The following is a 72,089-nucleotide window of genomic DNA, read 5'->3' as shown; positions in this document are numbered from 1 at the left end:
ACTCAGGCACCAGAATCAGCTGGGGAACGTGAATAGCCTTGGTGGCCTTGGCAATGACATGGTCTTTGGCGGAACTTAACTGAATGGGAAGGGTAAGTGGAAAAAGGTAGTCAGATACTTAAAGAAACCGCCTACCCTGTGAGCTCTCTTGACAAATGTTATGACCTGATAACTATTCTCTTATCCTGTGAGGGATTTTCTAATGTCCCTGGATGCTGCTGCTGCTATCAGTATCACTAAAGCAAAGATGCCATTTTATAGTGATTACATCCTAATAAAATATTCCTTACACACAAAGTGTTCTAAAGGATTGTCATTATGCTGGTTCATATTAACTTATCGATAAGTTCATATTAACTTATCTATAAGTTAATATGAATCATAGTGTTCCATTTTAATATTTATGTTATTTGCATAGTATTAAAACAATCTTTAAATTTACCAAGAAAACAACTGAGGGTTTATTGAGCCATATGCTGTGGGAGAGAATACTGTTTGTACTTCAGATCCATTCTCCCCTTCTTTTAGCCAGACACGTGGTCACCATGATAAAAGACAGTGTTGTCCAGGCCTCTGGCAGCCAGGTGAAGCCATGTGGCTAGGTTCCACCTAACGCAATGTAAGCAAAATTGTCATTTGGGACCTCTAAGTAGTCTTCTTAAAAGAGGGTGCCCCCTTCTCTGCCCTTTTTCTTTGCTGGCTGGATTCAGAGTACATACGTGGAGTTGGAAGATCAACCTTGAACCCAAATGTAATGGAGGAAAGGTGTGGAGCCTCTGACACCAGGAAGCTCCACACCAGCTCTGGATCCCCTGCTTTTGGACTTCTTTTGGTAGCAAAACTATGAATGTCATTTTCATTTACACCACTATTTCTCCACATATTCCACAGACATTCAACCCAATGTGATCCTGTTTATATTATTACAGATCTTAAAATAGTATGCAAACCACTTACCCTACAAAGGAAAGTCATCAAGCAAAAAGTTTTTCCAACAGACACCATATATATGTTTCACTCAATATGGTTATGATGGACTGTGCAATTTGTCTGGGTGGCTGGAAAGTTTTTACGTCATCATACTGAACTTTTGGGCCAGATTTCTCTTTATATTCTGTGTGCACCCACAGAGGAAGACTCGCCTTGAAGTTCAAGAGCCTGAATTTTATGTCACCTGACTCATTTAATTGGCGCTATGCTCTTGTATTAGCATAGCTTAGTTTCATCCTCTGTAAAATAAAAATTCTGGACTGAATAGTCTCCATAATTCTCTAAACACTGCAGGGTGTAAATTTATGAAACTGCTTATTTCTTTTTAAAACCACTAAAACTGGTTATGGGTTCTAATAATGTATGCAAATTTAGTCAGTCTTCCATATCCATGGGTTCTGCATCCATGGGTTCAACCAACTAGAGACCAAAAATATCTTTTTAAAAAATTGCATCTGTACTGAACACGTACAGACATTTTTATTGTCATGTTTCCCTAGGCCACACAGTAGAACTGTTTACACAGCATGCACATTGTATTAGATACTGAAGTAACAGAGAGATGACTTAAAGCGCACATGCACAGGTTCTATGCCAACACAGTACACTGTATATAGGGAACTTGAGTACCTGAGGATTTGGGTGTTCTTGGGGTTGAGCAGGGGCCTGGACCCAGTCCCCCTCAGATACTGAGGGACAACCTAGGGCATACTTCCAGAGTGCCTGATATAGGAAGGCAACTTGCCAAGTTTACATTATACCGGATGTGTGTATGTGTTGGAAGGAAGGCTTCGAAACACATTTTAAAGGAATTTACATTCTCATTGCATAGAAAAATATGCAAATATTGAGTCATAGAATTCTGAATGACCTTTGACTCTGACTTAAGCTGTCTACTATCTTTTATGCTCCATTTTCCTTATCTCACAGAGCTCCATATATTAAACTGGAGAGGTTTACTAGCTCTGTGGTTTATAGAGAAAGGGTTCTTCTTAAACTCCAGCAATTTTATTTAATGCCATGAAATACAGTTCTACTATATTATTACCCAGCTAAAGACTAATCCTCTGACTATGATAACAGTCATTCAACCTCCCTGTAATTAACATTAACTGTGCTTCATCTCCCTTTTAAAGCTACAAATCAACGAGGACAAAACACTCTACTGTTCACCGAATGCCCACGTGTGCAAAAAGTTGATTGGACAATTAACTCAGAAAAGATTTTCTGGAGGAGGTGAGATTTGATCCAGAGTTTTAGGGAGGTGATAAATGCAGGTTGTCAGAGAAGTGGGAGGCCTTCTTAAAAGTGAATACTATGTACAGACACGAAGCTGAGAATGATCAAGCATCAGGGGACAGATGGTGGCCATGAGGACTGAAGTAGAGGGCAGAGTATGTTGGTTTTTCATGGCTGGGATAAAAACACCTGAAGAAAACATCTTAGAGGACAAAAGATGTATTTTGTCTCATGGTTTCAGTTCATGGTACACAGCTCCATTGTTATTGGCCTATGGGGAGGCAGAACATCATGGTGGAGCGGGCAGGTGGAGCAGAGCTGATTATCTCATGGCAGGCAGGAAGCAATGAGCCAGAGTCTGGGGACAAAGGCACACCCCTAAGTGTGCCTCAAACCAGGCCTGCCTTCCTTCAGCCCATTGAGGATGCACTCATCAATAGATGAACCCATAGATGATCCAATCACCACTCAATAGCACCACCAGCTGGACACCGAAAAGCCTCAACACAAGAACCTTTTTGAAGGGCACTGCAAATCAAAACCATAAAAATAGGGTGGAAGGCAATGGGACAGCAGAGCTTGCCAGCCATCAGTTTTCTGCTATGACTTTCTTATTAGCATGAAATATTTCCTTTAAACCCAGTGTTTTTTGGGAGTGTAAGGAGCTTATGTAGAAAAGAGATGGGTAGGAATAGGCTCTGGTGAAAGTCATTTTAAAGATACAGAGCAAAGAATGGCAAAGTCATCATGGCAAGAATATACCTCTTTGTGCAAGAGATATTTTAGTTTGCATATTTGAGTTTCATGCTTCATTGTGTGCTTATGTGGTGTGAGTGAGATAAAGTTGCAGAAGGAACTGAGAATTGCCTGACTTTTGAAAATTAAGTCAACTGTGACTTTCCATTAATAAACTATCTTCATGAGCTTATTTTTCTTGCAGCTGTGTGTGTGTGAGTGTGTGCATGCAATGTTTAGTGGAGAGAAAATAAATAAACAGCTGGTTTATTGCAAGAAGTGTGTTTACCTGAGTGTGTCATAATGAAATTATCCGCAGTGTTAGAAGTGGAAAAAGTCATGTGTTTTAAGTGTCAGCTCCAGTCTCCTCCTTTTTCAGTACAAACCTGCAGAATCGGGACAATTCCTAAGCACCGATTTGGACATTGTCACAGCAATAAAGCACATAGGCACACACTCCAATAGCACAGTTTACAGCAAACTACAAATCAAAGTTAGTACTGGTTTGTGTTTCCTCTCGGAAGCAGGGAAGCAACTCTTCTTCCTGGGTCATCTTCCAAGGTTGTCTGCCATCTTGCTTGTAGCTAATGAATACCCACTATCAATGGCAGGTTTTTTGTGCACATCTGTAAAACTAAATGACAGGGAAACCCTTGAGAAGCAGAAGGAGGCAGGGACTTTCTTTTTGTAGCTAATTTCTTGGATTCCTTTCATCTGTTCCCCTCATCTACTCACCCACATGTACACATATAATGGACATGACTTTGCTTCAGAGCAGTTGTATACAAAACCACCTCCCGGCCTTATGTTTGTTTATTTATCACATCTGAGCTTTAACCTCTGTTGGCTAGGTTCTACCACTGATTCACAGCATCAGTCCTTGAGTGTTGCTTCACCTCACAGTGCTGGTTTAGTCAAGGATGGCCTATGGTGTTCTACACTTCAGAAAAATTGGAAAAGGATATCCAGCTTCTTAAGCCACTGCAATCACTGCTAAGATATGTGTTGTCTAAATCCTTTCATGTATTCCAATGCAGGAAACCTTTTTTTCTGCTGTATCTAGCATGCACATGGTGTCATTCTTCATGTCTCCTAATGTCACTGCTCCTTGGGTTCAGGCTCCAGGATCCCAGATTATCAACAGGGTTGAGAGGGCCAGGATCAACAGCTTGTGAGCTTATCTCTCTATCCACCAGTTCGTTTACATGGTCCAAACTCAAGCCAACAGCCACTATCCTCTTCCTGTCAGGAAATACCTTCCTTAACTCATTTTTTTGGCTATAACAAATTCCAAAGCCTTAGTAGGGTAATTTTTCAGGTTTCTGAAAATTTCTGTTTTCAACTTCCAAACCTAAAACTTCTGGGAGACTTAAATCCAGAATTCAAGAGTCCAATCTAGAAAAGGGGAGTGAAATTTGCCTAATTTTCCTGTTGTAGTTGCAGAAGTAAGACATAAGTTTGAATATGGATAGATTATCTTGAACACAAATATAACCAAGTGGGAGAATTATGGCATGTGGAAGAAAACAAGAATTTTTTTTGGCAGTTCTGGGGTTTGCACTCAGGGCCTCATGCCCACTTGGCGAGTGCTCTACCACTTGAACCATCCCCCCAGCCCTTTTTGCATTGATTTCTTTTACATTTTCTTAGCAATATTAATTGTACAGGGGGTTCATTGTGACCTTTACGTATGTACTTACAATGTATTTAATTAGTTTTGCCCCCCTCCATCACTCTCCCTCATCCCTCTCCTCACCTTTTTAGAACAATTTCAACAGGGTTCATCATTCTATTTTTATACACATACAAAGTACATCCACTATGTCTGCCCTCCTTCATCCTCCCTAGACACCCTCCCTCTTCCTACTGGTATCCACCCATGAACAGAACCTATTTTGCCTTCCTGTCCTTCATTTTTAAGTGTATATTTGTTGTCCAAGGAGGTTTCACCTTGGTATTTCCCACATGTATATATTGTGTGTTAATTGGATCAACCCCCCCCCATACTTACTCTTTCTCTATTGCCCTGTCCCTGTCATTCTCTGTTACTCAACAGATTTCAGGGCTTTTCGTTATGCTGTCTTCACATACAGATGCAGTATACTTCAGTACTGTTTCCTCTTTATCATTCCCTTTTCCTGTCCTGCCTCCCCATAGTCCCCTCAGACCTCAGACAGACCCACAATTATATTCATGTTCTTACTCTCATATATACATATAATATAGTATATGTGTGTGTGTTTTATGTATGCATTTATCTTTCAGGTATGACTTCTACATATGAGGGAAAACATGCTATCTTTTCCTTCTGAGCCTGGCTCGCTCCCTCTTAAAATGATGCTCTCCAGTTTCATCCATTTACCTGCAAACAACATAATTTCATTCTTCTTTATGACTGAATAATACTGCATTGTCTATATATACCACATTTTCTTAATCCTTTCATCAGTTGTAAGGCATTTGCGCTATTTCCACAGCATAGCTATTGTGAATAGTGCTACAATAAACATGGGTATGCAGGTGGTTGTATTGTATTCCAGCTTACATTCCTTTGGGTATATATGACAAACCTATAGCCAATATCATATTAAATAGAGAAAAACTGAAACCATTTCCTCTAAAATGAGGAACAAGACAAGAGTGCCCATTCTCCCCACTCCTATCCAATATAGTACTGGAATTTCTAGCCAGAGCAAAAAGACATGAGAAAGAAACAAAAGGGATTCAAATAAGGAAGAAAGAAATCAAATTATCCCTATTTTTAGATGTTGTAATCTTATACCTAAAAGATTTTAAAACTCCACCCAAAACACTTAGATGAAATAATACTTTCAGAAAAGTAGCAGTATATAAAATCAATATACAAAACTCAGTAGCATTTCCACACACCAACAATGAAAAGTCTGAGAAAGAAATCAGGAAAATAATATCATTCGTAATAGCATCAAAAAATCAAAATTCCTAGAAATCAATTTAACAAAGGAACTGGAAAAATCTATACAGTGAAAACTATAAATCACTGAAGAAAAAAGACAATAGAAGATGGAAGGATATTCCATGTTCATGGATCAGCAGAATCAATATTGTGAAAATGGCCACACTGCCAAAAATAATCTATATATTCAATGTAATCCCCATGAAAATTCCAATGACATTCTTTATAGATAGAAAAATCAATCCTAAAATTCATATGGAAATACAAAACACAAAAAGAGCAACACTGAAGGTATCACAATACCAGACTTCAAATTGTACTACAGAGCCATAGCAATAAAAACAGCATGGTCTGGCATTAAAAACAGACATAGGACCAATGGAACAGAAGACACAGACACAAATCCACACAACTACTATCATTTGATTTTTGACTAATGAGCCCAGAACATGTGCTGGAGAAAAGATAGCTTCTTCAACAAATGGTGCTAGGGAAACTACATATTCACCCATAGAAGATTAAACTAGATCCTAGTCTCACACCATGTACCAACATCAATTTAAAGTGAATCAAAGATCTTGAAGTAAGATCTGAAACTGTGAAATTATTATAGGGAAAACACTGGTACATATAGGCATAGGTAATAGCTTCCCGAATAGAACTCCAATGGCTTAGCAATGAAGAGAAAGGATTGACAAATGGGACTGCATCAAACTAAACCTCTTCTGCACAGCAAAGGAAACAGTCACCAGACTTAAGAGGCAGCCCATAGAATGGGAGAAAATCTTTGCCAGTTACACATCTGACAAGGGATTAACAATCAGAATACGAGAAGCTCAAAAAACTAACCCTGCAATGAATCAACAACAGACAATTGAACAGACAGTTCTCAAAAGAAATAAAAATGGTCAATAAACACATGAAAAAATGCTCAGTATACTTGGCCATGAAGGAAATGCAAATCAAAACCACATTGCGGTTTCACCTCACTCTAGTTAGAATGACTGTCACCAAGAACACAAACAACGATAAATGCTGGTGAGGATGTGGGGGAGAAAGGAATCCTCATCCACTGTTGGTGAGAATGTAAACTAGTGCAACTGCTATGGAAATCAGTATGGAGGTTTCTTAAAAACTAAAAATAGACCTACCATGTGATCCTGCCATACTAACCTGCATTGGTTATTTTTGATATAAAGTCTCATTTTATGCCCAGGCTGGTCTGGGGCTGGACCACAGTCCTACTACTTATGCATCCCTGGTAGCTGGGATGACAGGTATGCTCAACCAGACCCAGCCATTAGTTGAGATGGGGGCCTCACAAACTTTTTGCCTGGGCTGGCCTTGAACTGAGATCCAGATCTCCACCTCTGATGAAGCTGGGATTACAGATATGAGCCACCATAACTGGTTCAACAAACAAGCATTTTGGCCAGTGGAAAATTAACAAACTTTTTCCACTTGGTTTAGTTATTGATGAAAATGTTTTGTGTTATAAGATACAAGATTTTCCTTAAGGTCAATTTGACTGACAAGTGGAGTCAATAGGCAGAATCAACTGGTTGTTTCTGCATGGCAGCCCTACCAGACTTTTATTCCATTGATAAAGTTGAGCTAATTTTTAATCCAGTCTTGTGATAGAGAACAATATATCCATCCCTGGATTTCTGGAAGAAGCAACATGCTTTACTTATGTTTCCTATAAAGATGGAAGGCATGTTATGCAGCTTTCTGTTGCTATAACAAATACCTGAGACAACTTAAAAAGAGAAATGTATTTTGGACCACAGTTTTGGAAGCTTCAATGCATGACTGGCTCTTTTGCAGCATCTGTTGCAAGGCAGCACATCACAATAGAAGCTCAAGACAGAGTAAAACCAATCTCTTCATGTCCAGGAGGTAAAGGAAGAGACTGGAAGGTACAGAGTACCACAATCCCCTCCCAGGACATGACCCCATGTCCTAAGGACCTTCCACTAGGCCCCACCTCTTAACGTTTCCACCATCCACCAGGAATGCCATAGGCTGGGGACCAAGTTTTATTACATGTACCTTTGAGGAACACTTAAGATCCAAATTATAGTGGGAGGTATGTAGAAAAAGCCAAATAAGGAGATTTTTTTCTCATAATTTTCTGAGAGTGAGCATGAACTGAGGGATGACAGTAGTGATGCTTGCCTTGGGAAGGACTCTTTCTAGATTGCTAAATTTGTTCTTTGACCAGTAGCTGTGTGGATTTGCGCCATATGTCTACATTAAGTCTAAATTAAAGATGACGGAGCAACCAGTTTTTAGTTTCCAAGAGCCACTAACCCATATGTCACCAAACTAAGCAGGATTAAATATAATTTGTATTTATATGAATTTTCTTTTGGGGGCAATAATGAGGTTTGAAATCAGGGCTTTGTACTTGCTAGGTAAATACTTCACCACTTGAACCACATCCCTGATCCTTTTGGCTTTAGGTTTTTCTTTTCAGATAGGGACTTGCTTTTTTCTTGCAGCTGGCCTAAAATTGGGATCCTCTTATCTATGCCTCCTGGGGCACCACCACACCTAGTTTGTTTTGTTAACATGAGGTCTTGATAACTTTTTTTCTGGACTGGCCTTGTACTGCGATCCTCTGGATCTCTGCCTCCTGAGTAGTTGGGATTACAGGTATAAGTCACCATGCCAGGCTGTATAAGTCTTCTATTGCTGCTATAACAATTGTCACGAATGGAGTGGCTTAAACACTCATTTATTATCTCACCGTTCTGTAGATGAGAAGTCCTAGTACAACATGTCTCAGCTCGGTCCTCTGTGTAGAGTCTTGAGGTCAAACTCATTTATTATCTCACCATTCTGTAGATGAGAAGTCCTAGTACAACATGTCTCAGCTCGGTCCTCTGTGTAGAGTCTTGAGGTCAAACTCATTTATTATCTCACCGTTCTGTAGATGAGAAGTCCTAGTACAACATGTCTCAGCTCGGTCCTCTGTGAGGAGTCTTGAGGTCAAAATCAAGGTGCTGGCAGTTATGTTCCTTGCTGCTCTGGTGAAAGATCTACCTCTATGCACATTGAGGTTCTTACAAGAATTCAGCTCCTTATGGTTATTGGATTGAGGTCCTGCCATCTTGTTCTGTGGGCTGGGGCCACCTTAGCTCCAAAGGCTCTCTCTGGTCCTTACCCATGACCTCCCTATCAGATAACTCCCTCCATCTCAAAGCCAGCAAAACTGAATTCGTCTCACCCTTAGAATCTCTTTGACTTCCTCTTGCTGCATCCCTTCTGTCCTTAGCTCCAGAAATTTCTCCATTTTGAAGGATTCATTTAATTAGATTGGGCCCACCCAGCTAATCCAAGATAACAACATTAAAATCCATAACCTCTGCCAGGTACAGTGGTTTAAGCCTATAATCCTAGCTACTTGGGAAGCAGAGATCAGAAGGATCATGGTTTGAGTCTTGCCCAGGCAAAAAGTTTGCAAGAATCCATCTTAACCAATGGCTGGGCGTGGTGGCACATGCCTGTTATCCCAGCTATTTGGGAAGCATTAATTAAGAGAGTTGAGATCCAGGCCAACCCTGGGCATAAAGCAAGACCCTATCTCAAAAAGAGCCAAAACAAAAAGGGTTGGTAGAATGACTCAAGTGGTAGAGCACCTACTAGCAAGTATGAGACCACAAGTTCAGTGCCACAAAAAAATTCATATCATCAGTCACATCACTCAGTCCCTTGTTTCCATGTGATGTAACAAATTCACAGATTCCAAGAACTAATGCATGCATATGTTTGGCAGGACATTCTGCCTACAAAAATTAAAGAATTTCCAACTAACCTGGTTTTAACTTAAAAAACAAAGAATGTGAAACTATTCAATAAAAATAACCAAGAACCAAATATTTTATTTCTGTCCTAGGAGATGGCAGGTTGGGATAGGTAAGATAAGATGAAAGCAATATAGAATCCAAAAGAGAGAATTTATTTTAAAAGAGGGAAGAAAGAAGGAAAGAAGGAGAGAGAGCTGCTGGATGAAGAAGGTAGAAGTAAGGGAAAGGGAAAAGGCAGTGAGAAGAAGAGAGAGGGAAACACAGAGAAAGAACTAGAAAGAAGATAGATGAAAGAGGAGGGCACAATGCACAGGTTAGGAAAGATACGTGAAGGAGAAAAGTAGGTGTCAGCAGGCATGTGAAAGAAGGAAGCACTCAGCAGGCTTAGAAGTCAAGGTTAATGGAAGGTCCCTGAGCACTTGGGCACATGTCCTGTTACAATGACAGACTCTACTTTTCCTAAGACAGTCAAGATGACTCTAATTGTCCTGACACACTTATCAACAGCCTCCTTTTCACTCTTTGTAGGTGTTCTGATTTGGAAATACATTTTATACAATAACCTTCTCTTAATCGGGTCCCATTTGGAAGGTACATTAACTGTTTATTATTTTGTGCAGTATTTAAGATGTTATCAGGAGCTTCCCCTCCACATGAATGAGTCTCAGAATTCTTTAAAATGCACGAAATTCTTCAGTGACTGACCCAGGTCCCTGGATCAAGTTTCCAATTCCTGATTTAATCTTGCTTTCCTATTTGTCTCTGACATTCACAGTTTGTAAACTCTATTAGTGGAATTAGAAAATGCCTGTGTTTATTCTTTTAAACTAATTTTCTTTCTCCACTCTCAATATGCCATTGTGTAACACATCATTTAAAATGTAATCCTGCGCTTTTTTTGGAGGGAGAAAAATGAAAACTCATTATCTCTTAGATGTTAACTCAAAATGTGTTTTCTGGTATTTTCGATTTTCTGTATTAAAATGTCAGCTTTTCCTTTCTGTTTGGGTCCTCTTTAAATGATTTAAATTCGTAAAAGTTGGAGCCAAGTGTGCACAGTAATTATCCTATACCGGTGAACACATGTATAAATAATGGTGATATATAAAAGGACACCCGACTGCCAGAAAGGCTAGCTCTGGCTCTGAGGAAAATGCATTTCAGGTTGTTTTGCACTATCTAAACTGCATACAAAGCTCTTGCCTTCCAGTTATCATTCTCAGCAGGACTGGCTATTTGATTATCAGATATTTGCAAAGTTAGTTTAAATGAAATTGATTTTCATGGACTACTATATAGTTCTGAATAATTTATGTGTTATTCTGGATTATAATACTATCAGGAAATAGTGGTTAAGAGTGATATCCAATTTGCCACAAATTAGAATAGTATATCATGCTGTGGTCTGACAGTGTGGCAAAGTGGCAAAAACACCAACTGTAGAGTCAAGCAAACCAGGATTAAACACTGACTTTGTTCCTTAGGAGACATGTGACCTCAGATAAGTTGCTCATTCTTTCTGAAATCCTGAGTCTTCATGGGTGAAACTGTGATATCTTTTAACAACCTAGGGTCAGGGGGAGTTTGAGGCATATTAGATTAGATGAATGAGAAATCCTTAGCACAGTTCCTGGTACACATACAGAGTTAAAAACTGATGAGTACTGGCTCCTTGCCTCTACTTTTGTGATAATTGGCCTGCTTAGATTTGACATTCTCTTAAAGTGTTCTAATTATAATTAAAGTTTTTTTGTTATACCATCAGCGTCCACTAAAAGAAGTTTAAGTATTTCATATGATCATTTTCCAAAAGAATAACGAATGTTTTGGAAGCTATAAGGACAGGGTATAGGAGGGTTATTATGGAAAAATGAGACCTGTTGAAAGTATTCTGGGAATGGTGGGAAGGGGGATGGAGAATGATGAAGGGGTCAATTCCTTTAACTATGCTATGTTGTAAGAACTTTTGTAAATGTCACAATGTACCCCCAGTACAACAATAAAAGAAATTTTTTTTGACATACTGGAGTTTGAACTCAGGGCTTTGTGCTTGCTGGTTAGGCACTCTATCACTTAAACCAAGCCTCCAGCCCAAATGCTTTTTAAAAATATTAGAAATTTTAAATTTTGTAGCAGGCCCAGAAATAATAGCATTTTATTATTTACATTAGGTTTGTCATGTCCATAGTAAATGCTTCTTTATTGTAGCTCAAAGGTCTTGCCATGAAGAACAGAGTTTTAGTCATTGTCCTTAAGAGGGTGAAAATCTTTGTGTTGCATGTTTTTTGAAATAAAAGAAAATAGCCCTGATTGTTGATTTGAGAGCGATTACCCTGCATTGACTTTGGTGCCTGGTTTATGGCTCCTTCCTGAAGAGGCTCTTGTCCGTGGTGCTGATGGACAGACAGAGGCTCTGGCTCCAGTTTCAGTATTTGATGGCCCTGGGTTTCTCCCATGCTGGGCACGTAAAGTGCATCCTTTGGTTTGTAGCTGCTGTTTTTCTATGGTCAGTCTGTTGTCCTTTTTAAAGCTCTTCTTGGACTCCTCATATACAGCAAGGGCAATTGTGCTCCTGGTTACTCTTTTTCAAACCCTCCTATATAGTATTTTGTTTCATGCTGTGGGTCAGAGTTTCTTGAGACGTTTCTCTTGCCCAACCCACTCACAGTGGTTAAGATTCAAACTCTTACAATGGGTCCTTGTTTGTTCATACCACAGACTAACTGCTGCACTTACAGACTCTTGTCATGAGCACTATTGGGAAATAAAAAGTGAACATGCCCCTGTCTTCAAGAAGCTTAGAACTGGGTAAGAGGTGAGGGAGGATGATCTTTGAACAGATTTGGTAAAGCAAATCAGAATAAAGAATTATAGAGAAGTACAAGCTGGGTGCTATGTCTGCCTACAGCATTGATTCTCAACCCTGGCTACACACCAGAATTGCCTGGGAGGAGGGGGTAATAAAAAATCTTGGTGCACACGCTCCATCCCAGACAAATTCAGATGCTCTGGGGATGGAGGTCAAGATATCAGTATTTTAAAATCTGATTCCAGACATTCCAACATGGCAACACTGAAAAATCACTGGCTTAAACGTAAGCTTGACCAATTCTGATGGGCTCTTGGTAGGATGAGTACACATCTCAGGAACCTCTGTTTTCATTGATTTCTTGTCTCACGTTCATGTCACACATTGGATTGTGATGGCCTCCCATTTTAGTGTAGATAGGGAATCTGTATAATTAATATACACTCGTACACATTTATTTGTTGGTAGAAGAACAGCGGCTTTTCAAATGCATTCTCCTTATCTATTAGAGTATATTAATTGTACAAACAGGTTTCATTGTGATATTTCCATACATCAGTGTTCTTTGATCATAGTTAATCCCTCTATTACTCTTTCTTATCTTCTCTCTCTTTCCCCACCCATTTTATTTATTTATTACAATTTTAATAGGTCTCATTATTTTTAGGGTTTTTTTTTTTTTTGTGGTACTGGGGCTTGAACTCAGGGCCTACACCTTGTGCCACTCCACCAGTCCTTTTTGTGATGGGTGTTTTTGAGATTAGGGTCTCACAAACTATTTGCCCAGGCTGGCCTTTGAACCACAATCTTTCCTGATCTTTGCCTCCTGAGTAGCTAGCATTACAGGCGTGAACCACCTGCGCCCAGCTAATAAGTCTCATTATGATGGCATATGTGTACACGATGTACTTCAATCATATTTACCCTCCCACCCTCTGCTTACTCCCATCCTTTCCCACTGGTCCCTATCCCTGTGACTTTAATTTGGTCTATATTCCACATATGGGAAAAAGCCGTGATATTTTTCTTTCTGAGTCTGGCTTATTTCACTTACCCTGATGATCCCCAGTTCCATCCCTTTTCCTAAAAATGACATAATTTCATTCTTCTTTCTGGCTAATAATACTCCATTTGATATATACCATATTTGCTTTATCCATTCATCTGTTTGTGGGCATCTAGGCAGATCCTGTAACTTGGCTACTGTGAATAATGCTGCAATAACATATGGTGTGCTGGTATCTCTGTTGTATGTTGACTTACAGTCCTTCAGGTATATGCCCAGGAGTGGTATAAAAAAATCATACCTTCTTTAAAAGAAATAGCAAACATTTATTGAGCACCTTCTATGCTGTAGGTACTATACTGTGTGGTAGAAGTAGTGTAGGAAGTTTGAAGGCGTCTCTGCCTAGGTGCTCAGTGTTTCTCCATAATATGCTTTCTCCTCCACCAGAAGTATCTGGAGAGTCTATTTACAGGTTCTTAGCTATTGATGGAGTCTTTGAGGGTGATGCTTGGAATATTCTCTACTTATAAACTTCCCAGATGATTTCTGAAATCACTAAATAATGGCACATGCAAAGCCACAATGACAGGACAGAGGTAGGTGGAGAACACTGTGGCACCATATTGGGGAAGCTGACTTCTGAGGGGTCCAGGAAACAGTCTGGGAGGAGGTACCCTCTTAGAAGATCTTGAAGGATGACTTTTTGCTCACAGTGAGAGAATGGAGGGAGAGCATTTCAGATGAAAGTAACTCCATGCCAAGTCACAAAGACTGGAAATGGCATGTTGAAATTGGAGCCAGATTTTGAAGGGCCTTGGTAATTTTAAGCTAATCAACCTTCGCTGATTTTCTACAAAATTCTACAAAGTTGTTTCAAGCCCTGTACACAAAGAGGGTGATAGACTGCTCAAGGAACAGGGTGTTCCTGGGCTAGCTCTGACTGTTATTTATTCCAACAGAGCTCTGTCAAGTTCTGAAAGACTCCCAAGAACTGAGGGGCCTACTTGATTCAAGCCACACCCCACATATAGATTTCTTTGCAGAAGGGCACAGAGATCCACGTTGTACAGTCAGCAATGCATCCTCTAATACTGCCTTCGCAGACAGAGTAAAGAACTCCACCCCCACCCCCACCCCCACCCCCACACACCATTTTCAGGCTTCTGGAGGCTTTAGGAGAGGACGGCTGCATTTGGGAGGGGACTAAATGAGACATTCTAGTAAGTCATAGCCACTGAACTCATTAAGTCAGTGGTTTGGTTTTATAATGCTATAAACCAGGTACACATGTTATGAGTACAGACAGCTTTGGTAACCTAATCTGGAAGTCTAAATTTTTGTCTAAGGAAAAGAATAAACTGGGTTCAAAAAACTAAATTTGTTTATTGCTTGCTTGCTTGCTTACTAACACCTGGTCTCAAAGCTCCCAGCTTTGCATTTACTTCTCATTATGTCCAATTCACTTTTCTCACAAAACTCCTGAGATAGGCAATGTCATTGCATCTGTCCTGAGGATCACATGGCCTGTAAGTGACAGAGCTGGGATTTGAACCAAGGTGGTGCATGTGGCTATTAGAGCCAAGTGTTGAGTATCCATACTAGACCCCTTTTGAAATGTGGCTCTTTCTTAAATTGATTATTTTTCTCTGCTTCTTGTTTTGCATCTCTCTCTCTCTCTCTCTCTCTCTCTATATATATATATATATATATATATGTATATATCTCTATCTCTATATTATAGTTTCTGTAGGGGCTTTGTTGAATAGTTAAGGCAAAACAAATTTAAAATAAATAAAATGCCCCAGAAGAAAGTTACCACCCTTTTCCTTTCATCCCATGATGCTCATTGATAGATGCACAATCCTATTTCCTGAGTACTTTGGCTTAAGAGCGCAGGACAAAGGGGTATGAAAATGTGAAGCTATTCAATTTGTCAGGAATTACTAGAAAAGATGAATATCAGATTGCTCTGTTCCAGGGAGTATTTTCAGACATTCTGATTGTGCAAAACAAAATTCAGAAGATGAGAACAAACTCAATTGAACTATGAAAACAAGCACTGTGAGTTATTAAGTCTGCTGCTTTATCATCTAATTTCCCTTGATACACAGATAGTTACTGGGGATTGAATCACAGGCTGCACCTCATCATTTGATTGTCCACAAAACCTGGAGGAAGGGTGACCTATCAGCTCTGTTAGCTTTGTTTGCAGGTGTTGGCTCTATAGGATAAATTTAGAAAGTGCTTTTGTGAGAATTTATAGTTCAAATATACAAAAGGGAAAAACTGCAGAAACAGAATTCCCTCCTAGTGATGTGGAATCTCAATAATACAAAATTATTATAAATATTAGTTGCTCCTTTTATTCAAAGATTTAATTATTTGCACCTTTATAATTTTATGTCTGTCTTGACATTCAATCCAACTGTTTTATGTTTACTCATTGGATAGTCTAAACACATTCTTCCTTTCCTGTTACCAATCTTTATGGGTCATTCAATATGATTCAATTATATCATATTACTTAAACATTAACCTACCAAGTATTGTGCTTATAATGCTTTTAAATATGTGACAATTTCAGATACCAAGGAGTTAACAAAGTGTTGCATAATTGTAAGATAGTTTCAAATATTTAGACTGAAGATATGAATTTACATGACCTCTTAGTAAAAAGAAATTAATTGAGCTCATGCTGTGCAACCAAATAAATCACTGGGAAGAAAAATGGTAGGGTTTACTCGTGGAAGTAATTAGATCAGAGAATTCTCTGTTGTACTAAGTCATCTCTATTTGCTTCTGAATGGGTGCTAATGTTTAAATCTCTGGCCTGCCAGATTTCTACTATTTTGCCAACAACATTTTCTCTATTCCAAATGTTACTAGAAAGCTAATCAGACGCAGTAATTGATTTAACAACAGAATGATTCAATAATCACAATCTTCCATAAAATCTCCCCTTTTGGAAAAATACATTTGTAAGGTAGATTGTCAATTTATAGATCTTAGAATAGCAGGTCTCTGTGTTCCCTTAAATAGAAGAGTTCTGTGCACCTAAATTTGTTTGGGGGTAGACTGTTCCACTTACAGAGCCCTGTGCTGGGGTATAATAATTCTCCTTCATTGATATCTGAGTCTCTCCAGAGATGGTAAAAAAACACATAATTACACAGCTGCTCAAAATTGCAATAATCAAAACAATGCAACCTTGATAAATGATGGCCGTGTCCAGGGCTCTTTAAGAATTCAGTAATAGAAAATTATGGGTACTTGCCTGTTGCTAGGATAAAGAGTGTAGGGTTTTGCTTTTTGAAGCCTTATCTCTGCTTGAATTGCCTGTTCCATCCCCTATCAACAGGCTTCAATGGACAACTGTAGTTCTTCCTCCTAAAGGCAAGTATGTATAGCATGAGAGAGAGAAAGAAAGAGAGAGATGAGAAAGATAGGTGATAGGTGATTGATGAATAAATGATAGAAAGGTAATATAGATATATGTACACACACACACACACACACACACACACACACACTCTTAGTGACCTGAAGTCAAGGCTGAAACTCTCTTCAAATGCTCACAGGTATTGAGTGTGACACAGGGGTCATGGAGAGGGAAGGGTTGGGTGAGCAGAGTGTACCACACTACAGAGTCTCAAGCTGAGTTAACCCCTGCTTCTAGAACTTGTTTTTTCTACTGATTCCTGGATAATTGGCAGTCTCCCTAAAACAAAAGAAACTAGACCTTTATCTCATTTCATATATAAAAATCAACACACAGTGGATTAAACATTTCCATCTACAAAACTGACAAACTGGAATTTTCTTTCTACTAGAAGAAAACATATGGGCAGAGTTCTCTGACATTGCTCTGGGCAATAATTTTTTTTAACAAGAAACCATGGTACCCTTCATTCCCTCCTTGAGTTTCTTTAATTTGCCAGGATGGTTCAAAGATTCAAGGTAACACTTTACTAACATTCACTGGTTTATTATAAAGCATATTACAAAGAATACAGAACAGTCAGATGAAAAGGTGTGTAGGAAAAGGAATGGAGGCACACATGGTACCTGCATGCCCACTCTAGGCAAGACATCCACCCAGACCCTTTACCAGTCCAGCAACATGGATGTTCTCTGAACCCTATCCTTTTAAGGGTGTGTGGAGGTTTCATTTCATTCGATTACATCATTGGCCATTAGTGATCACTCTCCTCTCTGAAGGACCAAAAATCTTTTTTTTTTCATTATACTGCAGTTTGAACTCAAGGCTTTATACATACTAGGCAGGTGCTTTACCACTTGAGCCACACCTCCAAGCCCTTAAAATCTTAACTCACCAATCTTTCCTTGGTCTTTCTGGTGACCAACCTCTATCCTAAACCTATCTAGGGACTTCAGCCACAAGCCTCTCATTAAAACAAAAGACACTCATTAATGTGGAGATGCCAAGGGTTTTAGAAATTATATAAGGGGAAACCACGGGCAGAGGATATTAGTATTGTATCACAATATCATAACTCCAAATAGTATACTTAAATCTGTTTTTCTTAAAATAACAACCGTAGACATTATATTTAAATTGTTCAGTATATCTATAAAATGTGGTTAGTAATATAACCAATTTTCTAAGGCTGTTATGAGGGTGAAGTGAGAATCCATTTGAAGTGTGTGGCCGTGGCACATGGGGTGCTCTTTATTGCTGTAGCTGTTGTTCAGAGAGGAACCATTCACTCACCACCTTCACTAAGTCAATGGAGTGGACTTTCACACAGTTGATTTTTACTTTGCTTACATTCTCAACTGCAGCTTCTCTGGTTGACATAAAAGCAAACATAAGTGCCTTTGCCTAACTCCCAAGGTTGCCAAGCTCATGACTTGCAAGGCTGCTCATATATGCCGACGTTCTCTCTGGGCCCCTTTGATTAGGTTCTAGGTCTACTGCATAGTCAGTTCTGGTGTTTCCTTTTCTTTACACTGCTGATCTAAGCCCACCAGTAAGCACTCTTTTACTTTCCCCTTTCATTTTATGCATTCTGATTCTTGTTTGAAAATGGCTTTATCTTTCTCTCACACTTGAGTGAGAGAATGGCTGGAAACAGTGCTAGGTTCAACATCACAAATCAGAACTGGCAGTGTTGCTTATAGTGAAGAAGAAAGAAATTGATGTTGCTAACATTCTGTATTGCTGATGAGAATTCAAATCCCAACTGGCTTTTGTTTTCTTTAAGTTATCTGGTTTCCTGTCTGGAAGCCTGATTTTTTTTTCTCTGTAATGTTATGAGGATGCGTTTGAGTTTGGGGGTGCAATTTTTATGTTCAACTTGGTACTCAATGGAAGTCTCACCTTTATTTAGCTTATGGATATTTTCTTTCATGCTGATTTGCTTTAATATTCTGGGGTTTTTTTCCCCTGTGTTGGAGTTTAAACTCAGGGCTTTGTGCTTGCTAGGTATGTGCCCTGTAACTTAAGCCATGACCCCCAGCCTCCTCTCCCCACTCTTTATTGAGGCAGGGTCAGGCTGGAACTGAATTCAGGATCTTCCTGCCTCAGCCTCCTTAATGCTGGAATTACAGGTGTGTGCCAAAACACCTGGCAATGTTCTGTCTTTCTCAAACTAATATTTGACAGATGTTGGTATTTGTAATTAATCTCTTTGTGTTTTCATTGTTTCTAATTTTTGTCTACATATTTATTCTATATTGTAGACTTACTGGCTTCTATCACAATTGTTGGTAAAGGAAAATGCAATCATACTTTGGATATCTAAGAACTCATTCTTATTTTTAATGAGTATCTTCCCCAGTGAGCTCTTGTTTTAGTGGTATGACTATTGAATCACAAAGGATACTAATTAGAATTGTTTTGACACTGCATCTATTTTTTAATTATATATTTCCTTCAATGTCTGCTGTTTTTAATATTCTTGGTTTTCTCTTTCCTCTTATATATATTGGGATTGGTTACTATTTACAAATGAAGGTCAAGCTTGTTTTTCCTTTTTAACATCAGCAGTTGGCATGGGGAACCTCCAACTTTGTGTTGGGAATTATCTCCCATATTGAAGGAGTTTGATACAAATAGGGAATCAGAATAGCAGTCTTGATATTAGAATATGTGGCCAAAAATCAAGCGAGCAGGCTCAGCTCAAATCCCCTAACTCTACCCCCCAACTGCCAAATAAAGACATTATTGAAGAGCCTTCTCCTGCCACCCAGGAGCCCAACTTGTCCCTGAGGTAAGATGGCAGCAGGGAGGAAGGGTATCTTTTCTGGGGAAGAAGCTATGCAGAGGCACTAAACTCACATTGTGAAGAACTGGAATGAGGAGTGAATATTCACCTCATCTTCCAACCTCTTCTGAATATAGATATCTCTGTGCCAGGACTGCAGAGTTAATCTTTAAATGAATTAAAAGAGTCTAAGGAATACAATGCCATGGTAGATCTTATTACACACAGAAATTTGGGAGGCAGTTTTCTAATCATGTCAAATTGTACAAGGGCTGTTCAAAGTAATGTGACTGAAGAACGCTCCGCCACGAGCTACTTCTCTTTCTACCTGAGTCAGAGTCACAGATTTAAAAGGCTGAGTCATTGGTTAGAATCCTCTTTATTGAGTTATGTAGGAAACTGGGAAGTGTTCTTACTTCTTGTTTTGATTAACTTACTCAGCATATATTTTAGAACCCCAAAAGATGATAGATTACAATATTTTTATTAGATTCCCAGCTCTGAAGTCAATAACATTGCTTTCATTAAGGTATCACAGTAATCAAAATAAATGAATGCATAAATATATTCAATAACCAAAGAAATAAGTCACAATAAAAATGTAAAATTCCTGCTTGTGTCCACACATTTTTAAAAAAAAATTAGTTAACATTCTGGAAAAGATTCTTTAGGGTATAAAAGCTTAATCTTGGGGATAGTATTACAAAGTTCTGTGTAATTATACACTTTGCATCTTGCCGACTCTGAGTGCTATTGTCTGAATAGTTGTCTCCTCAAAATTTGTACATTGAAGTCTTTACCTTCATGGTAACGTAATTAGGAGGTGGGGCATTGGGTTGACTGGGTCAGTGGATAGAGCCCTAATAAATAGGATTAGTGCCTTTATAAAAGAGGAAGAAGGGTTGGGGGTGTGGCTCTGAGTCAGTGCCTTTGCCTAGCAAGCACAAAGCCCTGAGTTTGATCCCCAGCACTAACAAAAGTGGGGACCATTAAGGGAGCTTATCACTCCATCCACCATGTGAAGACAAGCCAGAAGCAGTCATCTGTAAACCAGGAAGACGGCATTTATCAGATATCTCACCTGCTGACACCTTGCTCTTGGACTTCCCAGCCCTAAAACTGTGAGGAATTAACTTCTGTTGTTGATAAGTTATGCAGTCAAGGGCATTTTGTTATAGTAACACAAATAGACCCTGAGGCTAGAAAAACAGTGAGACTGTACTAATTAGAATATGATGTTTTCAAGAGTTGAAAAATATTCCTAATTACTATTTATATTCATGAAAAGCAAGCACTGGCTTCCAAAAGATTTGCCAGGGGCAGAGAGAAGTGATGCAGTTTTGGATTACTTTTCAACCTCTCTTAAACTAAGCTCCTGGGACCAGTAAGTACCTTGCATGTGGTTGTTTAGAAAGGCTCTGGGGGAATATCAGGAAGTTGCAAGAATTCAGTTGTAGGTAAACGATTAAAATTTGTTTTTCAAGTTTTAGTAGCAGAAATGGCATTTCAAATAACAGAAAATGATGTTATTAAAAAATGTTAGGAAATATTGTTGGGATGAATGGAACCCTGCTGTAACTAAGATAAAGGGAGAAATAGTAAAATAGTTCAGGTCAAAAATATTAGAATTAAATCAATATATTCTTAGGTAAAATAATTTCTCTAAAACCCCTGGAAAGTTTTGTAGTTTTTATGTACAGTGTGTGCCTGAATAATTTTATAATTCCTTAGACAGAAAGCAACATTTCTCAAGCTTTGTTTGAACTTTATACACTTCCAAATTCAGCATGGCGTGAATGTAAAAATTGATACCCTGAAAAAGCCACACTGAATTCTTCTTAAAAGACTGAAGTCTTTCCTTCCTTCCTTCCTTCTTTTCTTCCTCCCTCCCTCTCTTCTTTCCACCCTCCCTTCCTTCCTTCCTCCCTTCTTTCCATCCTCCCCTCTTTCCACCCTTCCTTCCACCTTTCCTTCCTTCTTTCCTTCCTTCCTTCCTTCCTTCCTTCCTTCCTTCCTTCCTTCCTTCCTTCATTCCTTCCTTCCTTCCTTCCTTCCTTTTTTTAAGTACTGAGGTTTAAATTCAGGGCCTCACTCTTGCTAGGCAAGTGCTCTACTACTTGAGCCATGCTTTCAGCCTGCAGTGTTTCAAATGTCCATCCTCCCACCTGAATTTTATCATAAAAATCATCAGTTACATGGGTCAAGTTCAGTGTACAAGGGGAGTCACATCAGTTAGCTGCAAGACAAGGGGGTATGTTACAAGGTTTGGAATGGCTTACCAATCATTGGGAAGAATGAAGAAATAGTTTCTAGACTGAGTTGTTAGGAGCTGGATCATATCACAGAGTGGTCACCAGTGACTTCTTCAACTGGTTACAGAGGTGCCGTTTCCAGAGCATCAAGAACGGAAAGGCTCCATGATTAGGAAGCCACAAAGACCAAAAGCACTATCAAACTAGTTGCTTTTGGGTTTTGGCTTTGCTTTGTTTTCTAATTTCTGACTCTGTATTTTGACTCCATTGTTCAGTGGTAATTTAAGCAGGTATAAAATTCTAAGTAAATTTTATCCTTTCTTCTTGATTTCTATAGTTGATGAGGAATACTCAAATTCACATCTTAATCATTTTTTCTCTTTTTTCCTTGAATTTTTTTCAAATTCAATATGTGCTTCTCTAGTTTTGGATTTGTTTTTATTTATCTTTTTTTGGTAATTAGAATCTATTTTCATTCAATGTCTTTTTATAATTCTTAGAAATTCTGACCAACTAAGTCTTCAAATATTGATCTACCGTCTTTCTCTAGACTTTGGAATTTCTGTTAGATAAACAATATAGACTTTCAACTCATGCCTTATTGTTTTTCAATATTCTTTATTTCAAATATTTACTTATCTTAAATACTATTTTTCTAATATGTCAAAGTAGACCCTTTCAAAGTCTACCTTTCTTGTTTTATTGCCATCTGTGTGCTTTCATAGTTTATAATTATGCATAGCTTATATGTATAAGCATAGTTTATATGGATTTTGTGTCTTTACCTTTTCAAGCATCCCTTTAAGGTCTTGTTTTTTCAACTGTTTCATAAGATAACTTTCAGGTATAGAGATTTCATGTTTTTAATGGATTTTTTTCCTTTTGTACTTTGGAATTTAAATTTGTAGGTTTGTTTTGAGTGGGAAAGTTTTGCTTTTGCTTTATTTTCTTTTACCATCTGTGTCTGCTTACCCTTAGACTTCTAGTCCTGAACCAGATTTTACAATCATGTTTTGAGGTTTCTGATCCATGCTAAGGTTAAACGTTTCAGATCCATTTTGGCCCAATTCCTAGACATAAACTTTCCCCTCATGTGTGCCTGTTTACCTCCTGATGAGCCAACTAGTTCAAATCCAGGTGCAGAGCTCAACATCAGCTTCAGTCATTCATTTAATAATTTTTATTGAGTTCTATTTAGGCATCATCACAATTCCTGGGGATTTTTGGACAAATAGAACACAGTCCCTGGCCTCATCACCTCACATTCTAATAGAAGAAACAATAAAAAAAATTAACATACAGTGTGAAGAAGGTGATAAGTACTGTGGATAAAAGCCATGACCAAAGAGAGGAGAATGAGGAGTGAGGAGGGTGATGTTATATAGCAGGATCAAGGAAGTCTTCTTTGGAAAAGAAAGAGAGCTTTGTGCTGGAGTATAGAAGGAGTTCCACATGATGGCTTAATGGAGGTGGTGAGAAGTAGTTTGAAGCTAAAACTAAATGGATTGAGTGCAGGATATGATAGAGAAAGAAGAATCAAGGATAGTTCCAATGACTGTGTTCTGAAGAATTGGTTGCTATGTACTAAGATGAAGACTTCAAGGGGAGATTTGTGCCATATAGGGTGGGGAAGATGTAGCAGGAGGGGCAGAGGGCAATAATTCAGTTTTAGAAATATTCAGTTGGAATTCCTACTAGATATCCAAGTGGAGAGGTAGAGCAAGAAGTTGGATATTGCTAGAGTTCAGATCTGGAATGTTCCCAAAAGACTTGATTCATAACTTGGTGTTATTGAGAGGTGGTGGAACCTTTAGAAAATGGGGCCTAGTGAAAGGAAGTTCCATTACTGGGGCACACCCTGAAGAGGATATTGGGATACTGGCCCCTTCCATCTCTTTTTCATTTTCCTTCACCATGAATATCCGCCATGTTTTACTGTGCTACCACAGGTCCAAAGCAACAGGTCCAAGTAACCTAGACTAAAGCCTGAAAAACCACAAGCCAAAATAAACCTTTCTCCTTTTAAGTGGATTATCTCAGGTCTTTTGTCACAGCAATAGAAGTCTAACTCACACAAATAATGCACCCTGGAATTTGATATTTAGTCTAAGAATCAGAACATGTGCTAATTAGGCCATGAGCCTGAGTGAAATAAATGAGATAGAAAATATAATAATAGAAGAGAATAAATAAATCTGAGGGCCAAGCTCTGGGTTATGCCTATGTTTAGTGGTGGGGGAGGTGAAAAGGAACTGACAAAGATGGAAAAGGAGAGGTCAATGAAGTAGAAGGAGTAGTAGGAAGGAATAACATTCAGGAAGTCAAAGAAAGCATTTCAAGAGGAGGGAATAATAAATCAGATCAAATGCTAGTAATAGGAATAACACGAAGGTTAGAAAGTAAAGTAGAGTACACTGGTGAACTTTGCAATAACTGGTGATTTTTTTGAAAGCTTCTCTATGGAGAGAAAGGGGACAGGTCTCCCATCCCTGGGACATACTTATTCCCAGAAGAAAAGCAATCCACCACCTGCTAGCATTTACATTAGCACCCAGCAGGGCTCTGGCCTTAGGCATTGATGTTTCTGCCCTTGTTCTGATCCAAAGTTATATTTATTTCTTTAAAAGCCTGGGAATGTTGTTTTTGTTTGTTCTTTTTTATTTGATTACATTGGCATTCCAGCAGTGGGAAAGTACAAATCTACACCATTTTGACTGATATTTCTTCCTACTGTGCCTTCCATTTCTTTACTAAATATTCCTTTTATCATCTGGCTTTCCTTGGCTCACCATTATGAACTAAAAAGGATTTGAGTATTGTGGTCACTTTCTCAGATGGCTCTCCCTTTTCTACTCCACTTCATGATCTGAACTGTGTCTCTCTAAAAGTCATATATTGAAGTCTTATTCTTCAGTTCCTCAAAATGTGACAAAATCTGGGGATAGTTTTTTTTTAAGTAATAATTATGTCAAAGTGAGGTCGTTAGACCATGATCCAGTAAGTTCAGCTGCAAATATTTTCTGCATATTCATAAGAAATTCATACCGTGTATTAGGAACTCCAGGTGAGCCTTAATCCAATATGACTTCTGTACTTATAAAAAAGAGGGAATTAGGACACAGATATACAGAAGGAAGGCCATGTCTGAAGGAATGTTAAGACAGGATACAATAGTGCACACCATTGTTTATTGCAGCACTGTTCACAATAGCCAAGCTATGGATATAACCCAGATGCCCTACAACTGATGAATGGATCAGGAAAATGTGTACATACACACAATGGAGATTTATTCAGCCATAAGGAAAGAAGGATACCATATGGTAGGAAGGTCAATGAAAACAACATTTTAAGTGAAGTAAGCCAGGTTTAGAAAGACAAAGGCCACATGTTTTCTCTCATATGTGAAAGCTAGACCCAAAAGACAAACATATACACAAAACCAAACATGATCATACACAAATTTATATGTAAGACATGTTTGTAATGGTGGAACTTCTGTATGGAACTTGAAGAGGAGGGAAAGGAAAGGAGAATGACAGAGTCAACAATATTGAAATATATAACACCTGTGCAGGTATTGTATATAACATTATGTATTGAAAGCTTTTGAATAATGGGCGGGGGATGGGTAGGAAGGAAGGGGTAAGGGAGAATAATGGAAGGGGTTGAGCTGAACTAAATTATAATGTACTCACAGCGGAGATACCTTGGGAAACCCCTTTGAACACTGACCGTGGTATTAATAATGAAAGACTGGGCTGTAAAATAGGTAGTTGGGGGGATACTTATGGAAGGAGGGAGAGTGAATGGAGGAGATGAAGATGAGGGAATATGGTCGATGGGCTTCATATACATATACAAAATAGAACTATGAAACCTCTTGCAATTGTTTTAAGTGGGGTGGGGAAGGGGTTGAGCAGGTAGTGGGGTCAACCAAAAAAATGTACAATGTAAGCCTATTTAGAATTGTCACCATGAATCCCCCCTGTAAAATGAATATATCCTAATAAAAATGAAAAAAAAGAAGGCCACGTGAAAACACAGGGAGAAGATGGACACATACAAGCTGAGAGAGGCCTCAGAAAAGAGGAAGGGCCTTGCCAATATCTTGCTCTTGAACTTCCAGCTTCTTGTTCTGTGAGAAAATGAGTTTGTGTTGCTTAAGTCACCCAGTCTGTGGCATCTTGTCATGGCAATTCTAGGGAATTAATGGCCTCCTTGTGCCCGCTCATTCACAAAAGATTTTGGCTCACAGACCTATCCACCCAATGCCCTGTCTTCTTCCTGGCTGACTTCAATGTCTATGAAAATAGGTTATTCAATACCCTCATAATTTAACCATCTCCAAGGCCCCCTTCATTCTACTAGAGCCATGTGCTCTCAAAACCATTTATCTAGAATAATTCATTATGAAATGACTGCTACCCCTTCTGGTAATCTCACCCCATTATTTCTAGTGCACTGGCTCTTTGAGTACCTTATCATAAAGAGTCCCTATGCAGATTTTCTCACTGCTATTAGATAGCTCTTCTGTGATTTCCTCTTCCCATGAACCTATTCCTCCAGCCACACTCTACCAGCAGCCCTAGCTCTCTTGTTCTGTTGCCTTCTTATTACATCTGGCAAAAGATACAATACTCTAAATCTGCATGAATCTAAATGCTCTTCTTTCCCATGTCTGCAACAGGGACACCTGGTAATTGCTTGATGATGGTTGGGCAGGTGGAGACTGCTTCCTTTTTATTATTAAATAAGACCGTGATGAATATTACTGTACCTTTATCTTTGTGTGTTTCTCTGGTTACTTAAACTAAATACCTAGACATGTAGTTTCAGGATGATAGGGTTTAAGACTGGGAATGCACTATGAGATTGACTTTCATTAGGTCATTATAAATGGTTTTCCATCATTAGTGTATGAGAACACACACTTCATCACAAACTTCTCAAGACTGAGAGAAATGAATTAAAAATTTTTAAATGTACTTTGAGAAGTGACACCTTTTAAGACGTTATTTTCTTTCATGAATAGTGAGATAGAGATTTATTTATATGTTTATTGACAACTTCTTTTCAGGTATTGTTTTTTTAAAAAATTCATTAACTTGTGTAAGAGAGCTGTTTTTTCATTAAGTAATTATTTGATATACTGTTGACTCAGAATTTTTTTTGGCAGTATTAGGGATTGAACCCTGGGCTTTGTGCATGTCAGGCAAGAACACTACCACTTGAGCCACTCCTCTCTTTCATTTTGCATTTTTGTTTTTAAGATGGGAGTCTCACTAACCTTCACCTGGGACTTACTACATTCATGATCTTCTTGCCTTCATCTCCTAAATTGCTGGGATTACAGGCATGAACCACCACACCCAACTCATAACTGTTCTAATTTATTCTGAGTTTGATTCTTGTTTCAATAATCTTATTCTCTGTTAAACTAACATAGAGAATTTTTCCCTTTCATATTTGTTGTGCTCTTTAATACTATGTTCATGTCCACTCTTCCTCTGTATTCTCAAAAATATCTGTTTTTCATACTACATTGATTTTCTGTAGTTTTAATTAGAAATAATTTCATTATAGATTTAAAGTCTAGCAACAAATTTCTAGTTTTATTCTAATAACTCCTCATTTTATACAGTTCCTTTTTCTTGTCTTCCTGCATCTCAGACAGCTTCTTATTAATTTTTAACTGTCGTTTCTTTTTCATAGCATGTTTAAATTTGGGGAACACAAAAACGATATTGCCAGCCACTTCTTGTGACTCTTGCAGAAGAACTTCTTTAAAGAATATAGTTCTTCTTTACCTAGACTATGACATTTCTCTGTTTTGGATCTGCAGATCTTTTCCCCATAAGTTCTGTTTTGTCCTGCTTGCTCACATTGAATGAGGAGGTCACTCTTCAGGTTTCCTTGTGCCATGAGTTCTCTTTGGTGTGAATTCTCAGCATTCCTCACTCTTCACCCAGCTCCTGTCCTGTGTCAGAGCCTGGGTTACTTTATAGAGGTCCTTTTCTATGTCCTGAGTCCTGTGGTCATTTCAATCCAACATGACTGTGCGGAGGATGGACCTAGTGCTCTCCCATCATCTCTCGAGGTGAAGAGGAATTGATTCTTAGATTCTCTGAAGCATCTTATAGATCATCCCTTTCCAGAAATAACACAAGAAAAACTATTGCCTCTCTAGCTTGGATGGCTCCCACAACTCTTTCTTCTGCTTCTCGTTTTATAATCAAGTTGGTGTCCAGGATTGATGCCCTATCACAAATCTGTCTTTTTTCCAGCCCAGTCAGTTTTACCAAAAGCTTACATTCCAAATTGGGGGTGGGGGGAAGAAAAGCATACTTTTTCCCCCTTTATTATTGTGCTGGGTGAGGGTACATTGTGGCATTTACAAAGGTTCTTACAATGTAACAAATATATCACACTTGAATTCACCCCCTCTACTATTCTCCTTTACCCTCCCTCCCCTGATTCCTGGAACAGTTTCAATAGGTATCCTATTTACCTCCTACCCCTTTCCCCATCACTTCCCCCTTCCCATTGGTGCCACCCCCGCCCCTGCCACCCAGGACCTGTTCCACCCTCCTGTTCTCCAACTTTGTAGAAGGCAAAAGATAAAAGATTAAAAGGAAAACAGGACATTTTTGTTTGCTTGAGATAAAGGTAACGACACAGGGAGTTTCCTTGTGATACTTCTATGTATATATGTACTATAACCCCAATTGGCTTATCTCCTCTAATTTTCCTCATTCTACCTTAGTCCCTTTCTTATGGTGGTTTCAGCTGGTTTAAGATTTCTATATCCATTCTTGTATAGAGAGTATATAAACCAAAGTTCTCAGTTTCTTTCTTTTACTCTACCCCTTCTGTGTGTGACCTCCCCTTAGTGTGACCAGTGTTTCACAACATTGCTGCATTTGTGTTGGGTCTAGAATCCACATATGAGGGAGAGCATGTGGCTTTTAGTCTTCTCAGTCTGGCTAACTCCACTTAAGATGATGTTCTCCAGTTCCATCCATTTACCCGTGAATGACAAAACTTCATTCTTCTTTGTGGTTAAATAGAACAAAATGACAAGAAGACTCTGTTCTAGCTCATTCTCAGTTCTGATGGCCAAAGGTCTCCCAATGTGACAGTCCTCATTTGACTTTTCTGTCTTCCCAGAAGTCCTCTGCTGATTTCCAAGTACTTACAAACATTATCCATAGAACAGATACGTTGTGATCTTGCTTATTTTGTATCTTAACAGTCCATAAATCAATCCTTCACAGACTACTGTGAGTATTTTATTTGTGTTCTCAAATCGGGAGGCTATTTTTAAATATAATTTTGAAATTGGACTTCAAAAAATGAGGTGGACAAATTTATTTACAACAAATAAATGCCTGAAAGTCCATCCCATTAAGGAGTTTTTAATTAAAAAGAACAACCCACAGGTGCCTCATTGTTCAAGCATACTGGATCATTCAGCAGCCTTTGGAGGAAACAGAACAGTTCGCTCCATGGTTAACATTCTCTAGACAAAATTAACCCTCACTGACGAGTGGGGCTGGCCATTAGAGGCTAAGGTAATTTTGTTTGAAGTGCTGTGAGCTCCTCACTTTCATTTCTTTAACTCTCCCAGAATAGCATAGGAAGAAGTAATCATGGCCTCAATTCTTTTATTCCCTTCCAGCACCATCATTTTAATATGAATTTCAAAGAATGCCAGCTGACAGTACTATGGTAGGGGGAAAATCAGAAGCAGAAATGTAAATAGGGAGAGGATAATTTTCTTCTTCACTACAAAAGTGCCATCTTCATGTTGGAACAGAAAAAGATTATAACACCTTTGCAGGTGTGAACCAATATGGCTACTATATGGAATACAGTCATCTTTCAATAAAGGTTTGCTCAGTGAAATTCACATAAGACTTTGCAGTGCTTTCAATTAATAAATTGAAACTCAGAAAAATCCCCAGGCTTTGTTAACTTAGGATGGATTTCAGGTGTCAGTAAATTGTATTCCTCAGGCTATGAAGTTCTCCTTTGTCACCTCTTCTGAGCTTCTCATCAGACAGAGTTGATCGGGTCACTTTGTTTATTAGATAGAAAAGGATAGGATTGAATAGGAGGCAAGATAGAAAGGAACAGAAATCATATGATCAATTAAAGAAAGCATTTGCTAGAAGCAGAATTCTATCATTAAAAATAATGGTCCTTATCTATAATTAAAACAGTTTTATAAATTTGTTCATGCCTGTGTGTGGCTTAGGGTAGGGGGCCTCTAGCATCTTGCATCAGAATTACCTGGGGATCGATGAGTCCATCTCAAAAGTATTGAAGTGGCTGAAGGTGGAACTCGGTGGTAAAGTATTTGTCTACCAGGTGGGAGACCCTAGGTTTGAGCAACACCATTGAAAAAAAATGGTCCAGTGCTGGGAACCAGCATGTTTCTGGTGTACAGCTAAGTTAAAAAATCACACTGCCACCAGGAATAGTTAGTAGAAGTAGAGTGCCATTTCTCCACCTTTCGGAAGGAGCATTAACTCCTTTCTCAAGAACTTCACAAGGCTTTGGTTATAGTATCAGGAGCAAAAAGGAAACGTAGATTTTTATGTGTATGCATGGATGCATTTCCTGAGAAAACGATAGATATGAGTAAAAATCCTTCTGATTTAAAAGTTGTGAGCAGTGAAAATTTTAACGAGCACAGATTGAAAACACTTTTGAGTATTTCAATCTGATTGAAAGAAGGGAGTAAGTGAGAAAATCTCCAGTGAGAGAGAGCAGAAGTGAGACTGGTCAAGAGGATTCAATAAAGAAGGGAGGAAAGAACGATGCTATGCTACTTGGAAATTTCTCTCCAAGGCAAGACTCCCTTCTTCCTCTAGCTCCTCACTGGGTTCTGTCTCAGCTTAATCTTGACAAGTCTCAGTTTCCTATCCTGACAAATAAGCCAGGTAGAGAAGAGTATAAAACATCTGAGAATTATTGCACTTTCAGATCTGTAGTTCTTTTGTTATAATAGCAATGATTCCAATTTATAGGAGTCTCTACACTGCAGAATCTCTACCATCCTTCCCAGTTGTAATGTTAAGTGTTCCTGGGGTCTCTTTGCCCTTGACCTTGACTTGATTGATACCTACCACAACACACAGCTTCCAGCAATAGACACTAAACTCTGTAGAAGTAACCACAGGAAGAACTTTGGATGGAATTGTCACTGTTGATTGGTCAATTGGTCTTCTAATCTGGGGTGAAATAAAAATATCTTCAGTGTCATAGTTGAGAAAATAATAATGGCACAACCTCCCACCAACCACATGCTGTGGGTCATTCTTTGCTCTGGGTACCGAGCAATAGCTGCTATCTCCAGCATTCAAACTGTGGCTATGATGATATGTCAGCTTCTTCCACATACAACAAACTGCTCAAATTTAAATCTGAGCTTCATTACCTGGGGCCATGTTATAATTAAAACACTTTCAACACAAAGCATAGTCAATGTATATACTAGAAAGGCTAGATGCTTTCAGAAGAATATCTAAATATACAAATTTATAACATTTTATTAGGTTCATAACAGTATCACTGTGTTTAGACTGAAATGATTTACTGTGATTTTTATTTTTGGCAGTCAGTACAAAAGCAATCACTTTGGGTCACAGACTGCTAAGACTTTCCCTTGTGAATTAGAATATCATACAGACCTCCAAAAACATAGGTGCTCATTGTCATATGCTCATGGAGCAGTGCCATTTGCAAGCACAATGTGGGGTGTCATCTGTGTGTGACAAGGTGAGCAGAAGTGTGGATGTAGCCACAGAACTGGGCCCCACAGCACCCTCCTTGCCTTCTTGTTCTGTTCTCTGTGGCGTTCTTTGATGCCTTTGAGGTAAAGGAAATTCTTTTTTAATCTTAACACTAAATCCTAACTGGCTTTAATGATGAAAACTTTAAAAATTTATACCTCTGGTTTCCTAGGTGATATTTTAATATTATTACTCTTTGCTTCCAACCTACTTGGAAGCTGTTCCATTTCACTTTGGTCCTTGCTTTAGTGTGATTTCCATTATATAACTCCCTTCAAAGTGACAAGATTCCCTTGCCAGCTGTAAAAAAGCCTATCAGGTAATGACAACATTACACACGGTAATGGAATGCTTATATGCAGGACCAACCATATTTAAGAAGTAGATTAAACAAAGTAGATTAAAAAGTAGTTAAGAATTGTCATTCTCTGTGTTTTCTGTATTCCTTTTTTGTGAACAACTTAGGTATCCAGCTTTTTTTGAAACTCTTTATCTATATTACTGTTACATTAGGAATGAATAAATTGTGATAGATCTAAACACACAAAAAAAGTGTTAAGTATTACATAGTTTGCTTGCAATTTGCTTTGGGCAAAATAAAGGTTGGGAAATATTGAATTTTTAAAAATGTTATTTTGTATTTTCTTTTCTGGGAAAGGACTCACCATCCTTGTTATCTGAGGAACCTGACGCTAAGGTCCTGGTGGGCTGTATGTTGTCTGCTAACACAATCATGAAACCTGCAGGAAGAAAGACAGATTTGACAAGTTTCATGTTGACTTGGGTTGACTGGTGAAATACACAGGCACAGTGGGCTTAGGGCATGGATTTGATGAGTTGTAAGAAGTATGGTAAACAGAATCTAAGGATGGACTCTAAGGAGGTCTGTGTCCTAACCACTGGAGACTGTGAATATGTCATATTATGAGGCAAAGGGGACTTTGCAGATGTACACACCTTAAGATGGAAGATTATCCTGGATCTTCTGGGTGTATCTAACCTAATCTACAAGAATCTTTAAAAGCAGAGAAGTCATAAATACATAAAACCAGTTCCTTGTGGTGTTTCTTTAGTCAATATTTGTGTGAGAGGGGGTGGAGAGGAAGATTAGGAATATATTTTGAGTCCTCAGAAGAAATGATCATCTTTCAACCTTCCCCTGACCTCCGCCTTTGCATTCTTCCCTCACTTTCACTTTCCTTCTTGGAAGTCCACATTCTTCTTGTTTTAAAAATAGTACTTGAAGCCAGGTGTGGTGGTGCACACCTATAATCCCAGTGCTTAGGAGGCTGAGGCAGGATAATAAATTCAAGTCCAGCTTGAACTATATAACAAGACCCTAATTTTTTAAAAGACATGTAAAATATTTAGTACTTGATCTTTTTCCTTACGTGCAGTGACTCCTAGTTGATCTCTCCCCATTCTATTTCATGAGGATTATGTGCTGTTTCTGTGCTACATTAACCTATGCATTTAGGTAAATATTATCTGTGGTGAGTGTGTGTGTGTGTGTGTGTGTGTGTTGTACACACATAACGAAATTTGGAGTTTCTTGGAGAAGCTATGTTGCCTGCCACTTTTTTTTTTAATTCTTTATCAAATCTGTATTGAGCTGCTATTATCAATCAATAACCAAAGGATACTATAGTAATGCAAATTAACGTGTCCATCAGCTCACAGCTCCCCATTTTTGTATGTGTGGCAGGAGTAGGTAGAATTTCATTGCACATGATTCCCACATGCAGTACAATTTTGTTACCTGTAGTCCTCATGGTGTACCATTAAGTTTCTGTACTCATTCATCCTATATGCTTGCTTTTTTGTATCCTCTGACCTGTATCTTTCTATTACTCCCCTTTCCCACCCCCTCATAGCCACTGTTTTGTTCTTGGTGTGGAAAAATAGCTAAGAAAATCATCTTAAAGAGGGAAGGAATTACTTTGGCTGTGTTTCAGAGGTTTCAGTCCATGATCATCTACTCCATTGCTATCGCCCTGTGGTGACACAGAATATCATAGCGGAGAGTGTGTCATGGAGCTAAGCTGCTCATCTCATGGTGGCCAGGAATCAGAGAGGGAGAAAGGAAGGGTCCAGGGGTAAATCATACCCTTCAAAGGCACACCTCTGTGACATACTTCTACAACTAGGCTCTACCTCCTAATAGACCATTGATCTAGGAACTCATGAATGGATTAATCCACTGACGAAGTCAACACACTCATGATCCAGTCACTTCTCAATATCCCCACAAGCTGGGGACCAAGTCTTCAACAAATGAGCCTTTTTTGGGGACACTCATATCCAAACTACAACATTCTTGATCTCTATATATTTGAAAAAAATTTTTTAGACAACTGCTACTTTAGATAAGTGGATAAGTGAAGGCCTCTGGCATGGAGATGAATCTAAAGAAGACATACAAACAACTGGGGGCAGAATGATCCTGGCTGAGGGAACAGTACAACACAAAGTCCCTGTGTGCAGGAGACAGGGAGGCCAGTGAAGGTGGAGGACTCCTGGTTGGAGGAGAGTGGCTGGCAATAAAGTCAAAACAGTAGGCTGGAGCCAGATCAGATGGGACCTTGTAAGTCAAGGTAAGGATTTCATTTTGTTCTGAAGGCAGAAAGAGGCCATGGGGAAGGAAGTTCAGACAGAGGCAACACATTATAATTGCTTTTCTATTTGTCTCAATGCCATTGCTATTACATTCCTTGAAAAACTTGTCAATATTTGCCATTTATTCATATCAAACCTAGGGCCCTACTTACTAGGTAACCCTCTCCACTGAACCACATCCCTAGGTTCTCTTCAGCAACTGTTTTCTCTGTGGCCCTGGCCAAGTTGATGAATGTCTCTGTTCTTCAGTTCTTCATCTGCAAAATAAGGAAAGTAATTTTAACATCTTAGAATCATGGTGAAGGTCATAAGAGAAGCAGTCAATGAATACTTGTTATAACTCAAACAAATTTCTAATTTCACCCCTCTCTCAAGCATGCTTCTCCTCCATCAGTGCCACCACTATCTGCAATGGTCAAATGTGTCCCCTCCAAAATTGAGCTGATACCAGTGAGACAGTATTAAAGGATAGGGCCATTAAGGGGAGATTAGGCCAGGAGGGCAGCTCCAGTAATGAGAGTGAGGCACTTCAAAAGAGGACTCACTCACACACAAGGGAGGTATGAGGATAGGTAAGACACCCAAAAAGCTAGACAGCATTTGTTGCTCTCAACGCAGAGAAACTAAAGCAGATACTTTAAGGAAACTGAGGTCAATAGGAAAAGGGGACCAGGAACTAGAGAAAAGGTGAGATCAAAAAGAATTAACCTAGAAGGTAACACCCACACACAGGAAATCAATGAGAGTCAATGCCCTGTATAGCTATCCTTATCTCAACCAGCAAAAACCCTTGTTCCTTCCTATTATTGCTTATAATCTCTCTACAACAAAATTAGAAATAAGGGCAAAATAGTTTCTGCTGGGTATTGGGGGGGGAGAGGGAGGGGGCGGAGTGGGTGGTAAGGGAGGGGGTGGGGGCAGGGGGGAGAAATGAACCCAGCCTTGTATGCACATAGGAATAATAAAAGAAAAATGAAAAAAAAAAGAAAAATTCAATCAAGCAGTATATTTAAGATTTACTCACTTTACGCTAAGTAAATTATATCTCAATAAAAATTTAAAGCACTGAAGTGAAAAAAAAAAAGAAAAGAATTAACCTAGAAGGTAACACACATGCACAGGAAATCAATGCGAGTCAACTCCCTGTATAGATATCCTTATCTCAACTAGCAAAAACCCTTGGTCCTTCCTATTATTGCTTATACTCTCTCTTCAACAAAATTAGAGATAAGGGCAGAATAGTTTCTACCTGGTAGGGAGGGGTTGGGGGGGAAGGAAGGGGGCGGGGAAGGGGGGAGAAATGACCCAAACATTGTATGCACATATGAATATAATAAAAAAAAAGGACTCACTCAACATCCAGCTAGCTTGCTCTTTTTCTCTTCTGCCAGGTGATAGCACAGACTTCTTCTCTTGTCCTTCCACTCCTCTGTCACATGAAGATCAGCCAGAAGACCCTTACCAGGCACTGAATGTCATGGCCTTGATCTTGTTTTTCCCAGTCTCTAGAACCAGGAGAAATAGATTTGTGTTCTTTATAAGCTATCCAGACGGTGGTACTGTTGTAACAGCACCAAGGGACTCATACACTATCTAATACAGAAATTTTAGAGTCATCCTTCATAATGAAGTGAGCTCCCCTGCATTCATTCCTACTGCTGCCTCCTCTTCTTCCTAAGAACACACACGGACACACACGATTTTCCTGTGTGACACTCTGGCTGTGCTCAGCTGCTCAATCTGCCACTTCACAATGCCTAAGCTTCTAATCACCTTGGTGATTTCTCTTAAAATTGTTCTTACTTATGTATTCTAAACCCTTGATGACTCTTCATTGCTTATGGGATAAGTCAGTGCTCTTTAGACTGATGTGAAAGACCCTTCACTATGTGTTCCAAATTGATCCTTTTAAAATTTGGTTTAGTTATGTCTTTATTTTTATGCATTGTAATTTTGATGTACTTGCAGTTTGCTGTACTTTCTTTTATATCATGCTCTTTCTGTTTTGCTCTAGACTTTTTTCTCTCTTCCTCCTCAACTTACACACACACACACACACATATACACACACAGCCCAGGATTTTCAACTTCATACAAGGTCTTCCTCATTTTTCTGCATGTTCATACAAACCTAGCAAATATACATGCACCTGCATAGGGTTTTTATTTTTTATGTAGCATTGTAAGTGCTATATGCATGCATTAGAGTTCTCCAGAGAAATAGAGCCAATAAACTGGATAGACAGACAGACGATAGATAAATAGATAGATGGATAAAGTAGCTTTGGGGAAATCCTAAACCTGTAGGGGAGGCTAGCAGGCTGCAGGGCTGGAGATGAAAGGATGAGTTGCTGCAGTCTGAAGGCAGTGTCAGGGGCAGAATTCTTACCTTCTCTGGGGCTTTCTCCTTTTTATCTTTAAAGTTTTCAACTGATTGAATGAGGATCACCTACACTCTGGAGAATGATCTGCTTTTCAATGTTGATCATATCTAAAAAATACCTTCACAGCCACATTGGGAGTGATGTTTGGCCAAATATCTGGGCACCACAGCCTGGCCATATTACCACATGAAATTAACCACTTCCTTGCATTTCTTTATAGTTAACTTTTTTCACAAACAAGAGGCCATTGATATTCTTCCACATCAGTAGCTGCAGATTTAATTCATTCTTCTTAATAACTGCATAACATTTCATATTTTATATCACGTATGGTGTGCTATAATTTATTTAACCACTTGTTAATTCATGAATATTCTTTGAGGGGAGGAGGGTAGATCACTCCAAATAATGCTGCATATTGCAGCTATCTACTAGATATTCTTGGATGACTTCCTTAACTTGAGTATCCACTTTTCTACCAGCAGCATGTGAGGGCATTTTTCTTTGTCCTGGCCAGCCCAGAGAGTTAGAGCTCTTCATAATTAATGTCACTGGAATGGATGAAATGTGACTTCTTGTTGTGCCTTTAATTTGCATTTCTCAGATGGCTCGTGAACTTGAATATCTCTTCATTTGTTTATTAATCATTTGCACTTTCTTTTGTGAATTATAACAGACTTGAATTATATTCCTTGCCCATTTTATAAACTGATTTCTATGCCTTTTTCTTATTAATTTATATATTATAGAATTTAACTCCCCACCTCTCGTGTGGTCTACAGATACATTTTGCAGTCTATAATTTATGTTTTGATATTGTTTTGGAATTTTTTAACATTCTACATGTTTTCCTTAAACTTAGTAGTTAAAACAGATTCCTGTTTTGTTTAAGGTCTCTGTTTCTTTTTTTTAAAAAAAATTTTTAATCTTTAAGTCCTCTAGAATTTATTTTTGTATTTAACTTGGGATGGGGTTTAAATTATTTTCCTCAAATGGTTAATCAGTGATGCCAGAAAAAAATTATTAAACTTTATCAAATTTTAATATAGAAAAGACTAAGTAAGCTCTCCTATAAATTAAAACAAGATTTGCCACATGTCTATTTCCCATGGTGCCTAGATTTTTTCCTGGATTCTCTATTGATCTATTTGTCTGGTCCCGTTTCAGTTTGATTAAAGAAACTTTATAATAAATGGTAACACTTACCAACAACCTCCTCTCTTAAGTCTCTTAGAGACTGCCTTGCATACAGACATTAAATTATTGTCCATAGTTCCCAAAGTAGAGTGAATTAATTATTCACTCAATGATACCAAAACAAGCACACAGTCCTCTAGGATTACTCACCATTGTATTATCTTATATGTCTGGGGGAAACACATTGCTGCCTTCCTAATACTGAATCTTCCCATCTCAATACATTTTGTTTATTTTCTGAACAACTACCAAAATGTGTGGTTGTTTCAAGTTGATCCAGCCTGAAGGAAAATTCCTCATTTGGGTCTGGATGATTACAGCTGCTAGGGCGGCAGAGGTAGGAGGATCATCATTTGAGTCCCACCTTGGCAAAAGCAAGACACCCTGCCTGAAAAACTAAAAGTAAAATGACTGAAGCTGTGGCTCAAGTGGTAGAACACTTGCCTAGCATCATTTGTGAGGGCTTGGGTTCAATCCCCAGTACCACCAAAAAAAAAAAACCACTAAAATAAAAGTAGGTGAAAATTTACTGCAGAAATTTTAGACTTTTTTGCAAGTTTTCATTATTTTCTAGATAGAAACATAACATTTCCTGTTGGTATACTCACTCTTTATTATGTCAACGAGCAAGGAATGTCCTCCCAGGTGGTCAAGGGTGGGGACTTAATCTTTCCTGGTTCCTGGTTGCTGGACTCTTGCCCAGGTTTGGCCCTACCTTGCACTCTCCCTAGGGTTTGGAGAAGAGGTACCAGGAAGTTTTCTGCTGCTTCTCTGCCTCACCTGCCTGTTTGCCTGATATTCCTAGCCTGGCAACACTATTTCTGGCCCTCACATTTGGTAGACCCAGAGCTCATGTCACCACAGAGGCGACGAAGCAAGCTTGACATTCCAAAACTCTTGTCCTTGGCACAATCCCAGGATACTCTTCCACACATTTTCTCCTTTCCCTCTGCTTCAGGCCTGTTTGTGTCTGTGTTTCTTATACCCTGTCAACCCACAGCAGACCGGGAGAACGGCCCAGACACCCAGCTGCTTGGTTAAGCCAGGCCTGGCATGAGAGCTGGGAAGACAGACCTGCAAACAGGCTGAGCAGAGTGTCTGCAAAGATTGTTCTAACCCAAGGGCACAGTGACCCTCAATTCACTGCTCACATTGTGACTGGCTCTAGGAAGAATGCGCAAGGAATGGATTTGCCTTAATCACTGTCCTTATCTGGGTAGTTCTTTGCATGGGGATTTCTTTTTCTCCATCTGTTACCAAACCTGGATGCTCCTGGTTGCTAGCATGGGTTGAGATGAAGTGGATAGCTCCTTGTTTCATTTGAAGGCTGACATTTTCCAAATTCTGCAGGCTAGATATTGACCAAATAAATGGTTATCAATTCACTTAAGAAGAAAAGACTTCATTTCTCTTGTGACCTACGTCGAGGACTCGAGGCAGAGTCTGACCGGTCTGTCCTTATTAGCAGAGGTTCCCAGCTCCAAGACTTGCTGGGATATTAACAGAAGACCTTTATTGAATGTAATGGTTAATAAAAAGTTGTCATTTGATATCACAAGAAGAGGCTCCACTTTCTGCACATATTTTTTAATAATATTTGAAAAAGTATCATCACTGTGGAAACACTTGAATGTCTTTTATAAAAATAGGCTGTTCTAATGTCAATTTTCTGCCTCAATAAAAGTGAATGAATATTAAATACTGCCGCTGGCAATCTTGTCATTGGAATTAAAGATTCTCAGCTATAATAAATAATTTTGTAAAAAACCACAAATTTTGTCTAAGCAATGATAAGCCTATTTTATTATTTTTTTGGTAAATGTATTTTCAGTTCAGGGTACACACATTTACAACATAATGTGTGAACATGAAATGTTCATTTTAGAATAAGCCTTATATATTTTGGAAAAGCAGTACAGCCACCTCCCTGTTACAAGTGGTCCAGTGGCTAAATAGGGAACAGGTGACTCTTCCTGGTGGGAAGATGGCATATGTCTTAGAGGAAAAGTGAGTCACACTGGGCACTGCTAAGTTGTTATTCACTTGAATATCACATTGGGCCTGTGCGGAGGGAGGTGTGATGTATCCCGGAGAAGGGTCCCTAGGCTCCAATCTGCTGACTTGGTTATAGGTGGGTGGCTGCAGTGTGACTTGAAAATTTTCCTTGTACTCTCTGAGCCTCTCTTTTATAAACCACGAAACGGGCAGCTCAGACCAGATGGGGGTTCTGTACACTGCAACACTGTATATTGGTGTGTCTCAGTCAGTGGTGAGATAATTTATTGTTACTAGAAATAATGTATTGATGTTTACAAACAATTTATGGTCAAGGTGTAGATAAGTTTAGCTCTGTGTTGTCATTCTTGCCAGTTCACCATTTGATGTGGTTTCTTTCAGGGATGGGAAAAAAGTAGTGTGAGTTATGGTTGCCATACTGGTTGCAACATCAACTTATGTTGAGAATCTAAAAAAAAAATAACCAGAGTCATGATTAATGTTTTCATAAATAAGACAAGTGCCACTGCCACCAAGAAATTCAAATGGCCAATTTCATCATTTAAGTGCCTACAAAATGTTTTCCAGAATACTGTTTCCAATAAGTTCCTGGCTATTTGACTTGCTTGCATACAAATGTTGTTTGTCAATATTTTGTTGATATCTGGACTCATGCAAAGGAGGAATTATTCCTTAAATATGGCCCAGTGTTATGAACTACTGCTGGGCTGGTTTTCTCTTGCACTCCTTCTAGTTAAGCACTGGAAGCAACACAAGAGGGTTCTCACAGATCCAGAATGAGGCGGCAGAGGTCATATAATGACTTAATGCAGGGGCAGGAATGTGTCAGAGACAGACGCATCCCTGGAGTGTGTCTGCTCTTCTCCAAATCTGTTTGTACTACTCACTTCTTAGCCACAGAAACTGTGGTTTCCTGGGGTTTGAGGATTTTGAGTTTCAAATTCTACATTGTTGTATTCTAGATCTTCTTCATCTCAAGACATCTTAACAAAGGTAAAAATATAGAATCAGGCCATAGTGAATCCCACCTTCTCTTCCTATGACAAAATACACATACTTAAAGAAACACCAGTGCCAGGTATTGTGGTGTATGCCTGTAATCCCAGTACTTGGGAGGCAGAAGGATCATGAGTTAAGGGGCCAGGCAAGGCTACATAATGAAACCTTGTATTTAAAACAAAAAGAAGAAAGGAAGGAATGAGGGAAGGAAGAAAGGGAGGGAGGGAGAGAGGAAGGGGGAGGGAGGAAGAGAGGGAAAGAAAGAAGGAAGGAAGGAAGAAGGAAAGAAAGAAAGAAAGAAAGAAAGAGGAAACAAAAAGTTAAAGACTAGCAGATGGTTAAGGCAACAACAAGGTGTGGCAGGTGACAACAGCCAGGGCAGGGAGGACTCAGCCCATTTCTGGCCAGGGCATATATATTGCTTACTTTGTGCCATTTGAGGGCTAAATTTTAGACACACTTACCCACTTAATTGTCATAACAACTTTCTAGGGTAGGTAATGTTAATATGTGCATTTTACAAGTGAGAATGCTGAAGTTCAGAGAAACGAAGTAACTCGCCCAACTAAGAGCGAGTGGCTGAGATTCATACTCAGGCAATCTAGCTTCGAAACCTAGGCTCATAACCTGTCTTGTATGGTATATCACCAGAGCCCTAAGTTAATTGAGTTTATGACAGTTGCTTTCACATAACTGCCCTCAGAAGTAGCTCTTCTTATCCCAATGAATCAGTAAAATTAATTATGTAGCTAATATCACCTATGTGGAAATATTGATGGGCGATGGAATGAGTTGGAATTTGAACCTAGGTCTCTGACTATAAAACCACATCGTTAGTTTCCTCTGTTACATATTGGTTTTTTTGTACGATTGAAGAATCTGATGCAAGTAAATGTAAAATTCTCCTGGAAAGTTTTCTGGAAAGGTCATTTGTCCTCTTTGGAGTTTTCATCTATAGTAAAGAATCCTTTTCTGAGATCCTGATCCAGGAGTAGTGCCTGAGGAGCGCCAGAGGAGCCCATGGCATTGTTTGTGTTTAGAGGTGAATATGGGCCTGTGAAACGAACTTTCATTGTGAGTGAAATTTTTCAGTTCTTTGGAGGTTAGAACTGATCTGTTAACTATTCTCCAAGTATTGGAGGGGATCGAGCAAGATGGCAGATTGTTGACATCCCTATAGCCCAGCAGTGATTAATTACCTGGAAAAAGAAAGATCAGGGGACCCCAAAAAGCACCCACAGGGTCCCATAACCAGTGAGAAGCAAAGCCCTCTCTGAATCCACAAATAGAGACGCAACTAACCACAGAAAGAATAGGAAGAACAACTCATAGCTCAACACTCCCAATCCCCTGCCTGTGAAGTCTCCATGCAGCTCCCGGCTCCACTACTTGATAATAAATCCTGCTTACAACACACAAGAACTTGGATCTCCACCCTCTCCTCTACTACTCAACTGATACCTTCACCCTGAAATGCCCCTATATAAGCAGGACACATAGCTCCTGCTGCTCCATGGGTAACAGAAGGCATAAGCTAGCAGGCTTGGTTACCCTTGCTGGCAGCAGCACCACTGTACTGCACTCCTGGAAGCCCCATGCCAGCAATCAGGCCCCAGAATTCTGCTACCCACCACTTGGTTCCCCCATGACTGCAGCAGCTGCCAAGGCTATTGGTAGCCTGTGCTGGCAGGTAGGCTCCAGGGCTCCCACTACTCAAAAGCTTTGTTCCCCCATGCCTGCAAGGCTACTGTACTGCCCTCCTGGGACCCATGCCCAGAAAGCAGGCCCCAGATCTCCTGTTGCCTGAAGGCTTGGTTACCTTGTGCCTGTAGCACCTGCCATGGCCTCTGGAAGCCCATACCCCAACTCAAGTAGAGCCTAGGGCCTCTGCTACCTTGTGGGCAGATGATTCAAGTGCTCCATGGGCACCCTCAACTTGCTACTCAGTGCCAGGAGCCTACTGCCACACACACAAAGTAAACCCCAAGCCCCTTCTGCTGGTGCCAGAAGGTTTCCCTCCCCATAGGTCATAGAGGCCCAGAGCCAAACACCAAGCCCTACTGTGGGAGAGCCCCTGCTGCCCCATCAAAGAGCAAGAATCCAGATCCTCCACTGAGTCATAATCTGCCATTCTGAGGGTGCCAGGAGATCTGCTTCCCTAAAGCACAAAAAGGCCCAGCACTTCCCACTGTGCCAGACCACTGGAGAGCCCCCATTTCTCCATTAAAGAGCAAAAATGCCAGATTTCCTATTGAGGGGAGGAAAGCTGTAACCTGTTCAGTGAGTGCACCAGAAGGCCTGTCTCCAGAGGTGCAAAGAGGCCCGGCACTTCCCACTGTGCCTGACAGCTGGAGAGCCCCCACCTCCCCATCAAAGAGCGAGAACACCAGTTTCCCCACTGATGGGAAGAAAGCTGTAACCTGCTACTCTGTGGACAGCACCAGAAAGCCTGCTTTCCCAAAGCGCACAGAGACCCAACACTTCCCACCTTGCCAGCCTACAGAAGAGTCCAGTCTCCCCTGTCTAAGAGCTGGAACCCCAGTCTCCCCTGTCTAAGAGCTGGAACCCCAGATCCCCCACTGAGTGACAATCTGCCACTCTGCAGCTGACAGGAGGCAAGCTTCTCAAAGTGCACACACAGAGGCCCAGCTCTCTCCACTCTCCCTGATAGCAAAAGAGCCCTTTCTCCCCCACTAAAGAGCAAGAATGCCAGATTCTCCACTGAGGGGAAGAAGCTGTAACCCGCTACTCTGCAGGAAGCACCAGAAGCCCTGCTTCCCAAGGTATACAGAAGCACAGGGCTTCACACTGTGCCTCCCTGCAGGAGAGTCATGTCTTTCCTGTCCAAGAGCTGGAATCCAAGCTCCTCCACTGAATGGCATCCACTACTCTGCTGGTGCTAGGAGGCCTGCCTCCCACAGTGCACAGAGTCCCAGTGCTCCCCACTGTGACTGCAAGAGAGCCTGCATCAAAGAGTGAGAACTTCAGCCTCCCTTATGAGGGGAGAAAAGACGTATCTGCACCACGACAAGAATGCTGCAAGGGGTACCATTTCCAGCATATCTCTCTCTGAGGAAAATTGCTGGAGTTCTAGGTGAAAAAGCTCAAAAGTCCAACTACAGGGGTGTAAGGGATTAAAACCCTAACCAAAAACAACTACAGATGCATAAATCTGAATACAGAATGAAACAGCAAGACAACCACTCTCCCTCAAAAGTCAATTCCACTACTAAGGATCTAAACACCTGCATAGGGGAAGAGATATCAAATAATGAATTCCAGAAAACAATAGTAAAAATGATTAATGACCACAACCTAAAAGAAGAAACACAAAAGCTAGTATTAGACCTCAAAGAGGATGTGAATAAACAAATGAGCTCAAAGGGAATACAAACAAACAGATGAATGAAATTAAGAAGACTATCCAAGATATGAAAGAGGAAATCAATATACATATGGAAACCCTAAAAAATAATCAATCCAAAATAAACAACTCAATATCCCAAATAAATATCACAATTGAAAGCTTGGTGAACAGAGTGGAGCAAATTGAAAATAGAGTATCAGGAATGGAAGACAAAGTAGAGGAATTAGACCAAACAGTAAAAGATCATGAAAGAATGCTAAGAAAATACGAATGGAACATGCAAGATATCTGGGACACCATGAAAAGACCAAACCTAGGAATCATGAGTGTAGAAGAAGCAGAGGAGATACAAGCTAAAGGCATTGACAACCTAGTCAATAGAATAATAGCAGAAAACTTCCTTAATCTTGAGAAAGAGTCAGTCACCCACGTGCAGGAAGCTTACAGAACACTAAACTGTCAGGACCAAAAAAGAAACACCCGCATACACATCATAATCAAAACACTCAGCACACTGAACAAAGAAAGAACTCTGAAAGCTGCAAAAGAGAAAAGACAAGTCACTTATAAAGGCAAACCCATTAGAATAACAGCAGATTTCCCAACTCAAACTCTTAAACACAAGAAGGTCATGGAAAGACATAATTCAAACCCTGAAAGAAAGCAACTGTCAGCCTAAACTAGTCTACCCTGCAAAACTATTCTTCCAAATTGAAGGTGAAATTAAAACCTTCCACAATGAGGAAAACTAAAGGAATTTGCAATCACCAAGCCAGCACTACACAAGATACTTAAATGAGTTTTACATATAGAAGATGAAATTAGAGTGAGTCAGGAAGACTCAAAAAAGAATAAACCCTTTTGAGCAAGCAGAATAGTAAACAGGGAATATGTAAAACCAAACAACAGGGGAATAAAAGTGACTGGAAACAAGCACCTCTCAATATTAACACTGAATGTAAATGGCCTCAATGCCCCAATCAAAAGACATATAATAGCAAACTGGGTTAAGAAATAAGACCCAACCATATGCTGCTTACAAGAGACTCACTGAAAAAAATAAACACTGACTTAGAGTCAAAGGGTGGAAAATGTTTTCCAAGCAAATGGACCCAATAAACAGGCAGTAGTCAGCATCATACTAAATGGAGAACAACTGAAACTGTTCCCCTTAAAGTCAGGAACAAGACAGACCTGTCTGCTTTCTCCACTCCTATTCAGTATAGTTTTGTAATTCCTAGCCAGAGCAATAAGATAAGAACAAGAAATAAAAGGGACTCAAATAGGGAAGGAAGAAGTCAAACTATCCCTATTTGCAGATGACATGATCCTATACCTAAGACACTCTAAAAACTCTATCCAAAAAGTATTAGAAATCATAAACTCTTTTGGCAAAGCAGCAGGATACAAAATTAATATACAGAAGTCAGTAACTTTTCTACATACCAACAACACACAGACTGAGAAATAAATCAGGGAAACAGTCCCATTTACAATAGCTTCAAAACTACTAAAGTACCTTGCAATAAATTTAAAAAAGAAACCAAGACCTTTTTAATGAAAACCATAAACCACTGAAGAGATAAATATAAGAAGACATCAGAAGATGGAAAGACTTTCCATGCTTTTGGATTGGTAGAATCAACATTGTGAAAATGATCATATATTAAAAGCAATCTACAAGTTCAATGCAATCCCTATCAAAATTCCAATGACATAGAATTTTGTTATTGAGAAGCTTTGAAATAGAAAAAGCAATTGTGAAATATATATGGAAACACAAAAAGACCTCAAACAGCCAAAGCAATTCTGAGCAAAAAACCCAATACTGGAGGCATCACAATGCCCAACTTCAAAGTATACTACAGAGCCTTAACAATAAAAACAGCATCATACTGGCACAAAAACAGACAGGTAGAGCAATGGATCAGAATAGAAGATCCAGACATAAACCTGTACATTTATAGCCAACTGATCTTCAACAAAGGAGCCCAAAACACACAAGGGAGAAAAGACAGTCTCCAACAAATGCTGCTGGAAAAACTGGATATCCACATGTAGAAGACTGCAACTAAATCCCTGTCTTTCACCCTGTACCAAAATCAACTCAAAGTGGATCAAAGACCTTAATATAAAGCTTGAAACTTTTAAATAATTCCAGGAAGCAGTAGAAAATACACTGCAACAGATAGGTATACGGAACAACTTCCTGAACAGCACTCGAAAGGCTCAGCATGAGCAAGGTTAGCCAGGTCCAAAAGACCAAAAATCGTATGTTCTCCTTCATATGCAGACATTAGATCAAGGGTAAACACAAGGGGATTGGACTTTGATCACATGATAAAGCAAGAGCACACAAGGGAGGTATGAGGATAGGTAAAACACCCAAAAAACTAGATAGCATTTTTTGCCCTCAATGCAGAAAAACTAATGCAGATCCTTTAAAGTGACAGAGGCCAATAGGAGAAGGGGACCAGGAACTAGCAAAAAGGTTAGTTTAAGAAGAATTAATTTAGAAGGTAGCACACATGTACAGGAAAGCAATGCAAGTCAACTCCCTGTATAGCTATCCTTATCTCAACTAGAAAAACCCTTGGTCCTTCCTATTATTGCTTATACTCTCTCTTCAACCAAATCAGAGATAAAAGGCAAAACAGTTTCTGCCTGGTAGTGAGGGGGTAAGAGGGAAGAGGGAAAGGGTGGTGTAGATAAGAGAGGGAGCAGGGGGAAGGGGGGAGAAATGACCCAAACATTGTATGCACATATGAATAAAAGTAAAAAAAAAGAAAGGCTCAGCATCTAAGACAAACAATGAGCCAATGGGACTGCATCAAACTAGAGAGCTTCTGCAGGGAGAAAATCTTTGCTAGCTACTCATCTGATAAGGGATTAATATCCAGAATCTACTGGGAACTCAAAAATATAGCCCCCAAAGAATCAACACCCCAATGAAGAAATGGGGACATGAATTAAACAGGGATTTCTCAAAGGAAGAGGTACAAATGGCCAGTAAATACATGAAAAAGTGTTCATAAAAGAGATGCAAATCAAAACAACACTTAGATTTCATCTCACCCAGTTAGAAGAGCCATAATCAAGGGTAATAACAACAACAAATGCTGACGAGAATGAGGTGAAACAGGAACCCTCATACACTACTGGTGGGAATGTAAATTAGTACAACCACTGTGGAAAGCAGTATGAAGATTACTCAAAAAACTAGAGATAGATCTGCCATATGATCCAGGGCATCTACCCAAAGGAACCTAAGACAGGATACAGTAGAGACACCTGTACACCAATGCTCATCACAAAACTATTCACAATAGCCAAGCTCTGGAAACAACCCAGATGCCTTACAACTGATGAATGGATCAAGAAAATGTGGTACATATGCACAATGGAGTTTTACTCAGCCATAAGGAATAATGACATGGTTTGAAGGTAAATGGATGCAGTTGAAGGACATCATGTTAAGTGAAGTAAGCCAGGATCAGAAAGACAAAGGCCACGTTTTCTCTCATATGTGGAAGATAGATCCAAAGATAAACATACACACAAAAACAACCATGATCATACAAACTCAGACGTAAAACATGTTTGTAAACAGTGGAACTACTCTATGGAACTCGGTGAGAGAGGGAAAGGAAAAGAGAAAGATAGAGCATCAGTAATACTGTAAAAGATAAGATATAAGGATGTGTATTGAAAGCTGTTGAAAATGGGGCTGGGAAATAAAGGATTAGTAAGGGAGAACAATGGGAGGCATTGAACAGACCAAATTAAAGCACACCCACAGTGGGCATAGATTGAGACACACCTTTGAACATCAACTTAAAAATTAATAACGAAAACCAGGAGTGTAAAACAGGTACAGTGTGTGAGGTGGGGCTACTAGTGGGAGGGGGGAGAGTGAAGGAAGGAAATTAAGGTGCCGGTATATGGTAGAGGGACTTCATATACCTATATGAAACAGAACTAAGAAATGTCTTGCAATTGCTTTAAGTAGGGTGGGGAGAGGGATGAGAGGAAGAGACAATAAGGGCAATCTAAGATATAAGTCTAATTGGAACTGTCACCACGAATCCCCTCCCATAATAGATATATCCTAATAAAAAATTATTTTAAAAATCCTCTTCTATTTGCTTGATTATTATTTTTGTAGTATCTGCAGAAAGCTCACTTACTCTCCAGTTTGAAATGTGCATTCTTAATAGAAAAAAACTGCTGGTCCCTAGCTTTTTAGCACCACTAGATGGACTCCTCAGGCTCCACCCCTTCTGTCCAGAGCCAATCAGAACCAAGTCTGATTGTTCCACAGCTTTCTGCCCCGCAGCAGGTGGATTGTAGAGTTGGACTTGTAACTACTCTCCGGCCAGCTCCTTGACTTGCAGTTTCATTCCCAGCCCCACCATGACCCAGCACAAAAGGAAGTTCTGTAACATCTTCCTCTTCCACTCCCACTCCCTGAAATTGATCAGTCCTAGTCAACAGGACTTTCTAAGTATGGAGGTTTAAGTAACATGTCAATTACCACTCCATCAATAGTGGTGTTTTTTCAAACCTGCAATCCCAACCTCAGGCTGTTGCAGTCAGTACATACTATAAAAATTTAATAGGTATTAATAACCACTAATGATGGCATCAAGAGTAATGGTAGCACATCACTAATGTGTCCTTTTAAATTGAGTGTCATTGCAAACACAAAAAGGGGATTGGACTTTGAGCACATGATAAAAGTGAGAGCACACAGGGAGGGGTGAGGATAGGTAAGACACCTAAAAAATTAGCTAGCATTTGTTGCCCTTAACACAGAGAAACTAAAGCAGATACCTTAAAAGCAACTGAGGCCAATAGGAAAAGGGGACCAGGAACTAGAGAAAAGGTTATATCAAAAAGAATTAACCTAGAAGGTAACACACATGCACAGGAAATCAATGTGAGTCAACTCCTTGTATAGCTATTCTTATCTCAACCAGCAAAAACCCTTGTTCCTTCCTATTATTGCTTATACTCTCTCTACAACAAAATTAGAGATAAGGGCAAAATAGTTTCTGCTGGGTATTGAGGGGGTGGGGGGGAGAGGGAGGGGGCGGAGTGGGTGGTAAGGGAGGGGGTGGGGGCAGGGGGGAGAAATGACCCAAGCCTTGTATGCACATATGAATAATAAAACAATAAAAAAAGAAAAATAAATATATAAAAATAAAGAGAAAACTGAATACACAGTGGTAAACAAAAAAATAAATAAATAAATAAAATAAATTGAGTGTCACCAACCTTCCAGGTGCTGTGCTAAGCAGCAGGAATCAACGTCCATGAATCTTGGATCATGTCCACAGGCACTGGAAGATTCCTTCTTACAGGCAGGACACATTCCTCTCCAATTTTATTCAGAGATGGTCAAGTAACCTGTCCATTTCCAGGTTTTTATATGATGAATTTGACCATTTGGAAAAAACAAACAACAAAAGAACAACAGCAGAAAAGAAAAACACAGCTCCCAAAATTTAACACAGAAGAGACATTGCAATTATTTGTGGTCAGATGTTGTTGGAGCAGCAGAGTGAAACCGGGCTGCCTAGGGAATAAACATAAGCTGAGCAGTAGGACAGTGAACATTGTCACCTTCCAAAAGGCAAAGACTTTCTGGGAGCAGATGGAAGGAAGAAAATGTGCCTAGGGTGAACCTTGATAGGACAAACAGATTTCTAAACACTGGGGAGAAATAGGAGATGAAAGAAGTTTACACATTACTGCTAATTACATTCTCAACTTTTAGGAGACAAAGTTTGCTTTTAGCTTCTGGAAAGCAAAGGAAGCTGCAGGGGCTGACTGTGCTGTTTGCATCTTCAGGACAATCTCCCCCTCTCTCCCCCTCTCTCCCCCTCCCCAAGGCTGTCTTGCACTGGTCTTGCCAAAACTGCAAATTTACCACAGCAAAAATATCTCTACTGGCTGGTGTTCACATTAAGGGAAGCAAGTAACACCTTAATTAATTGTGTTTTCCTGTGTTTTTCTACCTTCAAAGCTGCTTTGCCTTCATCAGTAGCCTAAGCACTTTTGCATGCTCATTGAGCTGGCCTGCAAAGTTTACAGTGTGAGGTTTGTGAAGGTAGAACATTTCAAAGCCCGGCAAGATGCACACCTGTAATACCAGCACTTGGGAGACTGAGGCAGAAGGATCTCAAGTTCAAGGCCAGCCTGGGCTACACATTAAGAACCTTATTTAAAAAAAAAACAAAAATGAAAGGGAGGGAAGGAGAGAGGCAGGAAGGAAGAAAGGAAGGGAGGGAGGGAGGGAGGAAGGAAGGAAGGAAGGAAAATATTTCAGAAAAGCAAGTCAACTAGGGTTTAATTTCTAATGCTAGTCCTCAGTGGAAGATTTTTGTACATTTATAGGCATTTAATTTTTAGAATAAAAATATAAATGGATTTATTATTTCCATTCTCTTCCTGGCTTTTGTCATTAATTGACATTGAGTATTTACCACAAAAAAGCATAAAACAGTAGGTAGCAACTCACCACTTAGAGGTCAAGTTTCCAGTATTTTTGGAATGAAATAATTCAGAATAGGCGAGTAAATGGCCTGAAGGTGCCCTTAAGTGACAGAAACAAGTCTATTACGAAGCCCGTGCATTTCACTCAGAAACGCAGAGCCTCCCAGTGGCTGGAATGTATGCTAAAAAAAACAAGACCCAAACTAGAACAGGACATTGTGGTACTGGAAGTAAGAGAACAACATTTCATGGGGTCAATTACCTGGAGCCATTGGCTGTAGGGACAAATGGCTGTCCCTACCTCACTATCCTTTCAAAGTATCACAGCTCTTAAATAAAATAAGTACTACTCGTCCTTTTAACATCTTCTCAAAACAAAATCAAATTGTGTGTAGTACGTACTGAACAGTCTGGGTCATGAGTAATGGGTTTTTTGTGGTGGTGGTGGTGGTGGTGGTGGTGGTGCTGGTGTTTTTTTTGAGAAAGGGCCTTGCTGGGCTGGAATTTGAGATCCTCTTGCCTCAGCTTCCTTAAGTGCTGGGATTATAGGTGCTCCCACACCTAGCATGAATTATTAATAATTCAATTTAAAAAGATATTTTGGAAAGACAACTCTTAAAGGGATATAGTTACCTAGATAGGAGTTTGTATGCTATCATTTCTCCAAAGATGATAGGCAAAGCATTACTTCCTATCATTGAACTTGTTACATCCTACCTTATTCATCAGTTAGACATTATACTCTCTACTTTAAAATAGGAAAAATGTAACAAATGGATGTAAGCAATATTTGAATGCTCAGGCCCAGTACAAGACCCTATTGTCTCTTCTGTTATTGATCTTGTCCTCTGCAAGTTTGGTTGAAGAGAAAATAATGAAAGCCCCATTGTTATCATCAGCTTGATCTCTGACCACTCATATCCTCCCTTAATCTCTCTCCCTCCCTTCTCTCTTCTGCTCTCCCTCTCCCCTTCTCTTTCTCTCAGCTCAATTGAACTAAAGAAACTACTCTTCACTGTAGGTAAGTGCAGACGACAAAATTTCAATCTTCCACTGTAAGGCGAGGAAATGTGAGCACTGTGCAGGACTGCAGAAGACACACAAGTTATATGACCAGCACGTCCACCATTCAATTCTATTACATTTTGCATAGTGGTAGAGGTGGAGTGACAAAGAATCTGTCACTAATTGGGCACCTGGCCCATGCCAAGCACTGTCTTTGACAAGGCAAAAGCTATGTAATATGCACTTTGCTCACACAGTAAGAAAGCATGCAGTGTTTTATGAGATCATTTCTGTAGTTCATCCAGCTTGATTCTGTTTGATGTTAACCAGGCACATCTGGTTTTCAATGTGACGGTCACCAGTCATGGTTAGCTGTGACATCTCAAGTGCCTCGCTTCTACTGTTCTGCTTCTGTCTCTGTCTCCCTCTGTCTCTCTCTGTGTGTGTGTCTCTCTCTCTCTCAGATGGCAGAGGATACCCCTTCATGATTAAGTTAGTTCACAAGGTCAAATGATGAGAACCCTGACTCTGCACTAGCTTGCTTTGGACTTCAGTCTCCTCATTCCTCTGGAACAGGATAGCCTGAAGCTCTGTAATTTATCTTCCACCTCTGAAATTCTATGACCTTGTGACCCACTCACACCCTCCATGATTCTGATTATCTTTACTCATGTCTCCTTAATCTGGAATGATGCTGTAATTATCTATATAATTAATCTATATAAGATAGTTTTAAGCTACAAGATGCTGGGGCTCATCAGATAAACTAAATCTGGAGGTGGGGTCCAAATATCATGTTTTGAAAGCTCTCCTGTTGATTCTAATGTAAAACTAGAATGAAGAACTATTTGTCTTCACTAAGGCATTTGGATTTTATCTTTGGCTTTCCACTGGTGACTATTACAAATTATCAGACAGGAGGGTAATGTTCTAAGATCACTGTTCATAGAACCAAGGGAGCGAGAGGCAGGGATGTGATAGGAGTAAGGTAGCCAACGGAAGACATAACTAACATTGCTTGGGTAGACTATTGTAAAGGAACCATCACTTTCTAGGTGCGGAATGCAACACTTCCCAGGGTTGGCTGGTTGAGTTTCACATTACTTAAGAAAAAGAGTGATTGGTTTCCATTGGAATTACTGATTCAACTTAAGCATTTTTGCTATTGTTTTGCTTTTTTTTCAAACTCCTGATCCTCCTGCTTCAGCTTCTCAAGTACTGGGATTAGGCAAGGCACCAGCCCAGCCACACCTCCAGTTTCATAAGACACAGTCGTGGATATAAAGAAAGCTTTATGGTTACACTTTGGGGTCAGTATTGCTGTATTGAACTCTTCCCCAAACACGGCCATGCAGGTATCAGGTGTTAATTCTGGTATAGCACCCCACATGGCATGCCCTCCTTTCTCAGACGCTCTGCTCTTTGGAAAGCCGTCTTGCAAAAGCTAAATCGGAATCCACAATTCCATGCTCTTTTCTCCCCTGACTATGACAGTTTTATCCTTCTTCCGATAGAAAAAGTTAGGTTTAAGGCAATATATGCTCACGACTGAGACTACCATGAAATTCTACAATTACATTTGATGGCTACAGCAAAAGATGAGTTATGACGGGTTAGGTTTGGGGTGAGAAGCCATCTACCCAGTAGGAAGAACTCTGCTGCTAGGGGATTTGAGCCTGTCAACTTCTTTTTAACCTTTAAGAGTTCACTGTTTTAAAAACTGAATGAGGGAGTGTGACAGGATGGTCTCTCGGGTCCCCTTTAGCAGTTAGGCTTTATAGTTTTAGTTCATGTACCTCTAACTGCTTTTTCTTTGGCTGACTTTAAGTGATACTGAAGTTTCTAAGACCATGACCACGTGTTCACCTGTAAGGCAGAGTGCCCACTAGCTTTGTCACAGCAGGGCTCAGAGCCAAGGGCCTCAAAACCCCGACCATATGACTGCATTTTAATTTCACACGAGGGGAAAAATTATTCTTTATATGCCTGGACATGAGAACATCTATTTATTATTTTTCCTAGGTGTGTTCCCTTGGAGCCTCAGTTTAACATCTTCCATCCATGAACAAAACTCTTTCCCCAGCAAGAAATATTGAATATGGGCTGAGTGAGACAAACAACTCCAACACGTTGGTATTAACAGTGTGTCTGCCGCGGCATTTTGAGAAGTGAATTTATTTTTGCTTTAAGTAATTACAGTTTCCCTCCGACAATATGTATAGGTTTCAGTAAACCATCAGTCTTTTTGCTGTGTCAGATATGAACAATTGTGTCTTTAAAAATCAAGACACTAATTCACTCTGATAGCTTCTGAATAAACGTTCACTCTCACAGGCGTTAGCGTGAGATAAATTGATACTTGAATATAAAACAAGCTTTTACAACCTATCATCTTAGTTGGCACGTATTTGTTTTGTTTGGTGCTGAAAAAACACAGGTATAAAAAAGATTCATCTGGCGATGCCAGTGCTCATGATGGAGGGGTTTATGGACATAGGGAAAATCTTGATTTGTAACCACCTCAAAGCATTGGTTTTCTGCTGTTCCTCATCACACTCTTGCAGTGGCACCACAGGAGACACATTGCCTGGGGCACACAGTTCAGCTGCACCAACAGCCAGTGCAGAGAAGTTACCAGGTAACACCGAGACACATTGTCACAACAAAGTGACACAAATGCCCTCTGCTTCTGTCCCCAGCAGGAAGGCTCTAACACAAAAAGACCAGCTTAGCATAAGACATTGAGTCACCTCATGGCAAGAAAAAATGATGTCTGCTGAAATGACTGCACTTTTGGGGGGGCGGGAGGCAACTTTTGCAACGAGATGTTATTTAAGCTGTTCTTGCAAGTGGTAGATAATTCACACCAGTGGTGTCCAACTGCAGTTTTCACTAACTCTTCTTTCTTCTTAAAATGATCAGACTGGGGGTCAGAAGTGGCTCAAGCATAGAGGGTATGCCTAGCAAGCGTGAGGCCCTGAGGTCAAGCCTCAGTACTGCCAAAAATGAAAAGGTCAGACTTCATTTCTCCTGATTCATTTACATTATTTTATTTACAAAGGGATTTGTTGGTTCAGATATAAAAGTCAATCATTCACTCAATACATATTTAGTGAGCATCTCTGTTTATGTATAGGCTCTATTTCAGATGTAAGGCCCTCCTGAGCCTCCCTTCTAAGGGAGAGGAAAATTGAAAAGCAAGTAAGTAGACTGGGAATGTCGCTCATTGGTAGAGTGCTTAACTAGCATGCAAAGTCCTGGGTTCGATCCTCAGCCCTACACATGCACACACACACACACAAGTGAAAGAGGTGGCGAGTCAGAGTCAAATGGTGATACATGCAATAGTAAAATAAAGCCAGGACTGGGGACCAGCCGTGCTTCAATCAAGTACTATTATAAATAAAGAATCAAAGGAAGCCTCACCAAGCAGATAGTACTTAGGCAATGGATTGATGAAACTAAGGAGCAAGTGGTACATCTGTTTGGGGAAAAGTGAAGGGGTTTTGCTGGTAACGGAGGTGTTGAGCACTGACAGGTTCTCAGACTATATCAGAAGTAGAAATGACAGGATTTTCCTCCAGATTGGGGCTGGAGTATAAGTGAAAAGTTCTTTGGAGGTATCCTCACCTTTGGCTCAAACAACTGAAGGATGGAGTTGTCATTTCCTGGCACAGAGAAGACTGTGAATTAGGAAAGGGTAGAATGAGGAACTCTGTTTCAGAGCTGGGAAGTCTGAAATATTTGTTGGGCAACTGCATCTTAAGTCTGGAGTTCAGGGACAAAGGAAAGAGCTACTGTGAGGCAGACGGGGGTAAATAAGGAGAAGACGGACTCCTGTAACCAAGGGCAGCTTGCTGGGGATGATGCGATGATTAACAAATCAAGTGTCACAGACATGTCCAGTCAATGAAGCCTGGGAACTGACCAGAGGATTTAGCCATGCAAGGCCTCCGGGGACTTTTACAAAAGCTGTATCTGTAACCCAGTGCAGTGTCTCAAACCTATAATCCTTGAGAGGAGGATAGAGGAGGATTGCAGTTTGAGATCAGCCCAGACAAAAAGTTAGTGAGACCCTATCTCAAAGAATAAGCTGAACATGGTGTTACATGGCTGTGGTCCCAGTTATTTGAGAGGGGTAGGTAAGAGGATCATGGTCCTAGGCCAGCCCTGGGCAAAAGTGCAAGACTCAATATGAAAAATAGCCTAAGGTAAAAAAGGACTGGAGGTATGGCTCAAGCAGTAGAGTGCTTGCCTAGTAAGTACAGGGTCCTGTGTTCAAAACCCCAGTTACCTCCCTCACCCCTCAAAAAAAGCTGTATCAGTGGTTGAGCAGGGTGGTGGCTCGGCTGGAGTGGGTTCAAGAGGGAATGGAAGGAAAGACATCAGAGCTGGTCCTTGCAACTCTGTTGATGAGCTTCTGTATAAAAGGAACCAGAGAAGGGAGGATGGCTGGAGTGGGAGGTTGGATGAGATGTTTTTATCAAGATAGGAAACAGAGTGGGGCACTTGTGTGCCCTTGGAAAGGCTCCAAAGCAGGAAGAAAATGATGACTTACAAGGAGAAGGAGGAACTGATGGGACAATTGAATTGACTCAGGAAGAAGGGTACATAGGCAGAGGTGGGCTCCCTGGAGCGGGAGATGGTCAGTTGTTGTGTGGTCACACGAGGGAAGGTTTGTGTCTGTGGTCATATGCAGGCAGGTGAATGCTTACGTACATGCTGGGAAACATTGTCTTATGATTGCTTCTGTTTTCTCAGGCAAATAAGTTGACAAAGACAGAATCTTCATTTGAGACTTTGGGTCTGAGTTAGACGGCTCACACCTGTAATCCTAGCTACATGGGAGGCAGAGATTGGGGAGATCATGGATTGAGGCCAGCCTAGGCCAAAAAAAATTTTCAACCAATAAAAAGCTGAGCTTAGTGGTGAAAGCCTGTCATCCCAGCTACCTGAGGAGTGTAAATAGGAGGATGATAGTTTGGGCTGGCTCAGACATAAACAAAAAGCAATGAAAGCAAAAAGGGCTGGAGGTGTGGCTCAAGTGGTAGAGTGCCTGCCTAGCATGCAAGGCCTTGGGTTCAAACCCCAGTACCACCACTGGGGTTTGGGATGGGAAGGAGGCATTAAAGACTTGAGGAGAGAATGAAGTTTGAAATGCATTGCTATAGTTTGGATGTTCAGTGTTCCCCAAAGTTCCTTATGTTACTGGTATGGTCCCCAGCGTGGTACGATAGGGAGATGTTGGAATCTGTGAGAGGTGGAGCCTAGCAGGAGGTTCTTAGGTCATATGGGGAGGTATGCCATAGAAGGGGATTGGGGGACCCCAATCTGTGAGTTTCTCTCCTCTTCCTGGCTCAGATGTGAGCAGTTTCTCTGACCTGCGTTCCCATTACCATCCTCCATTGTCCCCAGAGACCTAAAGTGACAGGAACTTCCAGTATCGTGGACTAAAACGAAACTTTTATGAGTTAATCCCTCTGGCATTTTGCAGTAGTAATGTGAAGCTGACTCATACATGCCTGTAAGGAAAATGAGTGACAAATGGCCTTGGCCTGGGAAATGTAGAGCTGGTGAGTGGCTCAAGGTCACGGCTTTGGTGTGCAACCAGCAGCTGTGTATGTCTGTGTTCTGGCCACAGATGCTTACCTGGGCAGAGGACGTGGAGAGTCAGAACTGACGAGAGTGGTTTTCTGCCAGGTGAATGGAATGGAGGAGCAGGCGACAGAGGTGAAGCGATATGCGGTGTGATTACAATGAACCTCCCAGGTTGGGGGTGGGAGAGGGCATGAGAGGAGTGAGCACAGACAGAAGGGAAGGGGTGATGGATCGGAGGTCTGCACAGGATCAAAAGTTCCTGAAGCCATGCTTGTGGGAGTTCATCATGACATGAAATCATTATCTGATTTTTGGCTTTTATTTTCGGGTGGTCCTGGGGTTTGATCTCAGGGCTTCATATTGCAAAGCAGGCACTCTACCACTTGAGCCACACCTCCAGTCCATTTTGTTCTGGTTCTTTTTTGGAGGCAGAGAGGAAGGTCTCATGAACTATTTGCCTGGGCTGGCCTTGAACCATAATCCTATTCATCTCCCAAGTAGTTAGGATTACAGGCATGAGCCACCAGCACCCACCGATTGTCTGTTTTGATGAAAGGTAAGCATATTCATTACTGAAACTGATTTCACTTTGCATTTACTTAATTAAGTTCTCACCCATTAAAATTAGTTAAATTATGCAAAAAGGACCATAGCTTTGAACATTAGTATGCATTCTTTCACTTACAATTATGAAATGAATATATTAGTATATAATCTAAAAACAATTAGTGATTGCTAGAGTACAGCTCAGTAATTGGTCTCTTGTAAAGTAATAAATTGCCAACGACAGAATTAAACCATCCTGAGCACTTTTAAAATATTCATGCATCTTTGCAATCCCAGTGGTTTGGGGAAATGACAAGGTACGGAATGCACGTCTCTGCCTATTTTGTAAATCACTTTAATTTTGCTAAATTGCTGAAAAGGGATTCGCGGCAGTTAAGAAACTTTTCAAAAACCTAATTGATAAAATTGCATTATATGAAACTGATGCTAGAGCTATTGAAATGCTTGACTTTCATAAAATTTTGTCTGTTACATTTCAGAATTGCTATCTGTGAATGGGGAATTAGCTACTCATGACCTGATCCAATGACCTTTCACTCTGGCTTCTCTGACTGTCTTATTTTAACTTTTGGCTTCATTAAATAAAACATGAATATAGACCACACACCTACAGGGGGCCCTACAGACAAAGTCAATGCACAGTTTAATCATGGTAACTGAGCTTGGCTGGTTGCAGGAGGCCCTGTGGCCAACTAAATAAGCTATTGTTAATCAACTGGTTGATTGACGAGGCCATAGACAATTAAATTGTTCTTTATACCTCCCTTACATATTTCTATAAATTCTATCTGATAGCACTTTTGGCTGAAGGTCTCAGGATCCAATGTTTCTGGAAGCTGTTCAATTCACAAATCCTGGTTTGTTTTGCTTCATGTTCTTCTTCTGTGTTTAGATGAGCTCTACCACATTTAATTGGTCTAAGGGAATTTTCCTTTAAGTAGCACCATCAGAGTTGAAGTTTTGTATAAATTTGAAAGCATTAAAAGCACATTTAAAAAGTATCATGATTTTTTAGGTCTGCTGAGGTCCTGGTCAGTGTAAGATGACTCCGTGTTTGCATCTATTTATCAGTTACACAAGTCTGTGACCTCAGTCTTTTGTCTTTTACAGTCTGTACAACTGACATGTGTTGGAGATGAAGTTAAAAAGCATTCACATTTATTCCTGAGGTTCTGCAGCCAAGACCTATCGATCCAAATTCTCTTCCCTTTAAATGAGATTAACCTGGAGCTCTGGGTTCAATTATCTACCTGGCTGCAGCTGGTTCTACTTGAACTTCTACCTTGACACTTTGCTTAGACACAGGTCTTTGGAAAGTTAGTATCTGCACAGAGCATATCTCACCATCCCCTTCCTGTTGGAATTATAGGAAAGCAAAACTACACACCGTCCTCTATCTTCACACATCATGTGTTCCTGAAAATAGGTGAGGAAATTGAAAATTAAACTTCTATGTTGCAAGGGATTTCTACAGAGAAAAAAATTAAATCCTTAATGACATTTCACCTATAATCGTCAGTGACATAGTTTTAGTATGCGGATGGATTCTTCAATTTTATTCTTTCTTCATAGACATCATAGTTCTAATGTGTGTTCAGGTGATGTTAGACATCTACTGTTGAGCAGTCTATACTCACAAGAAATACCAGAACTTTGCTTGTTCTGTTTTCCCTTTGTTTCTGTAAGATAATGCATACGCCATAGAGTATTTGTGTGCTCATGTATACCTCACTGTACAGTCGAAGATGGTAATGTCCCAACATGAGCCACTGATGCCCGAGGAGCAAAGTATGACTCACACTAATGATCAATGTCAGACAATGGTAGTTACATGAAAGCAAGACTAGCACCTAAAGTAGGATTACTTACACACTTTTTAAAGCAAATCCTATAGATAATGGAAGGGAAAAAGTTGAAGGGGAACTAGGACACAATGGCTAATGGCTAAAGTTCACCTTCCAAGTTCACTGAGTGGTGGGTAAGAAGCATGGCTCAGAACTTCATCACATTTGAATTCTGTTTTGTGTTGTTTAGGGTAGCATCTGGTAACAATTTGGGCCCATTTTATGGGTATGTGTCTCAGTTGGCTGATTGATTGACTTGCAAATGGGAAACCAATAGTTATAGTAATTAAAAAGAAACAAAACCTGAGTTTAAATCTATGCTCACCACTAAAGGCAGAAAATGACCCATCCTTGGGAGTTACTCCTGCAATATTTCTGTGCTAAGCATTAGGTATTGGGGTGTCTGCACTTTCCTGGGGTTTATGCACATTTATAAATCCTGCTTTTATAAATCTCATCATAGAGATTGAAAATATTTGCCCAATTCTTTGTGAAAAAGTATTGAAGATGGAAATGTAGCTAAAGCTATCATTAATTAATTGGAAAACAATTCATAAGACCTTGGTCAGAGATAAGGAAAGACAGAGTGACTGTCTTTGTGGTGGGATGTTTACATTTTTAGGACAGATTTCACTAGGGAGATAAGTCATCTCCCTCTCTTACCTACAATGCTTTGCGTTACAGAAATAGTCACTTCAGCTTGTGCCCCATTTAAAAAACTCAAAGGATCAAATGCAAGTGTAGATACATTCCTTGAGTTATGATTGTTTCAAGAGTCAGTCAAATAATACAGCCAGCCACACACTACCTGACAATGGTTCAGTCAGCAAGGACCTCATAGAAGACATTCAATATGAAGCAGCGGGAGATTTGTGTAGGTCTGACATCAACCTTGCTGGCTCAGGTGTTTAGCCAGAGGGAGGTTTGGTGTTCAAGAAGCCCAAGAATGAACTTTGAGGACAATGAAGGGTGAGCCTAGAGGTAGGAACATTTGTTAAGGGAAAGAATAAACACCCCTGCAGGAAGCGAGTGTTCTGAGGGTGTTCCCAGAGAAGTGACATGGTCTGAGGATTTTGTCCATTTTCTCCAGGGCATTGCTCAATCTCTGTGCTAATTAGTCATGCAAAACACAGCATTTTGGTTGGCTGTGCCTGCAATGTTCTGATTGGTCATATCCTAATCCTCACATCATCCGTTTTCTGGGTTGTCCTGCTTTACCTTCTTTCCACCCTTTAAGGCCACAGGGAGGTGGTAATGGAGGTTTCTAGGGACCCTTCTGTCTCAGTTCATATTATTATGGAAATGAAATGTTGCCTGCTGGTGTTGTAACCCTCCTAACCTACCTGTGCTCGCAGTCATGTACAGTATAGAACCCACAGAAGTGTATGTGCATAATACTATACTTTCATTGTCTTAGACTTTATGTTTCTACAACAAAGTTCACGGTAGGAGACCATGCCCTCTTACACTGACAGCAGCTCACATGTCCTGTTTACTTGCACCAAGAGGCCACATTGGGCGACTGACCTAGACATCCAGGTTTGTGTAAGTTCACTCCATGATCTTTGCCCAAGGACAAATCACCTAATGACAAATTTCTTACAATGTATCTTGGCTGTTAAGTGATGCATGACTGTATTCTCCCTTACGGAAATTGCATTCCCTTGAAGTAAAGTTGTAATAATATGCTGGCTAATGAATTGACTTCTAGATGCAGTAAACATCCTTATTCACTCTTGATCTTAGATATATAACCTAAAGGAAGAGTATGAAACTAGATAATCACTCAGATTTCTTGCTTTCAAAATTCAAATTGTGGGCTAGGGGCATGGCTCAAGTGGTAAAGTGCCTGCCTAGCAAATGAAGGCCCAGAGTTCAAACACCATACCTCAAAAAAAAAAAAAAAAAACAAACAACTGAATTGTAAGTCACTAGGCATGGTGGCCCATTCCTATAATCCTAGCTGCACAGGAGGCAGAGATGGAGGATGGTAGTTTGAGGTTAGCCCAGGCCAAAAAGTTAGTGTGATCCTAGTTCAAAACACAATCTGGGCATGGTGAGGCACACAGAATCCCAGCTGTGTGAGAGGTGGAGCTGTGAGGATCATGGTCCAGGGCTGCCCCTGGTAAAAATGTGAGACCTACCTGGAAAAAAAAAAAACTAAAAGCAAAAAGGGCTGGAGTGTGTGACTAAAGTGGTAGAGCACTTGCCTAACAAGTGAAGGCCCTGAATTCCAACTCCAGTACCACCCCCCACTGAAAATTTAAATCATGCAGATAAAAGTGGGGTGCACCTGGGTGTTGGTTCCTATGCACAAAACAAAATCACCCATCAACATTTTTATTGACTTTGCTTTTCAGAGCAGTTTTAGGCTCACAACAAAATTGAGCAGCCAGGGAAGAGATTTCTCACACATTCCCTCCCTCCCCCCTCACCCCCAATGTATCTTGTCTCTCAATGTCGACATCCCCCTCCAAAGTGGTATTTTTGTGACAGCCATTGAACCTATGTTGATACATCGTTATCACCCAGCGTCCATAGTTCACCTTAGGGTTTGCTCTTAGTATCATACAGTCTAGGAGTGTTCACAAATGTATAATGACATGTAGTTTTGCACAGAGTAATTTCAATGCCATGAACGTCCTCTGTACTCTACCTGTTCATCTTTTCCTCCCCACCATCCCCTGGCAACCACTGAGCTTTTTCTGTCTCCATAGTTCTTCCTGTTCTAGAATGACACATACTTGGGGTCATACAGCATAGAGCCTTTTTATGACTGCCTTCTAAATAATATGCATTAAAGTTTTCTCCATGTCTTTTCATGACTTGATAGTTCATTTCTTGTTAATGCTGAATAATATTCCATTGTGTGAATCTATCACAAGTTTTGGCTAGTATGGAGTTTCTGTAAACATCCATGGGCAGGTGTTTTCATGGCCATAAGTTTTTAGCTCTTTTGAGCAAATTCTAAGGAGTGTGGATCATAAAGTAAGAGCATGTCAAACTGTCTTCCAAAGTGGCTGCTCCATTTTGCATTCTCACCAGTAACTAATGAGTGTTCCAATTCCACTAAATCCTCACCACATTTGGTGTTGGGATGGTTCTGGGTTTTGGCTTTTCTAATAGGTGTATTGTGGTATCTCCTTGTTGTTTTATTTGCATTTCCCTAATAACATATGATGTGAGCAGTATAGTCTTGTATATATTCTAGATTACTCTGAAGCCTGAAGGTGAATGCTATGATGTCCAGAGCTGTCTGACCATGGAAACATGCCAATAACAGGCACAAGAAATTTACTGTCAGTCTTGTGACTGCAACTTGTCCTTCTTGGAGCAGCAAGCAGGCAAGTCATAGCTTTAGTTCACATTCTCTTTATGTTTTAAACCAATTTAGACTGCAATACCATGTCAATTCAATAGTCTCAAGAGCAAAATTGTTTTAGAAGGTGGGGCGGCCTGAATTTCACCAATAGCCAGACCATTATCCAGGGAAAAATCAGATTCAGTCACTATAATACATAGGCTCTTGCTTTTCCAGCTGCCTCTCTAATTATCTCCTCACCGGCTCTGACACGTGGTAGAATTAGAGGAGCTGGACCAGCAGCTTTGCCCTTCACCACCAACAACCTCAACAACTGGAGATACAGCATCCTGTTCTCGGGGACAGAGCTGCCTGATGGTCCCCCAGGACACTCACCATCTTGGTCTCTGCAGTCACCATTAGCTCCAGCGCTCACTCCTCAACTCAGTGCCTGGAAGTTTAACTTAAAGCAGAATTGTCCCTGTCACCTCTCTTCCTCTCCTATCTGTCTGATCTCACTGCACTGTTCTCTCCTGGCAGCTTAAATTGCTGTGTCTGGAGTGAGGCATTTCTATTTCCTGCAGACATTCTTTGAGTTTTATAATTCATGATATGTTTTTTATTTTTGTAAGACTTATATATTTTAAGGTATATGAGGTGATGTTTTGATATATATAAAAACATAATATGCATAAAGATACAGAGATATGTAGAGAGAGACAGAGAAAGAGAAATGATTGCCATGGTAAAGCACATGTGTGTGTATGTGTATACATGATGAGAACACTTATAATACACTCTCAAAAGCAAATTTTGAGTGAGTGTGTAGTTCGGTACTATTAGCTCTAGGTACCATGCTGTTCATTTGATCTCTAGAACTTACTCATTTATATAACTGAAGCTTTGATCCCTTGACCATTACCTCCCCATTAAAGCACCTAAACTGAAATCTCTAGATGAGGATACTGATGTAGGGGAGTAGATTTGAAGGTGAGTGACCTCCCCAGGGAGAGTCTCAGAAGGAAGCAAATTGGAGTGACATAGGCTCCTCTCCACAGTTCCTTTACAGACTTGACCTCTGAAAATCCAGGAAAGAGTCTCATTCATCTTTGTATCTGCATGTAGCTCTTGGGAAGTACTTGATAAATATTTGTGGAGCTGAAAAGGACAGAGTCATATACAGTTGAAGCAGGGATACATGACCATCAGCTAGCAACTAAGTATAATTAATGAGGGAGCAATGGAAAAAGGATGGAAATCAGACATTTTACCCCTTCTTTTCTTTTCAAATACCTGCTGTATTCCCATGTGAAGCTGTGTGCTTATATAAGTCATTCATTAGCAGAATCAGTTCTAAATGGAGCTGTCTTTTCAGTCACTGGCATAGAAGAATTGGTGCAACCATGCTCAGTGGGTTATTTGTGGAAGCAAAGGTGCCCAGATGAAATGGATATTTCCAAGAGTCATTCCACAAATGGAAAATGTTGTTTGCTCTTTGAAATGTGCTCGCATGTTTTTACGATTGTACCCCGGGGGTGACAGTGTAGGAGAAAGAAACCTTCAGTGCAGGTGCAGGGTGGCTGTGAGTCTCCAGCTATTGGAAAATAAATTGCTCTCTCCTGATGCTGACTTCTGTTCACCATCTGCCTTTTCTTTACAGATAATAATAATAATAATAATAATAATAGCTGACATTGTAGTGACCTTCCCTCCTTGACTTCTAGCAGTCATGTACCCCTCTTATTTCTCACTTTGTGGCTGATAAAATGGATATCTTCACATCTTGATCAGGACATGCTTTTTTTGTTCTAAAAATGCATTCCTTTGAAAGTCTGATGTCTCCTACTCATCCAAAAGGATTGTCACCTGTGTGCACATACCTCTGACCCTACCGGTGAGTTGCTTTTCAGAGAAAGCCCTTTCTGAAAGACAAAGGCTCCATGTTAAGTGTGCTTGGTAAGAGGAAATATGATTGCACAGTAGCCATAGTAGCCAAGGAGCCCTTTCAGATGAGGAGATGGACTGAGGGACCAGCGGGATTGGTAAACACTTTTCACTTTTCACCTGCTCACTGGGGTGCAGCAGAGAGAGGAGTTATGTGAGCTCTCAGAGGTTGACGCTCTGAACCACTGCAAGCCAAACAAGTGGCTTAAATCCAGGACAGCTGAATGGAAACATACAAAGTTCAGGCTCAGGTTCATTTTGTATGTGTTCATTCTCTGAAAAGGCATGACTTCTGTTACTGACAGGTCCTCTTTTAGACTGGGGGAGGGAGGTAATGATCTTTATTTTAAAAGTATTTCTTATTCCTAAAAATGTAATTTGATATCAAACTAGTAATTATTAAGATGCTAGGAGCTAGGAACTTTTTGATTTTTTTTGAAAAATTTTTGTTTTTAACTTTTAAAGGAATGTACAACTAAAATGTTAGCCAGGTTGACATTTGGGATCCAGTTCTCCAGCTGCTGTAGCAGGATGGCATGCCTCCCCTATTCCCTATCCTGTAAGCCTCTCGATAATGTGAGAGACAAGGCTCCTCTTAATACCATCTTACTTAAATATTCCCAGCTGCACAGGAGTCCTTTGGTATCTTCAGGGGATTGTTACTGGGACCACCCCAAACCCCACTGTTACCCAAATCTGAGGATGCTCCTCTTCCATATGTAACATGACCTCTCTGCATATAATCTGTATGCCGCGCTCCCTTGTATTTTACAGAAACTCTTGATGACTTACAACATCTAATACAATGGAAATGCTGTTCATTACACTGCATTATTTAGGGAGTAATGACAAGAAAACATCTACACAACTTTGGTACAGACCCAGTTTTTATTTGTCATATATTTTTGATCCACACTTGGTTGAATCCTCAGATGCAGCAGAAACAGACATGGAGGTCCGACTGTGTTTAGTAGGAAATAGACTGAGTCAGGAATTCTAGCTTTTAGAGTTGGCATTGCCTCTGTCAAGCTTTCTTACTTTGGGGACTATTTAACCCCTCTGAACCTTGGTTTTGCCAACTTGTAAAATATAACAGGATAATACTATCTAGCAACATCGTTTGATGGTCATCTGCAATAAAGTATGTCAGAGTAGGTCTTAAAACTTTGAAGTGTTATATAAGTGTTTTATGTTTAAGACAAGATACAAATGCAGAAAATAGATTGTGTAAGTGCTGGAGGGAGAAGGATGTTTGTTTTTGATCTCTAAATTGCATTACTTTGAAATTTTTTCCATTACTGATGTTTTTATAACAAAGAGTTATAAAAAAAAGAAAGAAAAGAAAAAGAAAGGAAGGAAGCAGCACAGCTGTAGGCGGCCATTAGTACAAGTTAGAATATGTGTCTAAAAATGGAAGTGTCACATCTCTGTCCTAAGGGGTCAATATCCACAGACATTAAAGAAAAACAAAATTCAAAATTCTATCTGTGAATACAAACCAGTCTTGAAATGTTCTTATACTGGCTATGATCAGGCAATAAAAGTATCCATCTTTAGTCATCTTTTTATGCCACGTTTTTTTGGTTCTTTTTAAATAAAAATCTAACTTTTGATTTGATTGCCCTGTGAAAGAAACTGGAGCATACAAACAGCTAAGAAATTTTCCCCATGACTTGGATTTTATTTACTTTTGGAAAACCTGAAATAAATATTATCCAGTAATTGCTCAACAATTATTAGGTATCTCTTATGAAATATTCTCTTTGTGATTATATGTCATTAATTCTCACAACTTTTTGGTAGATTTCTTAGGATTTTTTCAGAGACAAGATTAAACAGGCAACAATGCACAATCTTTGGTGGTATTTTTAGCAGAATTGCAAAAAGGAATTCAATCAAGTTTGAAATTGTTTTGGGTAACTTCCCAAACATTTCCACCTGTCTTACATAGATGTCCCAGCAGAAGCTCAGAGTCGCTTACTTAACTCTGTGACTCATTATTTTACCAGGCTGACACCTGTATGACATTAAACTTTAGGATTAGATTTGATCATAACTCAGGTCTGACCTCATTCAGTAACCATCAAAAAGAATCCCAAGACTGGATGTAGGCTGAGCATCTGCCTGGATTTCTTTTCTCCTTTCTCCATTTTATCACAATTATGTTAATTTTGGCTCTTTCTAGGGGAAATAAGTGAGATGTACTACTCTTGAATAGACAGTTATACCTATAATCGGGCATCTGGAATTATGTGCCTGGGTTTGAAATTTAGGGACCGTGTTTAGTATGTTGTTTTTGACATCCTGCTTACCTTTTCCTTAGCATGTGGCAGAGTAAAGCAGATCCTGTGCAAACAGACAGATGTGACCGAGAGGATTTTCTTAGTATTTCTTTAAGTGTAATAAATACTTTTAAGTTACTTTTGTGTCCAACTAGTTTTTGCACTTTTTGTGCAAGAATAGTTCTGCTAGTTGTAAATCAGTCTGTGTTTGGAAACTTTTAATGAAGATTATTGATATATAACATAATTTACCCAGTAAACTGCACCCACTTAAAATGTACAAATGTATATATCCATCATACCAGTAACAAACAACCAAATCAAGTTGTAGAAACTTTCCTTCACCCAGAAAATCCCCTGCTGCAGACTCTCAGCCAATGGTTACCTCTTCCCACCTCACCACTGCCCTGACCTCTAGCACTATTGATTAATTTGTTTAGAGCATCATATCATCAGAATCACTCAGGGCATAGTCCACGTTTGACTTCTGATCACATGATACTTTTAGAGTCATCAATTTGTGACATTAGTAGGCTCATTTTTATCACTGAAATGTGTCACATTTTATGAATAGACCACAGTTCACCTTTGTTGACATCTGAGTGGTGTGTACTTTGGGACTGTTATACCTAAAACTATTCTGCATTTTCAGCCCAAGTTTTGGTTCAAGATATGTTTTCATTGCTCTTGGGTGAATACTCATAAGGGCATGTATAACTTTACAAGAAATCTCCAAACCATTTTCCACAGTGATGAGGCCATTACACTCCTCTGTGTAATGTGTGGGAGTTTCAGTGGCTCCACATACTTGGTGGCTATTTTGTCAGTTCTTTTTTTTTAATGAAAGACTATAGGTATTTTGTCATGGTTTTAACTCATTTTCCTAATGACTAATGATTCTGAGCACCTGTGTTTGGTTACGATCCATCCACATACCACCTTCTGTGCCTTGTCTGCCCCTCCCTTCTCCTCCTTTACCTGATTATCTTCATGTTACAGATTGGCAAGACTTCTTTACGCATCAGCAAGTGAATCTTTTGCCAGACACATGTTCTGCACATATTTTCTCCACATGTAGAGGAAAATTTATAATTTCCAATGACTAAATTCAAAAAGGAGAATGGTTTACATTTTCATTTGTCTTTCTTTCTTTTTTTGCAGTACTGGGGTTTGAACTCAGGGCCTACACCTTGAGCCACTCCACTAACCCTTTTTTTTCTGTTAGGTATTTTCAAGATAGGGTCTCGCAAGCTATTTGCCTAGGCTGGTTTCAAACCACAATCCTCCTGCTCTCTGCCGCCTGAGTAGCTAGGATTACAGAAGTGACCCACTGGCACCTGGCTACATTTTCATTTTCTTAAAAGCATTATTTGAGAAGCAAGAGCTTTTCCTTTTAATGAAGTCCATTTTATTCAAGTTTTCCTTTATGGCCAGTGTTTTTATTTTGCTTTTCTCCTAAGAATAATTTTTATACCTTAGAGTCAAAAGAATTTTTCTTCCTGTCTTGCTTGGAAATACAATTTATTCCTGTGTATTAACCCAGTATGATTCCACATTGTTAAATTCAGTTACTAATTCTCATTAATTTTTAGTATATTTCTTAGGGTTTTCTTCATAGATAATCTTTATCCCTGTAAATAGAAACCACTGACATGACTTTAGTTGGTTTTAATAACAAATGAATGCTCAACTCAAATAATTAATTTGGAAGTATTTGCTTCTTATTTCTGCAAGAGTTTACATGGCATTGATATTAGTTTTTCTTAACTAATAGAATTCACCAGTGAAATCATCTGAGTTTAGTCCTCTATTGGGGAACACTTATTATTGTAGATTCAAAGTCTTTAGTAAACATAAAGTCATTCAATTTTCTATTTCCTCATGTAATTTTTGATACATTGTACATTTCAAAGAACATATCCATCTCTTCCCAATTACTAAATGAATTAGAATAAGTTCTTCCATTACTCTCTCCTTAAGGGCTATAGTGAATTCCTTTTCCATTCCTGACAGCAATTTATATTTCCTCTCTTTTTTTCCATAGTTAGCCTTCTTAGGAGTTTGTCATTTTTAATAATCTTTTCAAAGCAACTTTTGTTGGTTTGTTAATTTTCTGTATTTTTTTCCCATTGATTTCTGCTCTTATTTTTGTAGGTGTTATTTTGATATTCCCTTTTTAAATTCTTAAGATAGACATTTAGAAAAGATTTTAAATCTCGTTTTGTAATTAAAGTTATAAATTGTCCTCTAAACACTGCTTTGCCTGCATTGTGCAAATTTTGACATGTTGTATTTCCATTATCATTTATTTTGAAAATGTTTCTCTTTTGTCTTTGCCTCCCTTAATCTATGAATCATTTAAAAGTGTGCTGATAAATTTTGACAATCAAAATCACTTAGAAAGAATTTGAACTAAAAACGGAGGCTTTATTTCAATAAGCAGTTTACAGAGTGGGAAGATGACATGGGCACAAAATGAAAGCACACTTTGAAGACAAAGGGAAGGAATGGTTTATATGGAGAAAGTTCTTCCCGGGTTCCTACTCAGCTCTGCTATGCAAATGAAGGATGTAAGTATCCTCAGCCCTGATTGGTTGATTGCAGATCACAGCTCATTGGTCAGGTCTGGGTGGAAAAGAGAGACTTTTCAGAAAAAAGTCTGTTTACTTTGGTACTTGAAACAAGAACCTGCCCTGTAAGTTTAGCTTGTGGTTCTTTCAGGGACATATGTGATCCTCAGTCAGCAAATGGCTCCTAGTCTCCATTTTGAATTTAAGCCCAGTTAGTACTTGGGACCTTCCTTTAAAATTCAGCTTTTCTTAAAATTCATAATTTTCTAACACTTAGTATCTTTTAGACAACTTATTGTTGCCAATTTGTAATTTAAGTTTTATTTTCAAGGCATATACTATGACATCATTTGAACTTACTGTACCCTTCAGCACATGGTCTGTCTTGATGAGCAGTCCATGTGCAGGTGACACAAACACATATTATGCCATTGTTAGATAAAATAGTCTAAAATCTCAGTTACGGGAAGTTGAATGGATGGTGTTTTCTAATCTTTTGTATCCTTACTGTTTCTTCCTCTCTTATTCCTTTAGTGTATTCTTTTGTTACTTAAAAGACTTGCTTTTTCATTTTATTTCTTTTCTTAATTTCTTGACTATTTTTAGTAATTGCTCTGAGATACACACTACTCACCTTTAATTTACCAATGTTTCCTTAGTTTCATTTGTGCTAACTCACATTTTCTCCCTCTTCCTTCTGACTACTTATGGTTCATGGTTTTCACTTCTCAAATTTCAGGATTTGTTTTTATTAGGATATATCCATTGTACACAGGGGACTCATTGTGACAATTCCAAATAGGCTTATATTGTACATTGGTTAGGTCACCCCCACCGTCTTTCCTCCTCAATCTCCTCCCTATTCCACTTAAAGCAATTGCAAGAGATTTCATTGTTGTATTTTGTATAAGGATTTTTTTTTTACAGTGCCAGGGCCTCATGCATGATAATCAAGGGCTCTACCACTGAGCTATACCCCAGTCTCACTTCATAAATTCAGTTTCTTACATCAGTACAATCTCATGTAACTATCTCTCTGTTCTTTAATTAGGCATTTGTTGCATGAAGCCCTGAGTTCAAACCCCAGTAACACACACACACACACACACACACACACAATAGGTATTTGTCTTTGAAAGAAATTAACACCAAGAAAAAAAAATCTTTTTACATTTACCCATGTATCTTTCATTTTTTGCTGTTATTCATTCTTCTAAGATGAAAATGCATTACTGTCATTTTCCACCAGTCTTACCTGGTGTCATTTCCCTTTAGCCTGCAGTAAATTCTTAGGTCTGCTATTGAATTGTCATAGCTTTCATTTATCTTAAAATGTAGAGCTTTCACCTTTGTTTTTAAAGCATGTTTTCTTTGGATACAGAACTCTAGGTTGATATTCTTACTTTCCTGCAGCTTTCTGGCCTCCATTTTTTTCTGTTAACATTTACCATAGTTTGTATTATTATTTCTCTATATGTCTTTTTCTCTAATTATTTCAAGATCTTCTCTTTCCTTTGATTTTTTTTCTTAGTTAATATGTGTCTAAGGTGATGTATATATTTGTCCTGATTGCTAAGCTTTTTGGGTTTTAAACTCAGGGCCTTGCACTTACTAGGCAGGTGCTCTACTATGTCCACCCTTTTTTTGTTTTATTTTTCAGATAGAGTCTCACATTTTGCCTTATCACAACCATCTTTTTCTTATGTCTTTGAATGTATTTATTAAAACTGCTGTAAAGTCTAATTACAACATATCTACATCTATTAACTATTTTTTCTCTTGACTGTGGAGACATTTTTATGCTGTGCCACTTGAACAGAAAATTCTGATGCATACTGGAAATTATAGATTATATGCTATAGAAACTAGATGTTTTTTCTTTAAAGTATATTGATTTGGGGTTTTATAGGAAGTTCAACCTCTAAATGGTCAGATTGAATTTATATTAAGCTTTTTATTTCTTTTTCTTTATTTCTTTTTGCCTTTTTTTCAGTCTGGGGCTTGAACCCAGAGTCTTCTACATGCTAGACAGGCATTCTACCACTGAGTTACATTCCCATTCTGTATTAAACTTTTTTATACTTTGTTAAATCATA

General features: G+C 39.5%; 2 long non-coding RNA genes across 2 annotated transcripts; one reads left to right on the top strand and one right to left on the bottom strand.

The window, feature by feature from the left end:
• Nucleotides 1-30,889: 30,889 nt before the first annotated feature.
• LOC141417508 (uncharacterized) lies at nt 30,890-36,204 on the bottom strand. The gene is made up of 4 exons (XR_012442139.1): nt 35,774-36,204; nt 34,574-34,678; nt 32,471-32,545; nt 30,890-31,244 (listed from the first exon to the last, which is right to left on the bottom strand). It is a non-coding gene; the product is annotated as an uncharacterized lncRNA (long non-coding RNA).
• Nucleotides 36,205-51,358: 15,154 nt separating this feature from the next.
• Nucleotides 51,359-68,433, top strand: LOC141417507 (uncharacterized). Its single transcript, XR_012442138.1, has 3 exons — nt 51,359-58,041; nt 59,163-59,478; nt 63,108-68,433. It is a non-coding gene; the product is annotated as an uncharacterized lncRNA (long non-coding RNA).
• The last annotated feature ends 3,656 nt before the right edge of the window (nt 68,434-72,089 follow it).

Source organism: Castor canadensis, chromosome 15 (assembly GCF_047511655.1).
Source record: "Castor canadensis chromosome 15, mCasCan1.hap1v2, whole genome shotgun sequence".
Lineage (NCBI taxonomy): Eukaryota > Metazoa > Chordata > Mammalia > Rodentia > Castoridae > Castor > Castor canadensis.
Note: the sequence above shows the minus strand (reverse complement) of the source record. Positions and strands in the feature narration are given on the sequence as shown.